This window comes from Varroa jacobsoni, unplaced genomic scaffold, assembly GCF_002532875.2.
Source record: "Varroa jacobsoni isolate VJ856 unplaced genomic scaffold, vjacob_1.0 scaffold_1351, whole genome shotgun sequence".
In the NCBI taxonomy this organism is placed as follows: domain Eukaryota; kingdom Metazoa; phylum Arthropoda; class Arachnida; order Mesostigmata; family Varroidae; genus Varroa; species Varroa jacobsoni.
Window position 1 is genome coordinate 100,703 of NW_019214253.1, and position 50,608 is coordinate 151,310.

Consider the following 50,608-nt stretch of genomic DNA (forward strand, 5'->3'; position numbering starts at 1 on the left):
TGAATTAATCTACAATAGTTCTATACGTATTTCATTACAGATTTATTTCATAAACATGACAATTTTATAACGGCGTCGCACATCTAGTTCGAAGCACGTTTCGAGGTTCAGTGGGTAAAATATCATAAGGGTTTTAATGAGGAAATTCTGAAAGCACTGACAACAAGCTGCTGATATTACATCAGCCATACATGGAAACAGCTACTGGAGTGCTGAAAGATCTTGTCTGGTTTACTAATTAAGAGCGGTTACAAAGCCATATGATATCGTTTACGCACTATAATAATACAAAAAGCATTGATCTGTTTTGTATTCTGAACCATATCACAGTATTGACACTTACCAGATTCGGAAAACCTCGTTTCATATGCCTAGAACCGTCTACCAAACCGAACAGAATACGATGGAACTGCGTGAGAAAGATGCAAGGTGGTCGTTAATACGTCCGCACTGAACTATGGCGCCAGTAGCGTTACTGCGTTTTGCCCCGTTAACTGTTTCAGATGGCAACACTCAAAGACGACGACCCGATCCAGGGGTTCGTCATCGATTTTCGGTCTCTATTTGTTTTTTCTCCTATTATTGTGCGATGTGCGTCATTTATGCTTCTTTATCCATTGATGCCCCGGGCATCTTTGTTCTACTGATGATGTGTATCGTCCTTGTTAGCCAATCACCGCACACTGACTCAGTATTACTTGTATAGGCAACGGCAGAGTACTAATACTACGTTACTACTAGTCTCACTGTTATCGTCAGGGAGCACGGCGATGTGTCAAAATGCCAGGTAGTAAAAAACCAGCGTGCGTCGGCCACAGTTGCGTCCGTGTGCAGAGTGCCACGTAGTTGCAGCAATGGTGGCCTATCGTCTCTACTAGCTTTTAGTTTTAATAGACACGACTTTTCTCTTTCTCATTTTTCTTGTTGCATTAGTTAACAGGCATAAAGGATACCATTTATGTGAGCGTTCTCAACGTTGTTTTCCTGCCTGCCTGCCTGTCTGGTGATGCTGCCGCTGCTCTCGAAGCTTGGGTTAGTGGGGGAGCGCTTAACGCTCGCCTTCTTTGGTCTGGGTTATTTACTATGGCTTCTTCTTCGCTTTGGCCACCATCGTCTACTGCTGGTGCTGCTGCGGCTGAACATCGAGGCAGCATCGCTGAGTGCGACGCACACGCGGGCGTCTAAGCACAGACACCAGGTTGACGCAAGCTAACAGATCGGTACGTAGTGAAACAACTGTTAAGCGACTTGAGAACGTTTGTTACTGTCAAAAGGTAATCAACAAAAACCTTTTGCCATCGTTACTGCCATTGTCACTGCTACCAGCAGTCGATTCAAGCAGCAGGGACATTTCGCCTCAATCCGGCCAGTAGACGCGACTTACTCACGCAGACTGCACGAGACGCTGGTCGCACGCCGCGGTAAATAGCTTCCTAATAGACATGAGAAGCATTATTCGTAGCAACAGAAATACGAACCGTAATCCAGCTATGCTGGCAGCTACAACACCGTGTTCAACAGGAGCCGCGGCATATTCCAAATCCGAGAACGGGGTGACTATTGAGGAACGCCTCCACGCTTTTGGCACGCGCTAGAGTTCCCATGTTGCACATGGAGAGAAGGATAAAAGCGGCAAGACAGGACGCTTGAAGCCGTGGAGGACATTAAGAGAAACGGAAGAATTAATGGATACGGGTAAAACAAGACACTTAGGCCCTGGAACGTAGAGAAAACGGTGAAAGGAGCATGTCACTAGAAATCCTGCGCTACGGCATCCACTGCAACGAAGACATGACGACTGAATATCGGACAAGCACGGATAGTGTCGCCTCCTAGGTAATCATAAGTGTTCGAGCCACTGCTCCGATACGCAGACTGGAAAGGTGTAGAGGCGGGCCGGTAGGATCTAAAAACGCCTGCTTTTGGTATCTGAAGACTCTGATATATTGTTGTTGCAATATTTTGACTTGTATTGATGAAAAAAGCTTTTAATTCGCGTACGATACATTGCAACGATACCGAACATTGAACCATGTTGTGAAGTTAGCGCGGGTGCTTTCCGACTGCAGAAATCTGTTTGTGGTGACCCCGATTGAGGAGACGCTGTGCAGTTATAGCTGATTATCTTCCGTACAACGAACAGGCCGTAACACACGTTCGAAACAAATCAGTGCCTTGGTAATAATAGACGGATAGCCACCTACAGTTTGTCATGTCGTCAATCGATCTTCCTAAGTATCAATTGCATTTTCTACTGTATCGCTAAATGGTCTCATAAAGCGCTGAGAGAGGCGAGACTTTTACATCAATGAACACGCTTCATAGCCATTCTATTTTTACGTAATTAATTAAATAGTTAACAAATACAATTTCAGACAGATAATAGAAGCCTGATACAATACTATACTGTGCAGTTGCTGATTACAATATATTATAGGTACATATTCCGACCTTCCCATCGAGTTTCCTTTAGTACCATCTCTATAGTGGTTGGCCACGTTTCATCAACGCTACGTCAAATACCAATTCCACTGATCCAATTCAATGCTTAGCACATAGTTCTCATTCTGAGCGACTTGGTTTTACATCGTTCTCTCTCCAAAGCTTTCCTCCAATAGTACCCGTATCAGTCGTACTATCCCCAGAGTATACATTTTGGCTAATACGTTCTTCAGTGTTAGTTGAACTGGCGCCAGGTGTAATCTGAGTAAAAAGGAACCAGTGGCGAAGGCGGTCATAAGCATCGGTAAATATGAAGAGACAAAGCGAGAGCAAAAGGGCGAGACTGGCTATGCATTTTGCATCAAAATGGGAGCTGTCGCTCGGTATATTTGTTATTTTGTTTCTCTTTACCTAGCTTCGTTTTTCCTGTGCTATCCTTCGCCATTTTACTTCGGTAGTGTGCTCGCTTCGCATTAGCTTTTTCTTTTTTACTGAGTCTACTCCCCCTTCCTTATTCGCTTCGGTTTCTATTGTATTGGCAATTTTTCAAATGAATGACTGCTCTCCGTCTCGCTTCGCCCAGAAGCCAACGAAGGAAAGATGGCCCGTTTGTCTGTGCGTTGATAGACCGACCTCCTGGTGTGCCTGCTGCAGGCCGTAATCGTAATGGTGCATTTCCTTTCTTTTATTGAGATATCACCTTCGGCCTGTACCAGGCGAACGAATCGATGTCGGCGATGCTATCCAAATACTGGCAGCACTGGCGACTCGCTCCGTTGATTTTCTTGTGTCCGTCTGCCTGTACAAAAGTCTTCTTGGAAGAGTAGCGTGCTACGTTGGTTGGCTTTCGACACGATATAGACGACCGAGGTTTCCCTTCTCTCGAACATTGTATGCAAGTTTAAGTACTAATAGTAAGTGGGCCTGGATCTGACCCCAAGTTGGTCGTGTGACGCCCACTGACACCAGCTATATTCCTTAGTCCTGCTTGTTGTGCTCTCCGACCAATGCAGCATGCAGGTTCTCCACATTCTGAACACCGTACCATAGATCAGCATTGTTGTATAATAGAGGTTACGTAGACGAGGGCGCTACTCTCTGGAGTATGCAGAGCCTCCTGGCTGAGCTAAACACCCATCCATCTACCCTCGATTGAAGTGTTAGCCATCCATTGAGCCTGGAGTCGTCTTTGTTTGCTTTGTCGCTTACTTACCCTTGTCGGTTTGTGTATGGCTTGGAACAGCCCTAGTAAATGCACAAGAATGCACGTCGTTATCGAAGGTGTGGAAGGGAGCTCTCTTAGTATATTGGTGCTAAGGTGGAAAAGCTGGATAATTATCATTTTTCTATGAGAATAATAAGTTAACTCTAAAGTTGAAAAACTAGTTGTTTTCAGGCCTGAATTCAATTCATTTTCTTCGATGACATTGTGATGATTATAACGACAGTGATGCAAGTTACTTGCCCACGCTTTACTCTTATGAGGCGTAATTCTCGCTGCCTTTTTCACACGATTGCGTATGTATTTAAACTATTCAGGGATATAAGAAATAGTGCGTCTTCATCTTTAGTTTTCGAAATAGGAAAAGAACAGGCGTTTTCCGACCCGACCTTAGCGTCACCATCCCAGAGTACTTGATCTTGTAACGAAACGTTTTTCGCGTAGAATTCTCACCAGTATGTTGTCGGATCATTGTCGTTCTGATTGTTTTTGCACCAGATGTGTCCATAACTTATCTAAGTTTCGCCTTTAACTATGTATACCTGCGTGTCTGCATGTATGACTTGTGAAGAATTCCGTGAACACTCTTCCCTCCGCTATAAGGGTGGTAGAGCTGCATTGAGAATTGTGATCGTTCCCATTGCTTCGGCGATATTCGTTATTAAAGGCTCGGCGATCGGAAAGCTTCGTAGAACAGCCGTGTTGCTGTACACATGAAAATCTATTAGTCTGAACATACACAATTGAATCTGGCTGGATTGTCTACTACAGGTCTGATAATCTCATCATTACAGTCTAAATCAGCATTGTTGTAAAGCTTTATACGATCAAAGGTAGCCTATCTAATATTTACCTAATACTACTAGGAAACGATTAATGAATGATATATGATGATTTGCTATAGGCATCTAGATAGAGCAATGCATATGGGGAAAAAGTTGCCTACTACCGGGGACTTTGAAACGCTCCATCGATTTCCAGGTCCGTTCGGCAAACTGTTACTGTAAAGTGACTTTGAAGAGTATGCTGACATATTCTGTTTAGCGGTTATTGTAAAGGTAGCTATGCGCGATCAGCCATAGAAATTGGTTGTTCTGACTAAGTGATTTTCGTTGCAGGCGAAACACAGGCTATAAGTTTTAGCTAGAGTTCTTCTTTTTCATTTTGATCAGGCTCCCGCTTGACTTTCTACGTTTGTTTGCTCACTTTAAGACAGCCATTATGGGTATATGAAGATACCGCCCGTTGATGCTGCTACGCAAGCCGAACGTTCAAGTACCGTCAGTTAACAACGAGGACTCGATGTTTTATGTAACGAAAAGAACATACATTTTACATGCTCGTGACAGGAATTACTTTTACCTGCCGCTCATCCGTAAAACGAGACAAACGTACGAAGTCACGTACGATACTGATGTAGGCTGTTGAAGTAAGTACATGTTTTGAGTGCGGGCTGGAAATAACTAAATGTTATCGATATTAGACAAGCATGTTGTAGTTACTTTGACAACCGGAAAGAATAACTTGATGGTATTCTATATTCTTCGTTTCGTAGCTTGTAATAAGTAGTGCATGTCCTACTGGAAATCTGCGGCCTAAGATAAGGTAAGCAAGCAGTGCAAACACTCTTTAACTATTGTCGATCGATTGTGCTATACGGATAGGTCGCAGCGTTTACTAGCGAACTGACGTTAATCAACGAAAAAAAGATAATCCATTTCGCGTGAGGAACTTAGAACACGTTCGCTAATTACTATCTTACATGCGAGCTGCAACATGTTCGCTGACGCCTGGTACAACTTTAAAAGTTATTTGAAAAACGGTTCTGAAATTTGCTCCCGACCCACTGCGCGATAGCTCGACTATAGGATTGTGACAACTCGTACGCAACATTCTTCGTTAGGTTCTCCGAGTTCTAATCGACCACTAACTTGACTACAGCCATGAAAAATATACTTGCCATTCGAAGCGTGGAATCAATCAAAGGCTGTACAGTGGTCGACAGAAAGCCCGTTTTGCTGCACACCAGGTGGACGTTCCAGCGTGTTAAGGCCAGCAGGGGCAACTGATTGAAAGACGCACAGCTATACGGTGGTGCATTTGGTGTCATGAGAAATGCCTTTCGTAGATGATCCTTATCGTGAAAAATGTGGCTGGTTTTCGCTCTTCGGGGTGGATTCATTGCGTTAGCGTCCCAGCCACGTTGTGTCGAAGGACTGGCGCAAGGGGGTAAAGGATTGACCTTCATCTGTCATCGATGACGCCGCTTTTTCGCGCGTAAGATCACTCATCACACGCCCCTTCTTCGGCCCGCCTACGTATATTTTTTGCCTCCACACAATATCTATTCCTCCCTTCACGTGACCGCAATCACTCCGCGCCTGCATAGCTGACAAGCTATGCGTGTACCTCGTAGGGATGTGTTCGTTAGTTGAAAGCCATGTCTAATAATGTTGCTTTTCGCAAGAGACACATCCCAGTGAACGTCTTGGGGCTACACTGAAATGCAGATGACGTGTATCACACTTGCGTGGATTGTTTTCCATACGTGAGAAGGGTTCTATTGCCTGTCGTCACCGTGTCGGCAGACTATTCAACGTACGTACCTGTTTATCATCTAACAGATTAACGTGTAGACCTATATGCATGTATATGATTACTGGAGCTAGCAAACCCGACCGACGTCAAATGTATCACCATCACGTACTTTGAGAAGCAGTAGCAAGCTACCTGTAGGCCCTCATTGAATATTGCCTGTTACGCTTCTTAACAATTGTTCGTGCAGGTACTCCCGTCAGGCCATATTCTAACTAAGAAAAAGATGCTGTTAACGTTGGTGCTGACATCTGTGCCGTTGCTTTTGCTGATCGTAACGATAATACATGGGGGTGCGTCCAGTGAAAAGTGAAGTAACTTTAATTGCCATATGCTGCAAGCCATTTGACTGGCTCACCAGCTGGGAGGTGCTGAGGGTCCCCGTCGGCACCGCGGATGAAATAAATGCCGCCGTTAGTCTTACTTCTATACTGAATAGAGCTATGCTAATCTCAGCAACTATCAACTTTTACAAGAAGAGAAGCACAATCTAACCGCTGGAAGGCTTCATTCGTACAGCTGTAACGGGGCCCAGTTACACTCAGCCATCTACTGAATAGTAGCCACCCAAACCAAATAAAGCTATAGTCATGGAGGTAAGATGTAATGCTAAGACGCTGAATAAACGGGCTTCTATCGACAATTTTGTGGCAGTATGTTGAACATGGGATGAATAAATTGAATCTTTTTCATGCAAAAATCATAGCTAGTATGGTGGTGTCGCCGAGCAAGAAAGATGGCACTCAAAAATAGAACCATTATTATGGTGTTTTAAAATTGATTTCATCGTGACGTACGGACAAATATAACTGCTAACAATCATATAATGATTACGGTACTAACAATTATCATGACTGTTGTCAGTGGTAGCAACATATGTGACACGGTCCGTTTTATGTAGTAATAGTTTACCAAACGAACAAGCTGCGAATAGTGCCGGCAATAAAAAATATTTTTCTATCAGCTCGTCCAGCTGCCTGAGCATCTGTTTGTGTTTGTGTAGGTGCGTACATGGTTACGTAACACGGTGCGAGTCGGTGTTCGGGTGCGGGTGTGTCCTTTGTTTTTACAATCCGAAAAGGACAGACGGTCTGGGCCTTCGTCCAACGGCCACTTTCCATATGCAGAACATATTCGACATTCATATCACGACGATGGGCAAACAGCTCGTGGTTTAGCGGATTTTACTTTGGTTTATTTCGGGTTATCGGTAGCAGCATCAGCACCATTTTGGAGATCTTGACAAAGCCAACACCTTTATAACAGCTTCGCCCTGCAGTCAAAAGGCGCTCATTTGCGTCACATCACTGCATTAGCTGTTATGGAAGCTCAACCTATAATGTACGACGGTGTATAGGTATAAAGTGTGTTTGTCCTGGCAGCATTTTAAGCTCGCTACATAACAATATAGAGCAACGAACTCTGAGAAGGACAAGGGCTGCAGCAGCAAAAATAAATTTGTGCTCGGGTGAGGCAAAACTTCAGATCAACTCAAAAAAATTATGCGAGCTGAATTTTGTGACATTCTTAAATATATTTACTGTTCAAAAACTACCCATTACTCATCAAGTCGGAGAAAAACGCGACTGATTATGTGCAACAATGATGTAATGATACACGAATTTATTGCGGTGGCATTTTCAACTGATAATGGTTTACTGAAATATCGCTACTACGAAACTAATAGCTTTTTTATTCAAGTTAGTTTACTCAGGCCATAATTATTACGGACTTTGACAAGTCCGACATCACTTCAACCAATAATTTTTAATCTGGAGTCAATTTTCTCTAACGTAATTATTTATCTCAGCGCGGTTTACCACGTGCGGCGCATCAACGCTGGACGATAGTACGGCACGACGCTATCTTGAAAGGCCCGGTAACGATTAAGAATATGGTTAGCAGATAGCGCTTTCAATGAAGGATTCAAGCGAACAAAGAAGATGAACCCTTTTTTCGATTTTTCTCTAACGCATTGTCTAGTTTCGTATAGATTGGGTTTGCTGGGTAAATCTATGACGCGCATTACTTTTGTGTGCATGTCGTGGTACAATCATCTGATAAGCGTTAAATAACGTAAAATATATGGGTTTAACGTAACTAAGTTTATGACGTCTCTGTATGCCGATACTACCGCTAGCTAGTACCAGCATTGGATATTCTCGCCGCTCTACGTGTGTATTTACGTTATATGGCCAGCGAAATGTTTAGGCAGTAATCGTATTGCGCTAAAAGTCCTTCGTTAACGAGACATCGTAACGCGAACCCGCCCTCTCATCTGTTAGTATTTAAAGTTTTAATTGCTAGCTAACACACGGTCGCAGAGAACAGCGATTCGGGCAAATTTCTTTTTCCTCTTCCCCACCCGTTTGGACTCAGCGATAGGCGAAGGGATATCTGTTTGGCTTTAAGTTACAGCTGTATCTCTATGCTGAAGCTTTATGGCAGGATTCCGCCTTCGGCGGACGCAGAATCTCCTCGACTGAGACAAAAAGGAGAAAGAAACGTATTCGAAAATGCTTTTGTACCATGGCGTAACAATCGATTATGATCCGGGCTCGGATACCTAATATAAGCCTGATTATTGTGCTTGGACTGCTGCAGGCCTGAGATCAACAGATTTGTTTAGCTGAATTGATTCAATCGAAGAAAGAGGCGGATGGCTGTCAAAGCGACTTCTGTTGTTAGCACTAATACGCATACAAAAATATGAGTATGTTTAAAAAAAGTGCCACACTTAGTCAAGCAGAAACCATCTCGCCTTGTGTGATTATAGGCGCAAATAGCATAATCCCTCTAGAAACAGGTCAAAGTGCTTGGCATATTTAGTCGGCTAGGGTTGTGGCTAGCTTTTGGTGAAAAAGCGTTCGGCCAGCGAAAAGTAAACGTTTATCAGAGGATAAACCTAGGTCGTTTAGGTTCTTGGCATCGTTTTGAGCCAACGATTTGGACGAGAAAGCATTAGCCCTATCTACTTGGTGTTGTGGTGTACAAAAGCATTGATTTCTTTCAGTTGTTGAACGTATTGTCATTGTTATTTGTATTTCTCATGTCGTCGGTTATTGTTCGATGCTATGTTAGTTATTCAGTTGTGACTCGGTGTAATCAGCGCAACGTGTTAATATTAACATCGCTACCAGCGTCGTGTTTGCCCTGAAACTCAGTGTACCACAAGCGTTATCGCCAATTTCGAGGATATCGGGGCTGAAAAGCTTTGACTCCTACAAATAAAGAAAAATGTTCCCATTATGAAAGGGTCACAGTCGCCTGCCTCTACTTCTCGAGGACTCACAGTCGCTTTCAATTCTTGCCCTATGAGGGCTTCTTTTTGCTGCTGTCTCTCCCGGTGAAATACTTCCTTGCTGGTGTCGCGGCCACCACTGCTGGCTTGACTTTTACAATTTTCGAGTATGAGAATTGCGTGTTTGACGTAATGGGCCGATTGGGCCTTAAAACGGGTAAAGGAAACAAACAGCTGGTCAGAAAGAGGCCTTCTTCTCGCTTGATTTTTAGCTAGCAACTTACCAGTTTTGGAGAGAACTTCGGCAGACAAAGAGAGTGGCCTGTAGCTCGATCGGATGAAATTGTCAGCGATTGTAGTACTACATCGCTACGTCGCTACGTCGCGTGCGTCCCATTATAAAATAAGGGAAATAAAACATCACAACAACGGTATGAATGCGCACGGCACCTTGCGCGAAGATGGCAGATGACATCTATTTAAAAAATTATTCTCTTCTGTTCCACTGTCAGGAAGGCGCAGGTTGGTTGATTAAAGGGAAGGATCGCTATAAATATTTTTATGCAGGCTTAACTTACAGTATTTTTTAATCAATGATGGACTTATTAAGAGTCGACCGTTATCTACTATATGTTGTTATCACGTATAACAATCGCGCTTGCGGTCTTACTGCTACAGACTGCTCAATAGGTCATAATAGGATAAATCTACTAAGATCTACTAAATCTTGACTTTCTCGTTCCATTTTTATTGCAGTTTCACATCTCGCTAACCACAAATGGCCATTGGGCGATGAAGTCACACCCACTTTTCGAGGTGACCGTCAAATAGCTCTTGCACGTTAGAAAATATAAAACGTGCTTATAGACCATATGAGCAACAATGCGTAGTTTCCAAATTGAGCTTAAAGATGCTTCAGACCACGTTAGGTTGTCACGAGTCAGCTAGTGAAGCGTCAGTTGCGAGAGGCCGACGGCGGCGAGCACACGAAGGAAATCAACGACAACGACATCACTATTCTTGACGATCATCTTCTGAAAATGGTGATTTGCTCTTCTTTTGTACGACTATTACCAGTGAACTGATATTCACCACCGGCGTCGCATAGAAAATCTGAAATGAAGATCATTCGCACAGACTAAAGCGATCCTCACAAGCGACTATTTGATGATTATGGCAACGTCTACAACCGCTATAGCGATGATAAAGAAGACGAAAAATGCTCTAGAATAGTGCCCACGACTACAGACACAGCATAATGTACCTAACGGTCTCGCTTGAAAAACGTAAACTTTTCGCTGATTTCCCTGTTTCTTATCGGAGGCTACACACGTGCAGGTTCGTTCCATTGTCGAGTGCCTTACTACACATTGACTGTCGCGTATTGGGTCTGGTCCGTTATGTGCTCAAGAAATCGTTTACAACGGCATAGTCATTTGCCTGTTGTTGTTGTTGTTGTGCGAACGTTGGACACCGATGCTGCAGAGTCTACTTAAAATAAAATACGGTCGGAGCCTCTGGAGATATCGAAATGTGGAAAATAAAGGATATACGGTGTGTGTGTTTGCCACGATTCGGATGCACGTAGGACGCATTGGGAGCGCAAGGGAAAAATACATACATTTAGCGCTAACAGTAATAATTTTACGTGAGAATGTCGAAGGTGATCGACATTCTGTCTGAAAATAGAAAAGAAATCCATTTGTGATTGCTCAGAGTTAGAGTTCGTCAATGCCCAATGCCACCCGGAAGGTACAGCGAGCTGCTGTTTCCTGCACCATGACTGCGGGATAGTATTGTTTTCGATATAATAAGTGTAAAAGTCTCAATATAGTTGTCTGATCCTCGTTATGCATTCAGTATGCTGAATTTAATTTGAATCGAACAACGTCTTTATTTACACAAAGTAAGTATGTGATAGAGAAAAACAGTATTTGTTAGTATATATTCATCGAGAAGGAGTGTCGCCTTCATACGGCCAACTATATGTACCCTATGAATAGCAAAAGTTTGTTATCGATAAAAGTATTTGATTTTAATTAGCTGTCTAGTATGAACGATGGTTCTGCGATAATAATTCACCCGCCGCGTTAGTACCGCCGCTGCCTTGGTCACCGTCCTATGGCTCGATTCTCTGTCCGTACGTCGTTCACTTAGTGCACATCTGCCGCGCCACGGTGCCCGGCAGCAGTTATGAATTTAAATGGGTTCCACTCTATTCTGTTTAGTTACGGACCACTTACTATTCGCCAGCCGAGGGACTACACCGAGTAACTAGCCGATGGGCCTGCTGCCAGCCCTCGGTCGGCTTCCACCAGGACCAATTTACTAGTTTGCTGCTTTGCCCGTTCGTCCAAGCGCGCTGAACCCCATTTGTTAAATGGCCAACATCCAACACGTCGTGCAGCACGCACTATCAGTAATAGTACTAGCTAGTAGTGAAGTCACGATGTAGCATTTCAGAGTTGACAGGGCGAATAATGTACCGAGAACGGCAGCCGTTGGCATTACTACTGCTACTACTACTACTGGCTCCTCCTTCTTGCGACACTGGCGTACAGGCGCTATGCGAGTCACGTTTGATGCGAACTCCTCATCTTTCCCCCATTTTCGCTTGTCGATTTCCTCTTACTGTAGCTCGAGAGCCCCGATTTCAGTTGGTGTTTCAGACAGCGGTCCAGCGACTCCAGCAAAATTCGTGGGCCCAAGTTGCAACGACGAGATCGTTCCAGACAAACGGGTTAGTTTACCTTATGCAGTGTCACCAACCACCCGCTGGCCGTCTATGACAACTTCATTCCTGAGTAGAACGAATCGCTATAGAATACATTCTGGAATCTCTTTGGAAAAATGCGACGTTTGGCCTGACGTGGTGGTTGCTAGAGTGAAGGCGACGAGGGACGAGTGTGTTAAGTAGTTCAAAGTTGAATCCAGCATGCGTCGTCACCCTCCGCTGTTCCCATACACTGTACTGAAAATCGAAGCCGGAACTGGCTTTCGAATAATTGCTATCTACTAGTGTGTCTTCACGGCAACCGAAGGTCTTTCGTTTTTTAGGAAGACGGTACACACGAAGCCGTACGCCGTGCCATAGACACACATATAAACAAGCTCTCAGCCTTCACCTTCTGAGTTTGGTACAACAAAAAGATGTGTCACCCAGGAGATGATAATGCATGTGCTTGGTTATGTAGCGGTCTGAAAACAACATTGTGCCATTCATAGGCGTTTCGCTGGCTGAACCAGCTTGGAATAAAATTCATTTTTCTAATAAACAATGTAATACAGAAGTACATTAGAGATTGGGCAGACGATTTTAAATGCTGTGGATAATTTACTTCGGCAAATAAAGTCATTTAGGGAACGATGGAAACAAATTAGGTGGTACGCCGATAACCGGAAACATTATCAGGTCTTTGGATTAAGGCTGGAATGATTCAAGGTGTCTCGCGTTAATACATTAAGGGTTAAATTGATTCTCTGCGTTAGTACCTGTCTGCTACAATAAAAAGCCGAACGTCAGTACGTTGATTTTGACCTCTATACTATTTTACCATTCATTCTATCCAGGGTTCTTGTTCCAAGAACCATACGCTTTTCCATTTTTTACATTACGGCTACGTGGTGGAAGAGAAGTGGCATAAAGCAGTGAAAAATCGTACTACAAATAGATAAAAATAATATTGCGTAAGAACGTGCCTTGTTTTTTGTTTTTCATTCGCATCTTTATCTCTTGCCCTGCTTCTAGATTTCTGTCCTTTTCCCTCTAGCCCTTCTCTTTTATTTCCGCACAACAACGAAAAAAGGGGCAAAGACGAAAGAGACAGGAAAAGAAAAAAAAATAGACAAGGAGCGAATCGTGAGACATAAAGAGAATGACTCAGATCGTCCGAAGTTCCCGTCGTCTGAACGTGGCACGCCAATTTGATGGTTTGCGTTGATGGAACGCGACGCTGGCCTGGCCTGGGTTGGGCTGGCTTACCTTGAGGTGAGCAGCAAAGTTTTAGGCATTTTCGAGCCACGTCACGAGCGACGTCAGCCGACAGCAACGCATTCTCTTTCTTCTTGTCTTTTTCACTGGTGGTGGCCATCATTGAGCCGAAATCAGATATTAACGTTCGTCTCTTTGTTATTATGTAGGAAGCAACTGGAACTCGTTAGAGTCCTCTAGGCCTTCCACTTACAGTTAAACATATGTTACGGAGGCACGCTAGTTCACGCGTAGCCACAAAAGGAGAACACTGAACATGTTTCTGACGCTGTGTTACAGCGTTTTTTCTGCCACCATTTGCGCCCCGGTTCTGTTGTAAAATTGTAAAAGTACGAGACTGTGGCATTCGCACCTTGTCTTGTTGATTGTTTCCTCTACTTCTCATGTCCGGTTAACGGACAATAAGACGTTTCGTAAAAGGTAGTCTTCTGCCCTCAAGCTATCGAGAGGCAGCACAGGCAACTGGAGCTCGCAATGAAGTCTTTAGAGCGATATTTACCGTTGTCATCAGCCGATTAGAGCGAAGCAGGTCGGAAGGATATTAAATTCGGACTGAAACTGAACTGGTGTCTCTCTCTCCTTTGTATAATTACTGCTTCTGAAACTTGGCTAGACGGGCAGCTCTGATCAGGACAAGTGGAGAACAGAAGGAGTGCTCCCCCCAATTTATAAGGGCAACAGCCATAATGAATCGCCCTCTTTGCGGACTGAACGTTTCCTTCAGTCGGTGCACTCCGCCATTGTCTCCGCGAGCTACGAAACGCAAAAAACGAGTGGTAAGTTACGAACTGCGGAAATATCTTAACAGTGAATCCGTTAGCAGAAACGCAAAACTGCAGCCGCTTGTTGCTATGGTGCCTTCTTGCTGCGTATCTATGTATTTATGTCCTACAACGAGCGCGTATTTTTTCATGTAAAATTTCCACGTAATACGGAAGTTCGTAGCATAAGTTTATTGGAGCCTTTTTCAGGAACAGGAATTAATGAACAATCAAATCTAAACAATTATCCCTATCGTATCGTTTCAAATTGTACTGTTACTTAATATACCTAAAATTGGCTTGCGTACTCGGTGGCTAGTCTTACTTTTATGAGAATTGTCTGCAGCTGTCTTTTTCTGGCTCCATTTTGGCATAACATTTACGTTCGCTATACATTTTCAATTTATAGTTTAGTATTGCCCTAAATAAGACAGTTATCTGTTCCATGTGAATCCAACAAAGACGAGAGTTCTGCTCGATACTCACGTGCCTAAAAAATCAATGGAGATTTTATTAACACAAGAAAGGTATGTAGATGTACACGAGTCGAAATGTTAACAGGCATATGGCTTACAGGCGAATTTTGCTGACCACTTGCGTAGGTCACCTTCTAGAACCTATTTCCTTTGTCTTGTCTCCGCTTTCTGAGCGCAGGGGAGTCGCGCTCTTTTCTCATACTTTGTGTTCATGCTGCCGAGACAGACGGGTTATTGATTCTAGTATCTACAAAACGTCCAGTGCTGTCGCGGCATAGCGTCGGATAGAAAGACAGAACGACATCGCACCTTTAAATAACACATTCTTGTCATCACCGAAAGGCACCCTTTTTCAAGAAAAAGACCTGAAGGCTTATCTTTATAGCTGGATGTCTGTCAACGATGAGCTACCGCTTGATTGAGTCTGCTGTCGGCAGCATTTGAGATCGAAATATCTTTTTCAGCATCTACCAACCGGGGTCAAATTCTGGATCTGAACCCTTAACCTTCCGGTCCAGTCACCAAATCGCTAGTGAGTTATGATTAGGTTAATCAGCGTCATCGTCACCTCGATAATGTCACGGTCTAATTTTGAGTTTTTAACTAAGGTTTCACTAGGTGCCGCTGAAGTTATCCGCAACAGTAAAATTTAGTATAATATCCATTCTAAAGTGAACAAAGGAGCGACTGTGGAAAACAAGACTTTACCATCAAACAGGGAAAGCAAGTCAAGGAGAGTTACAAAGCAGGTAAAAGTGGTAACCTTTGAAATGAAGCTTTTTACCTGTCGCTCGTTCATTGGTCAGGGTCCATCCAGCAACGAAGCCACGAGCTGCTGCCGGCTCCGAAGTGAATGCGTCTGTTCGCGTGTGAGACGTAGAACATGAGCCGCCGTGGTCAGTTAGCTATTGCGCCTGTTAAATTTGGGTCCAACCCAACGAGCACTTTAATATCTACCGTAAGAACATTTTCTGCCAAGAGATTGGCAGAAGCTTGCTAAACGATCGCTGAGCAATTCCTTTAGTTTTCCCATCCTCTGCCAACTTACCATCGTGGAACTTACCATCGTCTGCCATTTCTCCCCCGCTTACCATCCACTGTATAGCTGATTTATCTGTACACCCTTTCCATACAACACAGTTACTACCTTGACTGGCGTTATTGCGGTTATTACTGCCCTATGAGAATGTATTGTTCGCTTGTGTCGCTGGGGGGTGATTGTATCGGCTAAGTCTACCCCGCCCTCTGCCCGTTTGTTTCTGATGTGCTCTGTTTTTGGTACTGTGTCTCATCAATTGCGTCGCTGCCACGCCGTGGCTAATAGTGGCACCAAGGCGGTCTACTGCTGCTTTACTAATAGCTGCTATACACGTTTTGTCCGAATCGGCCGCAACATCAGTACTACCACCACACTGGTGCCACGATCTTCGGGGCGTCCGTTGGGGAGGAAATGTCATGCTCACCTTCGCGCTACGAAAAGCGGCGCCATAACATCCGTCTCTACAGACTGGCTGGCTGTTTCGTCTCTCCATGGTCTTAGCAATGCACGAGCCTAAACAGTCGGTCAAATATAAGAGTGAAAACGACGCGGGAGATTTATTTAGAAAATCAACAAAAAAAAAACAACGACCAGAGCTAAGTAGCATGAAAAGATGTGGCAAACACGATTAGAACATATCACCTGAAAACCGTAGACAGAGACGGATGAAGAAAGTGAAAAGGAACTATAGCGGTCGAGGTTAACTATCGGAAGCAGTGTTTATCATCTTTTGAATACTGAAACTAACTGCCAAGGGTGGTTACATACGGTGAACGGTAACGAGGGGCAACCAAAGTTGCCGTTAAGGGACTATTAATGCCCCTTCGGTGGTACAAAAAATTATCGCTGTACATCATCTGATCTTTCAGGCTACCTGACCTTCACATATAATACAGTATTACAATACATATAGTACATAACTGTTAGTCATGTTTGAGGCAGCTCAAATACATAGGAGTATCGGCATGAGTTAATTTTAGTAAAACCTATTTGTGATATATATAAATAGGTTTTACTATAGAATAGTTCGTAGAAGTGTTTAGTTTGCATCACCGTTATATCAAGCCTATCTTCAAACATGATATGTGTACGCGTACAAGCTAATTATGGTTTCTTGTATAGGCACTGCTCGACGCGCAGCCAGGCACTTGTTGTTGTTAACGGAGACAAGGGAACCTGTATTGGCGAAAAAACACCATACAGAATCTATGCAGTTTCCTCTTACTGCTTAGTTTTCTGGCTGGTGACAGTCTGTTCGATCGAATCCAGCCGTTCCCGTATTGTCTGGGGGTCATCGAAACCTATACTACCTCTGCACTCAATCAGCTAAGAGACTGTCGAACCTCATATGACGTGAAGAGGACAACACTAACTTAAGATTGATTAAACCTTAGAAAGCCGTTGAGAAAACTGAACTTGAGACTAGGTGATTATCCGGAATAGTTTTACTGTTGTCAGAACTATCGCGGAGCGTTAAAGTTTTTTTTTATGCCTAAGTTAAAATAACTATGCGAATCTTCGTTGACCTTTAATGTTTACAGACTGGACATCACAGTACAATATGCCGTATACCAATATATCTTCCTCACTATTTTTCACTTGAGGCATTTCTCACCGTTTGCCAAAGCCATTTGAATCTAAACCGCATATCGTTTTACGACAGCCGTGATCGATCAAGCTGACGTGTTGGTATCATAAAGACGCAAAGGTGTGCATCCATAGCATCTAACACCGATCAGGCTACGTTCATCGACTCTGAGGCTGATAACTGATCATTGTTTTATGTTTATGATTATGGCTCTTCCGTGTTACAGCGCCACTCACAAGGCACTTGAGCTATTACACAAATATCGTCTATAGCGTCTTTTCTTTCGAGCCACAATTTACGTTTGCTACCGTTTAGTGCTATGATATCCTTAGTTAAGGCCGATGTTAAACTGCTCTGAATGACGATTTACTGAAACATCGTAGAAGGCCGTGTATTATGTCTTCACAAATGCGTATCAGGTTGCTAGTTTGACCTGTGGCCTTTGGGATGTTATTGCGTTACAACGTCAGAGATCTTGTACTGGTGCTAGGCGGATGTATTCGAGGAGAACAAGTTAGGTTTTTTTGCGCTAGGAAAAAAAGGCTTTGTCGCAGTGATGGTCAGAACCTAATGTTTGAAGATATGTTTCGGCTCGGCTTTCAAAAGCCTAGACCGAAAATTCAATGATGGCATGTGAATGTTGATAAAACATTGTGCGTCTGAGTGAGTATCCTTAACTTATATATGTAGAAGGATCACGTGGAGTATTTGCATGAAACAAGTGACATTTCTTTTAACATTGGGACAAGAAAGGAAGAAAACATTGGACCAGTGCTAAGAAATACTGCATTTGATCTTCAGAAGAAAAGTTTCGACGTATATGGAAGTAGAATGTTACGTATGAATCCAAGAAGTACTCTTCACTTCAGCGGATAATCCTTGTGGAACTCATAGCCTTTTAGTGAGCCGAGGCGACTACGATAACAATGACTGATTTCATTACTTCGTGTTTAATTCTTCTATCAACTGGATTGCTTAAACCATGCTACCAGTCGATTATCGACTACTATTATATATCGGTAAAAAAATTAATATTAATCGGAAATAATTTATTTTTGAGACGAAAGGTACTAGAAAATGCTAGCTTGTGTTGATGACTTACCAAACAAAACTTGTTTTTTACGTTAAGTGCCACGATGTGATCTTAGCAACGAGAAAGTTCCTTGCTATACATTGTTCAATATATACATAACAGTAAAAAGAAACATAATAAATAAACGTTGCACTTAGAAACAGATAGACGGATGTGCGTTTTCGTCCTCCGAAGACCCTTGACGGTGAGGCAAAAGCCTGTAGAGAAAGCGCCTTGCTAAAAAATTATCTACCTTAAAAAAGGCTATTTGATTGTCTGCTAACTGTTTTTTATCTGACCATTTAGGATAAAGGACAGACGGAAGCCAGTTTATTATATGATAGCTATTCTAAATGCTTGGTTTCACTGGAAGTCATCAGTTATTTGTCATAATTTTTTTGTTACTTCAACGAAATATGATATAGGATTTTAAAAACCGAAATTTCACAGAAACCATTTAGCCATGTCGTTATGTAATTTTTTACGAGCAGAATATTTCCTTGTCAATGACCAGGGATTATTGGCGACCCGCTCCTGCCAACTAACCAAGCCTCCTTCCCCACTCCTGCAGAAATCGACCGGGGACGGCGTATTTCCGTTCTTCTGAACACAAAACATTAAGTTTTAGACATCAAGCACATTATTCTAGCCTTTTTGGGCCATTTCCCTGTACCTGATTGTCATTAGTGAGCTAAGCCGACCGAGTATCATCCCTATGCTTCTATCGCATAGTGTTAAATTAACAGTGATAAACTCTTTTCTTTTAGAACGATTCAACTTCCCCGAATCGCCGCTGTATCTTGAGCTTATTAATGAATACATAGCATGTGCGATTGTATATTTACAGCGTAAAAATTGCTCCACAAAAGGCCGAATGCCGCCAACAGACTTCGTTATATCATGGCTTGATAACCTGGCAATGCTTGCCCCATTGCGCCTTTGTCATGAGCATTAACTAAGTGGGAGGTGGACGGAACACGCAGCTAGATTGAACATAAACACACCGAGGGTTATTCTACTATGGTCGTCTCCAAAAAGGTAAGTAAATCTTTCTTCGATCATAAGAACTGTGCCACTTTTAAGCATCAAATGGTTCGGACAAATAGAAACAAATATGAGTGGCTGTGATAGAAAAACGAGACAAACCGAAATAGCACTAAATCAAGGGGCATGTAAACAAAGGACATATGGTGTTGTAGATAATACAACGCTTTATGAGGCAAGCCTGTTTCATTCGCACATTACGTTGATTGTGTTCGGCGATTTATAAGTCTCTATCTCCGTCCTTGTATTACTCAACTACTAGAAATAGACAGATGGCTATATGCAGATGAAAATTTTCCTGACTTTGCGCAATATATAAATCAACAAAAAGGAAAATGTACCATCTCTATACACAGTCTAAGTTTTCCTGTGTACGCTTGTTTGTATTTTTGGCAAAGCTTTAGATCACACCCTCAAGTGGCTTGAGCTATCTTATCAACAACGCTCAGCATCAACGAAAACTTCTGAAAGCGATATTCGATCACTTGCCATCGTCTATGTTAGAACCGATCGAGTCTTGCATCGTAACACAAGAACTGATGTGGCTGTATGCAAAAGAATACACAGGGTCCACAGCCTGTAATAGCGGCGGCACCTGTTTAGACCGGGTGACCTCCCATCCAAATAAATTCTCACTATACATGAATGACGGGCGTTCAAGCAAATATGGCATAATCCTCAAAAAAATTCGATTTCATGACCGTCGGTCCAATGACAATATCTTCGATTGTCCAAGAAACAGAAAGGACATAGAGGAGGCTACATCGCCATCAACAAACCTGTTGGAGCTGGCAAAATCACCCGAATGTCTCCAACCATTTCCGCTAAATATAGCTTACCACCCTCGCTTTCTTTGTGCACCAATATACAACATAATATGCGAAAACAGACTCGTATATGCTGCACACGATACGTGCGAGAATAGCTATGGCATGTGCGATGACTTCCTGTTCTTGGGCTTACCGAGAAGACAAACTTAAGGACCCCACATCCATAACATTACCTTTCTCCGCCATCATGTCTAAAGGCATACCTGATCTGTACGTTTCTTTGTGTGTTCACGCCAGTCCTAAGCGCATGAGCTTTTGTTGCTGCATTTCAAGACCCGCGTTATTCCTACTTGGTCGTAGCATGTTACTGTCGCTCTATTTTCTTGTGAGGCCGAGCCCATTGTTACGACCGGCACTATAACCAAAATCATCATCATCATCATCATCGGCGTCGTCCCAGCTAGATTGCCCTACCCAAATGGGCGCGTGTCAGCCGGTTTACCTCTGTCTGGATCTTTCTCTCGTCCGTTTCAACAATTTATCTTGACTTGGTGGTAGACTTTCCTACTGAATATAATGCCTTCGCTGACGCGGCTCGAGACGGGCGTCACAGCTTAATGTTGTTGAGGGGGTGATCGTGGCATCAGTAATCACCGTTAGAATCCTTAAGGAAACGAGAGAAGATGGCGGAATCGCTACCGGCCACAGCGACCGCAACAACAAATCAATACCATATCAACCCGCGATGGAAAACCTAGTAATGACGAATTAATAACGGATGAAAAAAGCTGCGAAAAATGAAGGATGGGTCAACTGGACAGTCATCATCACTCACTTGAATAGCAGAAAGCGTGAAGGCGCTATTCAGACAGTGGATTATAAAGGTCACAGTTTATGGGGCCCGGTCGACCAGCATTGTTCATTGTGGTGGCAATGAGCAACACTAGCAATATTGGCATACAGCAACAGCAGTAACAGAATATAAGAACCTCTATTAAAAGGTCCACTTATGCGACGGCCGCAGATAAGGGAAGATGCATCATCGTTTTTGGTTGTCGTCCTAACAGATGGGCGTAAGAAAATTACAAAGCGCCATGTAAACAAACTTACGAATACTGTAGAATTGACATCTAAGATTTCAACGAGGCCAATACGAAGGATGCTGTAAGTGCATCATAGTCGAGCACAATGGTACTCGCTGCTATGTACGCTCGTTTTTTCTGCGATTCTCAATAACTACAAGGTCTTTATCATGCAGTCGCATACACAGACATGTACCATCAGGTAGTACTACTACGAGCACTACTAGATCGACACGGCGAATAGCTGCAGTAATAAAGGAACCAAAAAGAACTGTTGACCAGTGCTTGTCGTAACGGCAAGATCAAAAAAAGGCAGCAATGAGCCACTGAGTCATGATTGCTGATGCTGCTGATCTATAGATGATACTACGCATACACTGATCAGAAGCACAGAAAATACCGAAGACTCACGGAAGGATGGAAACAGCTATAGCTAGATGAGATTAAAGCTTAAGATCGACAACCTGCAAAGAGCGTAAGCGGCCAGATTCGAAATCGTGTCTTGGTCGCATGACACGTGCATGTCAAAATCATCCAAACAAAGCAGGATTGCTTCTCACTAAACAAGGCCAAATGATTTTGCGATGTTCCGCGCTTGTGATACGACCAATTATCTACATATACGAAAACGCCGTGAACAGTGTTCCCATATATATGCATTGGCTTCCTGAATCGATCGAGCTCCGCCCCAAGAGGAAACAGCTATTGGACATGTCCACGAAGACAGGCCAGGGTATTCACAAAAACAGATGTCCAAGAAAATGCCGGACAGAGACGCGGAGAGAAAGCGAACGCGCGAGGATAGCGCGTGCCACAAAAAAGAGAATCGAGCTGTTCCAGAAATGGGAAACGAAATGAGGAACACATTGGACGATACGAAGGAGAGAAAAAAGTAAGGTAGAAACCACGTGAAAAAAGACAATGGGCTTGGGATAGCAGGCCTCACAGGCCGAGATGCTTTTCTGTCAGAACTGTCGCTCCGGCGAGCGGGTTGGTTCCTTGGATGAAGAAAGGAATAAAGAGATTGGCAGCAAACGAATCACCGATGAGTAGGAGTTAGCACGGACTGTCACGCAAGTAAATGGTCAGAGAAGCGGATTGAATAAGGGCGAGGCTTCTATTGTCTGGGCTAGTCTGAGTACGTCTAGGTCTGATACGGGTAAACGCAGGCCGAACGGCCTAGTGAAGGTCATCAAAAAGGATCAGTGGTCTTGTCTAAGATTTCGCCCAGCGAATGAAAAGTAGCAACAACATAGGCAAGTTTCTGACAGATTCGAAATGAATCGTTTGTTTTTCGAGGGCTGTCAGAAATTGAATGTGGACGTCAATGAAAATATGTTTATTCGTGTGAGCGCTGATCATTTTTCTGGAGTTTACAATGTACATCTGACAGTAGCATGTGAGGTTTTTGCTATAAGCCTAATAGTTCACTGAATTAAATAAGGAGTAACTCTATATTTGGGTAGTCAGAAGTATTTCATAGACTATAAACAAATAACAGACATATTTAACTGGGAAGTCGACACAGAGCGCGCTAATACGTTACAAAGGAATACAGCACATATTTTTGAATTTCGTTGACAATTTAGGTCGATATACTTTCTGAGGGCTGAAGTTTCCAACATATACTCTATCCCTCTCTGTTTAGACCGCCAACCTAAGAAACTAAAGAGATTAGAAGAATACAAAACTTCGTATCTTTAGGTTTTGAGGTGGATCGTTTTTGTCGGTCCGAAGCGCTAAGCAAGTCAGTCAGTCAGTCATACCTGACCTTCTACCTGGCAAATATTGCTGTAAATAAAAGTAACTATTAATTAATTAGGTGGCAATTATTAATTAGAAGACAATTTTCGGGGAGCTAAATAAGTAGAAAACTTCAAAAAGGCATAGACGTTGTATCGTTTGTTTTTCGCCACAACTAAATGACTTCTTCCATTTGCTGTAAGTTGGAATAAAGGTAGATACTTGCGCTATTCTTTGATAACGTTCCTAAATTATTCCAGTGCTTTATTTTTTACATTTTCTCAAATATGATTAAATCTGCTTTCAAGCTTTTTAGTTTCTAGTCCTATAAACACACGTTAAGAAAATTAGGGAACTTGTCGTTAGGACGAGGTCACTTCGGTCAATTGGCCCGTGAAATGTATATGCTATTAGTTGTTCTAGGCTGGTACTGGACAGATATGACCATACAAAAATGGGTCAAATCAAATAAAAATCTAACAAAATCATGTGGCTGCCTTTAATCCGTTTGCTAATTTTTTTCTATTTTTATTAATGCGGAGGCATTCTGGATCTTGGTAGAGTCTACAAGAAACAAACAGATACATATACATGTATACATATATAAAACAAGAGATGATCAATATATGATTATTCACATATATTAATTATCATCGATATTACTGTAGCATATTTGATTTTTTAAAAACGAGCTCGCACAGTCACACATCATAGTACTTGCTTTTAAGGCAAATTTGACGAAAATAGCATACATGTCGTCTCGAGACATGGCAGCTCGTAGAAGAAAGTTAGTGATCAACTTCAAATAACCCTGTTTACTTTGAATGAAAGCGGTTGTATACACACATAGACAAACTTAGACATCTCCTGTGCACGACGTGTGTACTATAATAAGTTACAAACAAATGATCGCATAAGGACGAGTCTAAAAAGATGGCGGCAGTAAATTATGGATCCTCCACACAGTCGCTCTAATGCGGGCAATGAAATAGAAATAGGTTCTCATAAAAAAAAAATCAGCAATGTCTTCCCCTTTTCTGCTTCTTTTTTGCAGCAATGCGGCCAAACAATGGCCATGCAATGCTCGCACAGCGAATAGTGGCAGGGGCAACGATAAGTCTACTATATGCAGTTTACTATTGGTCGCTACTTAAAATGTCATTCCAGCTTCGCTACCAGCAAATCGTAGAACAGACAATTTTTTTCCCGCAGCCGCTCATGTTGCGCTAGTTGGGCATTGTTATTGCTGCCAGCACCACCCGTGAGATGGCGTGGCAGATCGACCCTCTAATATCGCCAAAACTTTCTATAGGCCATGCTAGTGGCTTCAGCAAGTGGTAGTTTTTTTCAAGTCCCACCACGAAAGGGAGCAGAAAACAAACAGGCGGTTAACGTGTCCTACAGATACCCACTGGCCGCTTCCGTTCACAAGTCATCGCGGCTAGTGGCATCCACCCATAGTTCAAGGATAGTCGTAGTCCAAGTTGTAGTAGCAGAAGTGTAGTTGAACGAAAAGCTCCAACAGATGCTAAAGTAACAGCGGGAGTACTACAGAACGAAGAGCAGTGATAGCGACGGCCGCTTTCCACAAGCCAAAAACGAAACAAGTTCACGAACATGCGATAGAAAGATTCGACTTCTGGTAGCAGAGCAACAGCACTGGCAGCCGTCGCTACTCATCATCATTGCCATGGAGAGGACTCAACGACGAATGTCGCTCGAGGCCTATTTTGTGGCTTGCGCCCTTTTCGAACTCAGGAGCGCCTGCCACGAACGAGGAGTTACGACTAACTGTGGTGCACTCTGAACCGTTACGGTAACTCCAGTCGAAAGAGCAGCTATAGCGATCGGAGCAGACCTCGCAGTGTGTAAGCTCGTTTGTCGGACTTTATAGTTGTAGCGAGGGTAAAATAGGACAGCGAGAAGAAAGAAGAAAAGCGCGAATGCGCTCTAGAGGGACAGTATGAAGGCGCACGGTACAGAGACGAGCAAAAACGGGCTGTGCTTGGCGGTTGGTGGAAGGCTGACTAGGCGACTTTGGGCGATCCGTGCAACATGGCGCCTTCTTCCCTCCATTGCAACAAAAGCGGCAGCAAATCGACTGGTCCGTTCTGAAAAATCTTAAAGTGACTCCCCACGTCCACCTTCTGTAACAACAGTTAGCCGGATCTTGCGCAGCACAGGCCCGTACAACAATGGCGTTGCCTATGCCAACGGGCGAACAATTTAAGACAAAGGACAAAAAAAGGCTGCTCGTGCAATTCGATAAGCGTGCAAGGCCATCACGAAAACTAGATACGTATGTTGTTGCATGCAGTATTATTATGAAGAATAAACTCGATTGTAAAGCAACATAGACTAAGGTATGAAGCGGTTAAGCCTCTGTCCAAAGATCGGCGCTGTTTCGCTGCGTTTCATAGCGGCAAGACAAGCAAGCACGTAGAGCGTCAGTGACTGCGAGTACTTAGGAATCGCTGATGCGCCACGTGGCTACGGAGATTGAATTCACGCACATAATAGATTTATATATATATATATATATATATATATATATATATATATATATAGTAGACATTTCTACATGTGGGCAAGGTTAGCGATATATTTGGTCGGGTGTATAATGTATAAACATTTAGACACCCATGACATAATGACTGTCAACTGTCTTTTCCAGTTGCCGACTGCTGTGTGTAGTGCTGACTCGTCTGATCCAGTTTACCATCGCAAATATAATATACAAATGGATATCCTTTTGTTCTATTATTCAGTAAAGGGCGGCTAAATACAGCTAAAAACAAATTTAAATATTATTATTTCTTTGCACTAAAAGCTATAATGCATTTACAAATGTTTCTCCAGTGACTTTGAATCAATTCAGAACGCTAATTAAACAATAAATTCAATCAGGATTGATATAATGTATAAAGTATTAAAATACAGACCGTAGGTATAAGTGGATGTCGTTAACACTAGGTCTGCAAATATTCTTGAAACGATCTTTTGTTTTTCCTTAGAATTACCCTTAAAATTTGATGTATTTCTCCAAATGTTATAATAAACACACAAGAACTCTTAAGAGTGTACTTCATATCATTTGCCATGTGGCAACACTTCACCGTTGTCCAGTGTGCCCTCTCTTGTTTTGTTTGTTTTTTAAGATCCGTGGCTTTAAAACGATCTTACGGACGGCCTGAAATTAAATGATTATTATCACTTGGTCAATCAACGTCACCGTGGGCGTCACCCGACCATTAGCTAGCCCCCCACGACAGCTTTTTACCTCTCACCGACGAAAGAGTAGATTCATCGCCGTTGTTTCACACCGCAACCGTCTGTCTCGACCGCCTATCAATAACGAAAGCGAGAATCTTGTAACCCGCTTTTCTTCAAACCCTCGATATATATACATGTGCATGTAACTGGATGCTAGCTTCGCTCTTCAAGAGAACTTCGCGGAGTTCTCCAGAAGTGCACTACGGGGTTGAAAACTCTGGCGGTTTGTGTAGAGCTGGCAGCCATGGCTGTGACATTGACAAAAACATAATGCTATCAGCCCATGACCGTAGAGACAATGCAGTGCTAGAAGCGCGTGTGTGAAGTGTCAAAAACGTTTTAAGTCTCAATTTGAATCCATTTTTAATCTGAAACCTTCCTGCTTCCCCCATAAACTTCGACACTCGTATTGATGAAGAAAATAGTGAAGCAGGGGTGACAGAGCGAGAAGGCTGAATATAGTGGCGTCCACCGGCATCGCTGAAGGAAAAAGCGAAACTTCATATGTTCATGCTTCGAGAAGTTAGTGTGCTTATGAGACAGCCGCCAACCCTGATTGATGTCATCGAAATCACCCGATAACTTCCTTTTTGAAGAACTTTTCTAATGACAGCTTAATCCTCATCGTATGTCACGGGAAAATTTATAGAGGTTAGTTTTCTGGAGGGATAAACGGGCATACAGGGAACAACATCTGCTGTATGTACATGCATATGCTTGATTTGAAAAAGATACACACGAAAAAAAACATGACGCACAAACAAATTCTTTAGATAGATACTTTACGGAAATTCATTATTTTACTCAAAACGAATCCTTACAATATTGTTATTATTGGGGTATGCACCATTAATCAAACTGCGCAAACAGAATGCATACGTAAAGAATCGCTTCTGCCGCGCATTTCAGGTTTTCTTTCTGCAGAAAACAGTAACCGATAACTCATCTGATAATAATTATATCCACACATCATGTTTATGGCCTAAATCATCATGATAAGATCGTGACAATTACGTGTACAGGATCTTAAGATTTTAGAGTAAGAACTGGATAAGATATACTGTTGTTGTAGCATTATTGATAATCTACTCTTACAATGTCGCAATGACATTTTGCACAATCCCGCGCAAAGATCGCGAAAAACGCAGGCCTCATTAATGATTACAATTTAAAGGTCAATTTGTTTGCAACAGCGGCTGATCCATTGCACATTGTCTGACTGACTTCCTGTTTTCATACATAGCAATTTAAATTCAGTATTTAGTTTATTGATTTGTTTTTCTCTGACTCCTCTGTCAATTGGCACGGGCACATAAATCTGGCGGACTGACGAATTAGGCAGAGATGTGTTGTATTAGAATTTCTAGACGACCTTATTGGCAACCGGAATTTGAGGCACAGTCCACCCCCTATTGCCGCCTTGACACGTATTATAGCATCATGCAAATGTTTCTGTTAATACTGTCGAAATTACTACTTCACGCTTTGTGAATCCCTTGCCATCGTGCGTCCGAGTGGGTCCATGACCAATTCAGAAGGTCACCTTTCAGATTCGGGTTCCTGCGCTTTATTCTAGGTGCCACATCGTCGGCCTGGGTGGCGACATACAGGTAATGAGTATTAATAACCTGCCCTCTACCCAGTTCCCTCACAGGCTTTTGTCTGCTTTATGCTGCCTCTTAATACTCTAGTAGATTTACGCTGACCTGACCTGCCACTCACTCGGAACCATCTAAACCCGACAACGTTGTAAAATTCTTAGCTTCATTTGATCTAGATACTAAGCCAATTTCAGACCTACAAGCAAATGTCGTCTCGTTATTTTCCTCTGGCCCGTATAGACAGTTCGTGCTGTAGACAGGAAATAAGCTATCGGCTATACTAAAAGAATGGGGGGCACATGATAAGATGGTTCGGCTCATATGAGCTCAAATCCATAAAACCGACGCAGATTTGCCTAGAGGACATAATACGGAATGGCCAATTTCTACCTCCTTTTTTTTTATCTCGTGTGCCACCGCCCAAGTGATCAAGATCGTCGCCAAAGGCAAAAGAAGAAACTGAAAGGAGCCGCTGTTGAACCACTGGAACCACTAGGTTGATTTGACTGGATCTGTGTGTGACATATCGTTCGTAACATCATAGAACAATGTACAAACGTACGTTTCTACCACGGGAAAGAGAAGGCTTGTTACCGTAACTTGGTGTAGCTGGTTAATTGCTGATTGCTAAGGTCATTGGCAAGGCTAAGGCATTGGTTCCGATGTGACATCCCGCAATTTGAATTTGTCCTTTTATCCTTTAGCAACCGACAACAACAGCAATGGACACTAATGCTGATGGCGCATTTAGATCTAGAATTGTAGCCCTTCTTTGTGATGAAGCCCTGGCCATCAGAAAGGGAAGCGATACTCGCTATGAGCAACGTTCAGTTTTCAGAGTCGGTGCCATCTGGCTACAATCGTATCGAATGATTTGAATCTAGTGTTATTCAACAACGACTTACTCTCGTGCCAATTTACTGATCAGACAGTCAAACCTGAGGATCGTTCGCATAATAAACTTGCTCGTCGTCACCAATGTTAGCGAAGCCAGTTCTACTAGAAAGCACTCAGATATTAAAAGAGGGTATTCAGCGGACAGAGGCGATAGGCTCCCGGTCGCACTGCCTTCTAACAGTGGGCTCACATGATTAGGCAAGCATTGTCCTAGCAGACAGGAGAAACGAAGGCACACCTATTAAAGCTGGCTTCGTCAGAAGACATCCGCCTGACCCGCTGACTAGTCGGATGTTGAAGGTCAACCAGACAGCCAGCTTGGTCCAAGCCTAAGGTTGGTGCCGACCTAGAAGACCATCAGGGCGGTGACGTGTCATGCTAATTGGCTATTGTGAAGGACGGATATGTGACAAAAATTGCTGTTGATCCTTTGTGTGGAGGAGACCATCTGATTTAGAGTCAAAGATTCGACACATTTGTATGGTATTCAGCATACGTATGGAACCCTAATTTTTTAAATTGTCTATGCGCAAGCTTGCGTATCTACGCTAGTTATTAGCAAGTGGAAAAAGGGAAGGCCCCGCATGACAATGTGGACACGTAAAGAATTTTGTTACTTATGTATACAAATTTTTTAATACACGTTTGACCAAGGTATTACTCTGAATGAAAAAAAAAAACGCTCTACCAAAAAAAAACTGCATCAAACATGTGTGGCCTACGAGCAACCTATGGAGCAAACTACATGATGTTCAACCATTGTACTTGTTCTCTAACTTTCACATTGTGTTGAAGTTGATCTTCCTTTTGCACGATAGCCATGAGTCTTTCGTGTTTCTTATGCACACTGATATCTCCTTGTGAATGCTAACTGTTACTATCTATGCAAACTTAAACTCAATTTGCAGTAAAATATCGACCATTGGCTGCAGCATTGATCGCAGATTATACGAGCAAAAGGTCGCCGAAAGTGTCGAAAGCTCCTTAATAAAAATGAGAATCAAACAGTAAATGAACCTATGCAGTGTTGAATCATCGTATGCTGATCCCTGCTGATCACAGCAAAACCCCAATACCAACGCTTAGCTATAAATGCTCGCCGAGGGAAAATCAGCCATTTTCATTCGTTTGCTTTTCTTGTTCTATTCACCGATTGACACGTTCGTTGCCGTTCATAACGTGCAGCACAGAATCCGTGTACGTTTCGCGTGCTGATACAGGTACAATTCTTTATAGTACTACCTGTAGTGTTGAGACTAGTCGTGACATAGGGTAAAAATAAATTGTAGTTTGGAGACGATGTTGACCCATTTTTGCACAGGATAATAATCAGCTACAGAGCATTAAATTGGGCGGATTGCTCAGGGTAAAAATGCAGACCGCTGAAGAAGCTAAAATATAAAACAGGGCGAAGCCGAATTATGTAGAGTATGAAAACAGATGAAAAGACATCTAAAAACTATTCGCAGTTTAAAATTTAGCAATATCATTTATTGAGAATAATTATGATATATACTACTTAACACGTCCTAAAGGAAGACGAACTCGACTAATATAAAAACAAGGGCCTAGGAGAAGATTGTGCCTGGCATTTCGATTAGAGCCCGTGAGCTGAACCTGAGGAACGTGTGGTGATCCGGATTTGAATCCGGGTCGTCTGATGGAATGCTGAACGTCGACACTGGACGTACAACTAAAAACATTTAGATTCAAGCCAGCTGATCATGTAGCTACGGTAGGCCAGCGCGGCATTATCATAGCGTTACCTATTGCTATTTAATAGGGTTAGCTCCTACTAAAATCTATTAAGTTCAATCGTAAGACACGAACATGGGATTTCGTTTTCTATTATAACATACTCCTATGATGAGCCATTGAAGATATGTATGCGTATTACAGTTGTTGTACATGGGAACTTTTTAGTTTAATTAGATGTAGAAGTTGGCCATGTCTGTCTATGACCATTTACGGATCAAAATTCACATGTCAATACTAACTTAGAACATTGTATATTATATAAAAATTGGGGAAAAACAGTTAAAAGATTCCCAAGAAGGAATGGGATAATAGAATTAACAGATATTTAGGACAACGCTGTTGTTTACTTCGGTAGTAAAGGGCTTTTTAATATCATGTTTATATGTTGTGAAATCATCGATTGCATCCCATCATTAGAACCAATGGTGCCTGATAATGAATTATAAAATAACATTTGACCCAAAGTAGTATAATAGCCATACTCAACATTGTTGGATAATTCACTTGGCGGAGTAAAGAGGATCTTACATAAATGGAAACAGACAAAAATAATTATGTATTGCAAAATTTTACATACCTGGATCATTTTAGATCTCCGGAACGAGTCGTGCAAAATGACTGGGCTTTTTGTTGAACTTAGTACGCACTGCTTAGGAATTAGAAGCTAACATTGTCGAAAGCTGTCTTGATTATTAATATTAAACTATATATCATGAAATCTTATAGAGCATGTGCTTGTGATTGTATTTTCAGGTATTTGAATGAAGTTTAGTTGAAGTTCTGTCGTCATCGTCGTTGTCGTCGTGTGCAGGTGAGTGATCCTACGATGTGATTCATTACGACAATGTGTCTAATATATATTTAACAACGATCCTGACCCACATCCATAGTACAGACAAAAGTCAACTGCTGTTATATGAGATCTCATAACAATTCAAGGCACGATCTTGACACGACATGTTTGTTGCTTGGTAAGCTAATCGTGTCTTAGTAAGTTGCTCCAGATAATGTAGCGGATGCTATGGGCTTTTGTCATGTCGTGACCCAACAATTATCGGCTTTCGAAGCCATAGAACAGGGAAGGTTTAAGAAGGCACGTCTCTGTAAGAGAATAGGTGCTAGATCAACGCCTATCAATAGCGTTGTCTGTCTGGAACATACGATAGGTTAGCTGTATCGTTTAAATCTACCATTTATAGAAAAAAGAATCCAATAGAAATCGACTACTACATTGTAGGTGTATTATATGGCAGATGCGTAATGTAGTGTCCTGTTCACCTGACCTACTACAAGAACCTTTAAAAGTCAGCTACCAAAATCTAATAAATTCCCATTTTGCACGAAGCAATAGCATTACATAAACCGCGTACGTATAAATCTCTGATAATACATATATCCATACGTTGGCTACGTGCAACATATCGGTTGGATGTTACAGTTTGCGCTAGTCGTGGTAGTTATAAATTTAAATGTTGCCATTCTGAAAAAATAGCTGTAATACTAGTAACTTCGAAGCGGAAAATAGTGCAAGAAACGAACGTGTGGTAGATGTCTGGTCGCGCTGATGGATGTATCCTTATGGCGACGGCCTTCGATAAACTCAACCCTGCATTTCTCTGTTTGAGCGTTTTCTCTGGCTGCTATCTGTCCCTTTTACGCGTGTTATTCCCGTTTAACTGCTACTTCCATGTGTCTTCTATCCAGCTTGCTTTCAAATGGTGGCAGAACTTCAAACTGTTTGTGAATATTTCATTGACTTCGTCCAGCTCAAGACGACTCTCAAATGCCACCCGATCCAACGAAACACATTCGGACTCGTTCCTTCCCTCTTCACTAGTTGGAAGGAATCTGCCAAAGGCCTGGAGAAAGGCCGCCGAAGGAGAAGAAACGCCGGCGAGCACAGGCCACCTTCCTTTCCTCTGGCCTCTTCCAACCTGTGACTTATGATTTTAGGAAATGAGAACTGAGCCTCAAACTCATGGCTTGCATAGAACTGAATAGTAGGTTTATTTGTGTAGGGACTTGTGGCAAAGGAAAACAGCATAGTACAGCATATGAATATTAGTAAGTAAATAGATAAATAGCAGCAACAGATAGGTAGCAACGATCTTGGTAATGATCGCAGCATCAGCTGATATGACGCTGCTTATTTGCAGAAGTTCGGCCATTTATGTGCTGTGCGTGGGTAAGTGACTTCTTCCATGTTTAGCATCATTTGCCTTCTCCAGCATCAGATGAACGGAAAATGGGACGCGGAGCTGGGTGGCGGAAGGTATCTCTCTATTTGACTCGTTTTATCAGTGCAAAAAAGTCTTCGTCGTGACGACAGTGTATGGTGCAAAGGAAACGCAACATCAGAAGGAAAACAGACGCGAAGAAAGATTTCAAGTACTGTAAGAGGTTGTATCGTGCTTCATCAGTGAAACTGGAGGCGGGACAGAAAACACAATGTAAAGACGACGTCGTGAAGGCGTCGATGTCACGAGTGCTAGCCATGCCCCCGCTGCAAATAGTCTTCTAGATAAACTGCTATTCTGGTCTTTCACCTTCGAATACTGTTTCGAGACCGAAATACACTGCGCTGGAGATGTGGCCCGCACACGGCTGCCACATTTCCGATGATCATTTCAGGGATGCTGTCCGTGAGGAGGGGGGGGGGTTTGTTCTTATGCTGCTTCTGTTATTTTTTGCGCTGTTTTGCCGAGCCATTTTAGGATCCCCCCACCCCCTCGGTGTTCTTCTCTTCTTTATTTTGCATTTTTCCAGGCGTGAGAAAGGCGCTGGACTGGCTTGTATGTTCTGAGAATACTATTACTTTGTCAACTACGTATCAAAAAAGTGAAAAGCGGTTGGGCAGATACGTAAATGTCTCTAAGACTGAAACGTCAACAATAGGTCACGGATGATTCGAATGTATACTTACTCATATTTGCAATGCATGCCTATTTACAGTATGTCTATTTTATAATCCTGGACGCATCATGTAATCGAGCCTGGCAAGGTCACACGAACATCAGGTCCAACACTGCTAGGTGTAGAACATGCTCGAGCTAACTCTATTAATTATATGTTTTTATGCTTACAAAGATAATGGCAAGGTCAGCTATAAAAGTCTCCTTCCTGTGTTCATATTAAAAGAGTGCTAAATATTCATAAAGATGAAACTCATGGGAAGCTGCGTCCCCCTGACAGCCCCCGGGGTCTTTCTCTATCAATAACTTCAGTATTTTGATGACAGCGGGGCACACAGAATCCACGTTTCGGTTTTCTTGAATTAAATTATGCGTATATATATTCATTATCTTGATGGTGAACATTTATAGATGTAACATTTGCTCTGGAAGTATTTTCGAATAAACGTTTCTGTTGGTTACTTTACTCTATATAGTTTGCTATTCATTTCAGTTTTATAGATGCAGAAATAGCTATTTAGTTACCATGACATGACGTTTCTCAGAGAAATATGGACAGCGTCTCTCAGAGATCATCATAGTTTCAGACAGCAGATCGCTGCCGGGTTGATGAAGTTGCGTGCGAAATTCAGATATTATTTAGGCCAAGCAGACCATTTCTGCTGTTGCTGCCCTCTAAAACGTTTTCGCCGGACCGTTCTACTGTGTATACTTGTCGAGCAGATGTTGGCAAATGTAATAATGATTCACTTCAAACATGTCCCATCTTTTTTCCGAAACAGATTTTAAGAATTGATATAACACAACGCTCTAGTAAGCGTGGTGACATAATTGAGATTTGTCTAGTACGGTAAATTTTATGCTGTTAAAAAAAACTCCTACATCCTCGCCAAAGCAGAATTCAAGTTCTTTGACAGTGAGAATCGTGCTACGGCGGCGGGATACGAACGCAAGAAGTCACATACTTCATTCCCTTGATACCTTTACATTATATAAGGTTTATATCAAGGTGTAGGTAATTAGTAAATGAAAAATATGTCATACATATGGTAAAATTCGTCTTTATAAGTGTTATTCAACATTCCATATGTTTACAATAAAAAGTATATATATTCGGACCTTTTTTCTGTCAGAGATCCAATTATTGCTTGTTTATTATTTGTTGCTGTGCGAATAGATTCCTCGTGCCTACAGTGTAAAAGCATTTCCTTCGACCTAATTGGTACAGACAAGAAAAATAGTAAACAGGAAGGATTCGGTACGAATAATACTGCGTCTGAAAAATATCTTTGGTGCAGAATAAAGGTGACAGAAACACAGTTTTGGTCATTTCATTTGTCACCAAACACTGCCACATTGTGGGCCTGATAGAGCGTTAGGCGTTCAAGATCCTCACTGTTTACGAAGCGTAAGGCGTTGCAGGACAGGCAAACACATATTAGATTCAACGCAGCCCGCGTATTTTTCGTGATGTGTGTACCCGCCGCCGGGAACGGTCACTAATGTTACCGTTGTTTAGACGTCTACGTATCTTGTTTGGCAGGTGAAATCAAATTTTTCAGCGATCACGCTTGTTGTTAATACCAGCTACGTATGATGGGGACATGTTGTGTTCGGTTGGCTGAACTGACATAACTTTAGAAAAGAATTTATTTTTTCCGCTAGAAACACTTTTTCTCATATTTCTGAATAGCAAAATTGAAGGTCAACTGATAAGTGGTTCGTAAAGGCCACACATCAAAGATGTGAACCAATGAGGGTAAATTACGTTTTAATCTGCTGGAATGATTTTTAATTCTGACGATGAAAAATTGTAGGATGGTGAGAAGTGCATCGACTCTTAGTGTTCAAAATTTTATTCTCAGAAGTCGCTACTTTTTGCACTAAATATTCTTGTTATAGATGTAGTACAGCTTAGTTACAGAAGTTACAGAAGAGCAAGTTAGTTACAGGAGTTGTCTATATATTGTGGATTCATCGGAACAGGATCAGTATCGCATAATGGCTCTTTTCTGCTGCACGGCTTTTTCTTCTTTTTTTTTTTTCTTCATAAACTTTTCCTTTCTTTCCTCATCAAAACCCCCATCGTTACCGTTTTGTTGCAACGCACCGTCCCAGAGGGCATGATGCGCCCCTAGGAGCGCAGTTTATAGTTACTAATTCGATGAATCAATTTTTCCATTTTTGCCCCTTGTCCCCGGGCCTGTTTATCATCAGAATTGCCAGTCAGACGGAAACGTTGCAGATATGTTTTCCACCATCGCATATTCCTTCGAGATAGCAACACACGGGGATGCTTCCAAGCAGAGGCCGCGTTCGTTGAAGATATATATTTCACGCTGTTGACGCCTTTATTCCATTTTTACCAGCACCCGTCTCCCCCCTTCGGCACCGACCATGGCCTTTAGCGACGCTCTTGTGGCGTCCTGGCTTGCTGCTAGTTGCTGTGTCGCTGCTACCCGTTGCTGGTGCTTCAGCCACCAGAGAGCCAAGCAAAGCTTTTGTAATAATGTCCCTAACAGCCGTGGGCCGTCGTTCATATTTTTCATCTCGAACGCTTGGTCGTATCACTGAAATCTTGTGTCTCTATCATTTTTTCTCTGTACATTTCGGATTTCGACTGCGTTTCTTCGCCTTCGGTAACTTGCCTCCCAGCCTATGACGACTTCGGGCCTTTCAGAGCGTGCCAAAACGAAACAGTTACCCTGATGGAAAGACCCGGAAACCTTCTTCGATGGTCCAGAGCTCAACACACGCACGCCAGCTAGACACGCTAAGTGCTGTTCCGCTTCAATGCCTGACGGAGCTTTGGGCTTATCTACTTGTTGGCAGTGGAGATCCACATCGGTGAGTCTCTGTTCTTTCGCATTTTTTATTGCGGCCGGCGTCGCTAGGCCTAGCCCTTTGTTCATCATCAACACAACAGCGGTCGCGGGGGTTGGGGGAAGAGCGGAGGAGGTCTCCCACTCACCACCCGGCCTGGCCGCCAGTTTTCAACACCCTAACCTCTTCGAGAACTTTTGCCGAAACCTTCACCACTTGTGATTTGCTGGCCCTTGATACCGGATAGTGCGATCCTTTGATGTTTGTCGTCTCCCTATTCTACCCGTTTTGATCGGCTAATAAACTAGTCATCCTTTCAAATCGTTTAAACAACAATGACGCCATCCTTCGGGCATTGATGGTGACTTCATAAAAAACAAGATGTCTCTCTAGGATCACATGTAGTAGTTGTAGATATTGGTCGAGTTGGATTAAGGTTTGACCAGGGGTAGGCACTCAGCCAATTGTTAGCCGTTATACAGAGGCTTCACTCTGCTTTATATTGAGCACGCCTTCCCTACTCTCACCCCCCACCGTGCTATTCTTCTGTGATTTAAACATAATAGCAGTAATGAAAAAGTAAATTGAAAGGTGGCCGCGTGAGCGCGGCGAACACCGCGCTCGTGGGTGTTCCAACCACTTCCGTTTCCGGACTCGTTGGTGCTAGTGACCGTGCGTTACGCATTGCCAAAATGGCAGCTGAGCCACAGCTTTGGGGCGGCGAGGCGCCTTTTGGTTCGTCTATATATTTTCGAGAACTAGTACCACCTAGAAAATAGCGTTGTTTCCTCTGATATAGGTACACTTTATATGCAATCCCATATTCGTGGCAAGAAGAATGATCAGGCAAAAGGAAACGAAAAGGGGTAGTGGAAGTATTGCAGCTACATGTATAGATGCGTGTGCCACCTCTGCCGCTATAGTACCGCGGGTTATCATAGCAAAGATTTTCGACGGCGGATCTCGTTGCAAAAGCGCCTTCATCGGTGCTGGGGGGGCGACAAGAAATGCCCGAAGCTTTGGCGCAGTGCCTAGTGGTTGCTTCCGAAGCAATGATGCATAACAGAGTTAAGGCATGGTAGGTATGTCTGTTGGTATTTAATCTGTGGCTCTCCCATGGAACAGGCAAACAGCGACAACGACGAAAGCGATGACAATGAGTAGGAAGCGCTACAGAGGAAGCATTAAGTTTGTGCACGACGTTGTCCCACAGGGAATTTCTTCCGCCTTCTGGTAAAATCATTTTCACTAATGCCAGTCAAAGTGATTCGGTGTCAGCCCCTGCTGTCAGATTGTCCGCGGAATATGGGTGACTCGATGTTTGGGCGCAACATTGCGTTATGCTGTGGTACTCCGAAGTCACAACGCTATGTTTCCCGTGTAACTTATACGCCTTTATCCTCTCTTGCGAGTTGGGCTTTGGTTCACACGAGTACGACCCTACCGGGCCATTGCAAGCAGAGTCTATCTGCCCGTTGAACGCTTGTGTCCGCAAGGGAGCTAGTTTCGTCAAAGATCGGTCGCCGCGGCCCCAGGGCTGCCTTCGACGTGGATAATTTAGCGACAGCGTTAATCGACTTTGTCGATAGCTTTCCATACTCCTTGCTATTGCCGCCGAAAGGGAACGCCGCTAGTGGCTTCCTTTGGTCCTTGTTCAGTATTAAACCAGCGAATCAGCCGTTCGAAGAGAAACGGATCTAGTTCGGCCAAGCCTAGGTTAGACTCAAAATGGAGCTCACCGAGATTTCCGTTAGCGTATTGGTTGGCCTTTAACCGGTAGGCCGCTTGAATCAAACGTGTTAGGGCCATGAAGGGCCGCAAATTTAATTTTGTTTCTTCTGATGTGCGGTGGATCTTAATGGATCTAGCCCAACGTTTCTGTGCATGCTGCGCTTGTATGTGGGAGCCTGCATATCTATTTGTATGTGGAATTCTCATAAAAACTTCTCTTTGGACTCTCGCGTCACTGTATAAACGCATCTATACTCTCCTTCATATTTTTGCAACCGAGCACACTTTACCATACAATTGCGCATTCACGTGTTGCGCTACCATTCATCTCGCATCACTGACACGCTATTGTAGCATTGTACTGCTCTGACTGTAAGAGGGTAAAAGATAACGAAAAAGAATAAGAGGGGGCGTGGACGAACAGAGTAGAAATGAGAACGCCTCCAGCAGAGTACCACATACGTACATCCGCGCACCCTTAGCGATGTAGCAGCAGACAAGGCAATAAGAAAAGCGCGCCACGAGGCACTCGGTCTTACCTTTTTTAGCGGAGAATCTGCCGGCCAAATTCGCTCGGCCTTCAAGTTTTCCTCCTGGCTCATTATTTCCCTGTCTCTCTGTCTTGTTCAACTATCTCGAAATATCTGGCTCATGATAGTTAGGACCGAGAACCTCTCAGTGGTTTTCTAAAGGGCAGCCGTTGTCGCTATCATCGTGGCCCGTAATCCGGCCGACTTCTGTTATTGTTGCAGCTGTGGTTCTTCAAACAGATTGATCGGTTGGCCCATATCGAACGACCAACTAGCAAGGAGCCCACAGCCCATGGTGACTTGATTTAGGCAGAGACCAACTTAGAGTTAGAAAAAAGGAGAATGAAAAAGGAAGTGTCGAGCATGTCGTCCACAAATTATCCCATACGGAATATCTTTGTCACCTTTTCTCTCCAGCCGTCTTTGAGCCGCCTGCTTTTGCCACCTAGCCCCATATCCGCTCCCTGCCATTTCCCAGTGGTTGACGCAATTTCTCATTCATTTTCTCGTTCCGCCTGCACAATCACTGGGACGCCTTTTGGAGCAACTTATGAGCACAATGTGAGCGTTTTTGCGCTATCTCTGACTATGTGTGCTGTCGCTCCACGTTGTTCGTCAGCCTCCTGTTTCGTTTCATCTCTCTTTTTCTAGTGTTCTTCAAAGGAAAGGACTTCCGCTCTGAGGCTTGAAAGTAAAGCCTTGAAGGATGTTAGCTAGAAGAAAGTGGACTATGAAACGACGCTCTCTGGGCCATACAGCCGGCCGCCAACAAATTTGACTTTTCTTTGGCGCTCTCAGGCAGCAATTGTAGTGGCTTAGTGGACGACGTTTTAGCCATTTTTAGTCCTTCCATAGCTAGTCATCGCGGCGTTTAGAGCTAATGACGTCGTCAGTTTACTGGAGGCAGTGACGAGACGACATTGTTCGTTTGTTTAACAGCCATATCGCTTCCAAATGTTCACTCTGAGTTGTTGAACAGCGATAAGCCCCCGATAATTATAGCACGTGCATGTATATAGTACAATTGTGCCACCATAATTGTCAATACATTCGAAGTGGTAGTGTCAGAGGTGGTTATTCAACTCAAGGAGGTACTATTTAGCGATTTGTTGTATTGGGCAAAAAGGAGGCTTCAGACGGTAGAAAGTTTCTGCAGCAATTCGAATGGGTTTAGTCCCGGTGATGGTAGATGACCGAATGGCCTTGGTTTGTCGATCGAAAAGGCAATGCGGCAACGACCGGTATCCCCCAAATGCAACGATGCCTCCCTGGATCTTTCCACGAGGGGCTGGATGGTTAACGTGGTTGACTCTGCCCTCCAACCACGGTTCGAGCTGACTTGGTAACGGCGCCATGTTAATTGTCACCGTCCGAACACAAACTATCTCGCGAATCTTGTTCTCGCTCACTCCGTCAACCGAAACACCGCATTTACAGAGCGCTGGGACACTTTAGAGAAGCACAGCGAGGAAAAATGGTAGCACGAACTAAGTGCAGCACGAGGTTGTGGAAGCGCCCTGCGTGATGTACGACATCGACCAACCATCCAAGCAGCGCTTCAATCCACATCTAGGAAATCTGAAAGTTTTCAAGGACGACAACTTGCTGAACTCACGGACGGAAGTGGTGAAGGTACGTATGGGGAGCAGCAGAAGATGGGTGAATAGTATACGGGTGGATACATTTGTTACTTACTAGGATTTTTCTGCTAGTTCCGTAGTTACCTCTCGTTTTCGCGCGCTTATTTTGGGCCAGTAACTTTATTTTTCATGAGGGACAAATGGCAGGCGGCTTCGATGATTTCTCGGTGACTTGAAACTGGTCACTGGTTGGTCCTTTTCGAATCGGGAGCGAGTCGCATACAGGGGAAGGAGCTGTTGATTATCGCTATTTGTGCGCGTTTGCGCTCTGCAACTATGCAAAGTGGATGGAAAACCGAGTGACTTCTACTTCTAAGGTAATACGGGTTGGATGACTGGTTCTTATCGCTTCCATTTGCTAACCAGGATGTTGCAACTGCATATAGCATCCGTCGACGCAGGATATTTGCAGTTGATGTTGCGTGCGTTTCGATTGGTTGTTGTCGAAACGTGCAAGACATGCCACTCGATTCACTTAGAAAAAGCCCAACTGAGACTGGTCCTAGTTTGAGCCTTAAGTACATAAAAAAAAAAAAGTCGCAGAAGTGTATTACTTTTCCCCACGGAAACCTCTAACACGCGAGAGATTTATCAACTTTTCGGCAATTTCACAGTATAAAATAGACGACATTCATATTCGATATCCTCAATAACAGAGATTCAAGTCTTTGCTATACTATTTTAGAGTATACCTGAGATATGCAGACTCACTGCTACTACAACAAGAGCTGGTATAAACTAAGCATATTACCGATAAGCAACCCTTTCTCAGTGCTCGGTATAAGTCCCATCAGTAAACTCAATAGATGAGATCGAATTAAAGAATGGAAAAGATCTAGCTGATTTTGTTTGAGGTTCTTCAATGGAAGGATGTTTAGCGTCTTCGTACATCCTAATTTTGGAATTGACGAATCAGTGTTATAGATTCACACTGTGGAAATACGGTATTGAGCTGTTAGGTAGAAGGACATTACGCTAAGTGGCCTTAATATTTTTAATCTACTGTTTAAATGTTGCAATCGCCAAGTTATCGGTATTCAAAGTTTAATGGTAGCTTAGTATAATTTTTAGTATAACCATGTAGCTCCAGTTGCTTTGTACAACCAATGTGGTTTTTGAAAAAATACAAGTTTCATGTGTATTTTTTCAGGAGAGCAACTTTTGGAAAATGGAATAACATGGCCCTGAGTGCTGCGACGTAATTCATATTACAATGCTCTGACGGCCTCATAGGTAGCTTCCATTAGTAATTAATGTAGGCAGTGATGCAGCTGTCGGAGGCCTTTGTTTGTGGACTTTATTTTTGTCAGTTGCAGCAAATTGTATTCAAACGTGACTAACCGCATCTAAAATACTAATTTTATTGAACATCAGGGGGGGTTCATGTGGAAATAGAGCACCATATTCAGAAGGTTTAGCCTTAAACGGCCAAGTCCCTGGGTTGACAAACATTAGAGGTCACTGTCTCAAATCCCGCCAACGACACATACAACGCAGCCTGTGTAAACAAAAAAAGAATATTGATTCAAATCTATCAGTCATAACATTGCTTGATACCAGCAATACAGTAAAGAAATAACTATTAGATAAACAGGCATGAACCTATCGAATTGAGCATAGGTTGGTATCTATTCTATGATTTTTGTAAACATCTATGCAGCTCAACTACATAAATATTTTTGCTTGGCATGCATAGCTCAAGTTTAGAGGAAATCGCCATATTGACTGTTATGTTACTATAACTTTACGCTTTTACTTCCTTCATGAATAACCGTGCCCGACATTGCCCTTCCTCAATACAAATCTTGGCTATAGGTGCAAGGGATCATCTTCAGGGTGCAGCATGCTTTTGCCTAGGAGTTCACTTTTCCTCCCCGTGGACTCTCGATTTACCGTCTCCAGTCAGAGGTCTCAATCGGTCAGTGCTCATGAGTTTGGTCTCCGACGTCGGTCAGTATGCCCTCTCCGGCGTTCTATCGATGCCTCAATCGCACATCGACAGTCTCACCTCAGCGAGAACAGTGAGGGGTTTGTCAACAACAACGACGACGACGACGACTATTATTGGGCTGTCTCTGCAGACAAGTTGAAACCACAGGCACTTCAATCCGTTCCAAGATCTTGGCACAGGGCTGAACACACATACACAAACACATATACAACTTAACAGCATCCCGTTAGTTACACACAAAACCCCTGGGCGATATATTCTAAGATCCGATCGACGAATGAATCGCATTGCCGTGTCGTTCCATTAAAGCACCGTTTTAGTAGGCCAGCCAAAGCCTACAATAGTTTTCGCAACGGAGGCTCTCTAAATGCAGGACATTAAGCCATTTTTACTGCGACGTTTCAGAACCGTACGTAAGTGAGCCAACATAGCAATGCGATGAAAAAGTCACTCATAGTGGTTTGTCTTAGCAGGAGGAGCGCATTTTGTGTACGAAGAACTATAGATATAAAAACTATTTCCTAAAAATTTTAAAAGCATGGATAGTATTTTAGTCCCAATCAGCATTGTATCCATAACTGATAGTAGCTTCTGCGGCGACTCTCGTAACAGGCCCGTTAGAATATAATAAATTCATGAAAAGTTTGGGTCTTATAGATAGTTTTAAAGTTATGACGAATCAAGCGCTGAAGTAATTTGTTCAAAAGAATATTATTTGTAGTTTGCCTATATCATACGTTGATTGTGCTATTTTTTTTCTTTCAATTTGTTTCGCAATTTGTCGTATAATAGTCTAGTTAATTGAAACATCCTATTAGGTATTTAAGGTTACATGGAATCTATAACTGTGTTATTTTATAAAAAGTAGGTGCATCTAAACCCTACACACTCCAATATGCCTATTGACTAACTAATGTCATCTCGTATAAAGGAATTGAATGGGTGATTTTCAGTAATGGGGTAAGTCCATCGAAGCCTCCGTACCGATGGCTGCACGGAGCTGAAGGACTACGTCGTGGTGGTTACGCGCTATAAACTGCATCTCGCATATAATTAGTAGCTTGTGTATCACATCAACTGCCATTAGTTCCATAACAACGGCTAATGTTCGGAATAGTTTTTTTTGGAATATCTATTAGCTATATTTATATAATATCTAAAGATATTTTCAAGTTTACTCATTGGGTAACGTTTAACGAATTACTAAATATCCGCATAGTACCGTATCTGTTAGTTATATTCATAGATTATTCGGTGAGCGTTCCTAGATCATCCTTTATGTGCAAATAAAAATCAGCTAAAGATAATGTTTTTCTTGCTTATTCACATTATACTGTATATTAGTACGACAAAGCTATAAATGTCAGTTGGTATAAACGTTTTCCAATAATTAATTTGAAAATTTCAATAAACATGATACACACGTTAGTTGGTCGAACCATGTCTGAGCCAAATGTTTTTCAAAAAAAAGGTCTGAAATTTTAACATCCCTGAGCGTTATCGAAAACGCTTTACTTCCGAGTTTAAGTGAAAGTCAAACTTGTCCATGACCGAGTTGTAAACTTCCATATTTCGAAATAACGCTGCTGTCCTCGAGCATAAAGTTGTGCTTTTTAACTCCGTACTGTTTTTGCATGGACCGAAATTTTGTTTAGGTACAAAGTTAAATTGCTCTCCTTTCCCGCCGTTGCTATTGCTGTCCCGTCTATTGCTGGTACGACCATGACTAAATGGATGTTTTTTGGTGGTTCCAAATCATTTCAAAAAAGCCCAAAATTATTGTAGAAAAGCATTCAAGGGGAATGATTGCAGGCAAAGTACGCTTCTGTTTTACTCACGCGATAGATAGGAAATAAGAAGTGCTCAGCACCTCTTATTTCCTATCAATGTATATTCATTTATTGCCTATTTAGTCCCGTAGCTGTTGCGTACTTTTCTGGTGAGAGTTAGTGTGTACCTTAGCCAAGTGACGACACGAATGTAATCCTGCAGAGATGCCCTACCATCTCTTCAACAGCGAAATAGTTGCTCTTCTTTGCTGCTCCCGGACTTAGGCGGTTCACTTGCGTGCCTCAGCCAAAAGAGTAGCGACTCTGCCCATGCGAGGCCTTCATTGCACGCAGGAAATACGCGTAACACCTTCCCTTGAGCCTATCCTCTTGCTGACCATGGTCGAACTCTGAGCCCGACAAACTTCCAAACCTTTCTCTTTTTTACTATTTACAGCCTTCATCGGTCTTCTTACTACAACAGGAACACCATTGACGTTTTTTAAAATCAACATCGCCTGACGGGTCGTGAGCTACATGCAAGAGAAACGAGAAAGGCTTTGGTAGTCCTTGTTGCTGCGAAAGAGACCGCTTGTAGCCGCCATCACCGTCGCAATGTGTCCGGGTGGGAAAGAGAGGTCCGCATTTGTTTTTTGAGAGGAGCACCCCGCTGTAGACACTGAAGAAGCTGCGGCAAACCGGGCGAATGCCCGATGCTCCGCCTTGAGCTAACTGGTTGGGGAATCCTTTTCGTTGGTTCGGAGGTAACGGCAGGCTTGCTCGTCTGCGTACTGCCGTGTTGCCCTCCTTGCTGTCCCCAGTCAAAAGATGACGTGAGCTACGATGGGTGTAAGATGCAACGTAGAGCTCAAGTTAAGAGACATAAGGTGACAGAAGGGTGTGAAGGCGATTGGTCGTTGTTCCTTTCCGACAATACCCGCCGCCAAAACCACCGGCGACCCTTTCTTTTCCCCAATCTACGTAGACAGTTGCCTGTTCGCACAATGATAGCTTGCTCTGAGACTCAACAAGCGACTTCGTACGCTTGCACTTCCCGCTGCTGCTTGTGATGGCAATGAAAGTGATGCTGCTGTTGCTGGTATTAATAGTCTTCTGGTCCAACATCCTTTGATCGAATCGTCTCTAGCATTGACAATTGCAACAGCAGCGCAAAAGGTGGCAAACAAAGAGAACGGCGTAAGCAAGGCGGATTCTGGGATCGCGGTATCGAATCTAAAGACGTGAAAACGAGTAAAGGATACAGGGGGTTGTAATGAAGAATGCTAACCGAATTATGTATGTATATACCTTGAAACCACGGCTTAGCTCCGGAGCGCTGTGGGGTATCATGGAGTGGAACAATGCGATAATGAGAAAATCCAACGCGAAAGTAATATTAGCGAGTTTTCTACGAAATTAAGCGGCGCTTGAGACTTCACGGAGTAACTTATATACTAATAACAAGAGTAAGTAAAGATTCTGCCAAAAACGCTTGTTTTATGTAAGCATGACAAAAGACTGAGTAAAAACTATGTTCTAAGTTTTTATCCACCGTGTACAATTCAACTTTTCTAGGAAGTTGCGCACTCTGTCCCAACATGAACCGCCTATTAGTCATTTTTTAATAATATGACTTCGTATTATTCGTGTTTAATTCGCACAACAGCATAGGCAATGTTTATAGTATCGGTTAACCAGTTGATAAGTTTTAAAGAAAGGTTACTTCGTGCAGATATTTTCCAGCTTGCCTTTGAGGCTTTACACAAATGGAAATAACGAAGATGGAGATGAATGTAGTTCGTGAACCTAGGTACGCATTTTAGCTAACCCCGTTTTTACTTTAGAAACCCTTGAAACCTCTTTACAAATGCGCTCTTTACAAGTCGGGCTGAAGTCCTGAAGTGGTCGGAAGAAAAGTGATCATTGAGAGGGAAAGTCGAGGTACTTATCGCTATTACATACGATTCGGTTTGTTCAACGCGTGTGAAAGTTTACCTTCAGTGAAAATTTGTGATGTTTAATTACGGAAACATTAAACGTGTACTTCGCTTGGAAACTTAATAAATTAATCGTAAAATAATCGTTTTAATTGGCGCACTACCATTGATTAGTGCGCTTAACCACAAGTACAGGAAATGTAAAAACTAAGCCACTTGATTTACAAGCGACTAAAATTCGGGGGGTTAATGACTGGAAGCACCTCCTGTGCGGTTGCCTCGTAGTGGAGAGGTAGTCTTTTATACTTTCTCTCTATATATAAAATGTATAAAATACACATAGAATATATTTTTCATTTATTGTTATCGATGTCTGGAGGTTTGTTGTAGTTGTGTCGTAGAAGATCCTTCTTATTCTTTGTCTTGTTAACTGCAAACCTTGGCAAAGCATTACGACATTAATTACTTAGTAGCAATAACAGAAGGTCTTTCCCTTTTACGTATTGAGCTTCAGGGTCCCTGTTATCTTAATGTTAGCCTCTAGCAGCGCATGCGGCCGTTATCAACTCAGGACTTTACAAAGTTGTACTGCAGGGGCAGACTGGTACTGCCTGCCTCCACACTCTGACTGCGAGTGGAACAATTAATGTGGAACAAAAGAGTAAGAGGTAGTTGCCAGAATTATCCGAATGGGATGAAAACAGGCAATTAAGGGGCAACACACAAATATGCACATACATAAATGTAGACACATATATATTTCGTACGTTGTATATATTGCTGATATCGCGGAAGTACAAAAAGCACACTGGTCTGTCGATATAAAAATTGTACTAGAAAGGGTCATGGAAAGGCCCGGTCTGTGGGCCCGTAGCAATAGTTCAGGCAGCGAGTTCCTTCTGCCATCACAGCTTTTAGCTAAACAGGGAAAACTTCCGCATCATTCCTGCTACTGTTGCTGTTTTTTATTATAACTATTGCTGATAGTGGCTATGATATTGGTGACATATTGCAGTAGTGAGATAATAACGGTGGCCATACTGAATTTTTTCTACCACAGGCCACTGTATTGTACAACATTAAACGCTGCAGAAAAAGGCTCTTGATGAGCCTTAGTGACCATTATTATTAACCATTATTGAGAGGTCTCGAAGTCCGTCATCTGCGAACAGCTTTTCCGCTTAGTTTGTTCATCGCATGTTGTTATCGACGATGTTCATCTTTGCCCTGTTTGACTGCCCAGTAGAGAAAACAATATTCACAAGCATTTACTTAACTTGAAACTGCGGACGATACTTTATTATTTACAGAGTTACTAGCTAATTTCAACAAGTATGGTTAACACTATTTCGAATTTGATTCAACTTAATTCAGGCTCGTGCCAGGAGTATTCGCACTTTGCGTCGCGCAATAAAATTGAAGCTTTCATACCGGATTACAGTAGTATTATTGCCCGACACGCGAGAGGGTTATGACGTTATTACGGGAACATCGTAACTTAATTGAATGGATTATGTCCGAGCTGGTATCGGTCAGTCTCCCCTGGTTGTCCTACCGAAATTGCGAGTTGCCATCGAAACGAGTGGATAGTAGCCAATATAAAAAGATGCAAGAGGTTCTCCTACCTAGTGGATTTACTTGAAAGGGAAATACACGTCGTCGTTTATTTTCCATCATTATTTCCCAATGCAGGTAAAAGGTGATTCAAACAAACCATTTTAGCTGGTTTATAGTGGTTTTTAGTATGTCCACATGGGACAATGTGTAGAAAATTTTGTTTACGTCGTGCACTCTAAAATGGCGGCGAAGTATGATCAGGTACAGAAACAACCAGATCTGGCGTCGAATGTCCTATCCTTGTGTCTGCCTGCCTGCATGCTCCGAATATGCGAGTGCGAAAAACACACGAGTGCATAACTGCTTATTAGTTAGCAGTTCAACGCCATCGAAACTACCGGTGTATTGAAACGGGCGTTGTGTACAACGACGCCATTTAGTACTTATCTATTACGTCGACTCCTCGAAAGATCGCATATTAGATGAGCTTTACATATCGCATATGTAACACAGCAGGAGATGGTGTAAATGGACCTCAGAACGTTGTCAATTTTGGTTGAAGATCGGCCTGGCGAAAACTCATGAACATACCTTAAAACATTGAGAAGAATTCTTACATTACCACACTGTAACGCTATTTGTAGATTACTGGGACACAATAAGTATGGATGAGACGTGAGCGGGTATTTGTTAGAGCAAATATGGAGATAATTTAGCTGTTTGCGTTGGACCTGATGTGTAGCGGCCTTGAATGGCCTTTTGGTCATTGACTACCCTAAGGTAATACTTTCGAGTAAGATGGACACAGCGGAGTCTGATACCTCTCAGTTCAAGAAGGAAAGCTTAAATACTAGTCTTTTTTGCTATAGTTATCATGGGATGGGATTATTTATTAGAACATATTCTACGAGGCTTTCCGAAGGGTGTTACATTAGTCGAACGCGGCGTAAACTTATTTCGGAATCCTTATATACTTTTCACTGTTAACCGTTATTACGACATGCATCAAGGCAGTAAAAAATTACAAATTTAATAAACGTTAGTATATCATTGCATATGACCGCCATGTCGTAATCGAAAAAAATATTAATGAAACACAAATTTTGTGAAAGTATGCTAGAAATATATATATATTTATACGGGAAAAGGTTGCACGACAAATGACGCACGGCTGCTAAAGGCAAAAGCGATTTGGTCACAAAAAATCAAACGTTTCACCAGCTGGCAAAACTATATGCTATACGGAGTGCCCGTGGCATCTCTGTCCTTATTATATGAAAAGAACGTATGTGTATAGTCGCGCAAAAAGAAAAGACGAAAAAGGCTTTGCTTAAGAGTCAGGGAATAGAACAAGGTCAGAAATGAACGTAAAAAAAAAATAGAAAGGGGGCGAGGGGCAAATTTGACTTAGAGAAGCACTTCGCTGTTGCTTCACATTTGAAAAAGCAGAAAGAACGTGAAGGCGAGGTTTTGTTTCCCTAGTAAATGTTTGGTCGGTACGGTGGCATAGTGGAAGTCAACAGTAAATTACCTGCTGCTGTCTGTCTCTTGCTTCCTTCTGGAAAAGAGAAAAGCGATGGCAAGGACTTGAGAGCGCAATGACACACACCCAATGAGCGTTGGTTTGTTCGCTCAGTACAAAAGCGTTGGTAGCTCTTTGCTAGACGAAGAGCAAAAACGCTGACAGAGCGGTGTGCGCCATGCCAACAGGCATGCTACGGCATTGGCCTGGCGGGCAGAGAGGCTACTGCCGCGGGAGCAAGAACTCGGGCTGAAGTGGAAAACGATGGAAACCCTTCATTGCGTGTCATTTTTTGTCTGTCGTAAATTTATCTTCTGCTTTTTCGAACCTCCTCCTGTGTCTCGTACTTTATCACTTTCCCCATTTCCCACGGCGGTTTCTTTCATCGCCATCATTTTCTTTTTTTTTTTCTCTTCATCTCATCGTCGGCTTTCCATAGCGCTCTTTCTCCTTCTTTACGTTGTTCTACTCGATCTATCTGTTTTTTGGTCTTTGACAACGCCCGATTATTCCACATTTTGCCAACAAACCTTCTGTTCATCTTGACCTCCTTTCTTGCCTCATGCTCCCTCTATTTCCTTCAATTTTGCCCTCAGTTCGTGAATCCTTCCAGCCAAGTCCGCTCGAATCCCATCGATGTGAGAGATGCTTGCCTCGACCTCCGCGATGCGCCTAGAACAGGTCGCTTCATTGATTGAAGACGCCGCTTACAGAAAAAGATATCTGAACGAGCGCACGGACGGATCTCGGTCCCTAATCCCCGACATTGCTGTGGCGACCACCAGTGCCCACTCAGATGCACCCACCGTGGTCTTTTTATAAGAGGGCCTTTACAGTATGCACATCGTAGCTAGTGAGAGCTAACGGATAGTGGAAGCACTACCGGGCAGGGCACACAGGCAATACCATTTTAAAGAGTTCGTTGAAAGGAGCAGATCGTTTCGTGGCCAAATTTAAGGGCAACTTCGCCGTTTTTCTGTCTCGTTTATAACTCCATGCTGTACAGCCTGCCCATATTTTTCCTCCCACATACGTACGTCCTTACATTGCCCCCGACGTTCTACACTACTATTCTGCTTTTCTTCACATTTAACCACTATGGTGCAGCAACGCCACCCCCGTCTCGGCTCGTTCGCTGTCCGTCCCTCCTTCCCCACTCCGCGGCATTTCCGACATCCAACTTAGTTGGAAAAAGAGAGATCCCAGTGGACCGCTGAACGGTTTCATGAAAAAGCGTGCCACCGTAGAAAGCTAGTTAAAGTTAAAGCAGACAGGCTTCTTCCCACGTAACAAGAGCATTTTTGTCGGCCCGGGTCTAACTAACAACTCACCGACTGCTCTAGGGGGTCTAGCTCCGCGTTCAAAAATTGAGTTGAATTTGGTTCAAACCTACGGCCGGTAACCGTGCTGCCACTACTGCTGTTGCCGTAGTTATGGCTCCATTCAGTCATCTTATATTGCACTTTTTCATTTTTACTTTTACTTTATAGTTAGGGTACATTTGCCAGCGTCAACACAGTTATCCGCTTTTTTTGCCACGATGTTTCACGAACAATGACCCGTTGCTTAAATGGACTCTTTTTTGCGTTACGACTACTGCTGCTGCTGTACGTGCAGGGACGAGGACGCTGTATATATATA

General features: G+C 42.8%; 1 long non-coding RNA gene across 1 annotated transcript; it reads left to right on the forward strand.

The window, feature by feature from the left end:
• Positions 1 to 6,424: 6,424 nt before the first annotated feature.
• Positions 6,425 to 33,978, forward strand: LOC111269075 (uncharacterized). The gene is made up of 5 exons (XR_002685571.2): positions 6,425 to 6,855; positions 10,257 to 11,406; positions 19,275 to 19,465; positions 31,349 to 31,406; positions 32,752 to 33,978. It is a non-coding gene; the product is annotated as an uncharacterized LOC111269075 (long non-coding RNA).
• Positions 33,979 to 50,608: the final 16,630 nt, after the last annotated feature.